This window comes from Macrosteles quadrilineatus, unplaced genomic scaffold (genome assembly GCF_028750875.1).
Source record: "Macrosteles quadrilineatus isolate MER2022 unplaced genomic scaffold, UCM_ALF_1.0 Scaffold_2__2_contigs__length_208266976, whole genome shotgun sequence".
Classification (NCBI taxonomy): Eukaryota; Metazoa; Arthropoda; class Insecta; order Hemiptera; family Cicadellidae; genus Macrosteles; species Macrosteles quadrilineatus.
In genome coordinates, this window is record NW_026542595.1 from 182,348,228 (window position 1) to 182,420,316 (window position 72,089).

General features: G+C 32.5%; 1 protein-coding gene across 1 annotated transcript; it reads right to left on the reverse strand.

The window, feature by feature from the left end:
* Positions 1-6,678: 6,678 nt before the first annotated feature.
* On the reverse strand, positions 6,679-35,602 carry LOC128987434 (out at first protein-like). The gene is made up of 5 exons (XM_054408276.1): positions 35,338-35,602; positions 13,097-13,210; positions 12,448-12,582; positions 10,725-10,908; positions 6,679-9,914 (listed from the first exon to the last, which is right to left on the reverse strand). Exons 1-5 carry the CDS (start codon positions 35,446-35,448, stop codon positions 9,646-9,648), a joined length of 813 nt encoding a protein of 270 aa, XP_054264251.1. The 5' UTR covers positions 35,449-35,602; the 3' UTR covers positions 6,679-9,645.
* Between the last annotated feature and the right edge of the window lie 36,487 nt (positions 35,603-72,089).

Below are 72,089 nucleotides of genomic sequence, written 5' to 3' on the forward strand. Positions count from 1 at the left end.
ACAATACATAAAAAGCGTTTACAACAAATAACAAAAAAACCCATAACCATCATTGCATTAGGTATTCTTGGTCAAAAGTTAAAAATAGTATATATTTTACAACAAAATGTGTATAATAAAACACGATAGTAAGTTTTGACATATAACAACGTTAAGGCGAAACTTTAAAAAGGTTTTCTAAGAAACTGGTATGTCAGTTGCATTAAAGTTAAAGCCGTTCACGAACATGATTTTAGTGTCCTGTCATAATCAGAAATTCCATTTACTTTCAAATAAAATAACTTATAGCCAACTGTGGTAAGGTTTAGTTGTAGTTGAGCTAACATATGCATGTTTGTAATAAATGACAAGGTAGAACCAACATGGATATAATTGAGAGAAAACCTCTAACGTTTAAAGTGTGTTTTAATTTCCAACTGCCTATTTGATAGTGATAATCTAAAAACTCAGTTTATTTGATTGCCAACAGAATAAGATTTATTAGCGTACCACTAATACTCATATGACCTATGAAAAAAATCAACCTAATCTAAATAGGGCTAGGAAAAAATTAAAAAAAAAAACTGAATTATTACCAGTCAATGTCATGTGTTAATTTAAATAACATTTTAATTTATTAGTGGCTTGCTGTACCTTTCTTAGTTATTTATTTGTATTAGCTTTAATTAGGGAAATTTCATTTCCATTATTGTAAACATTTTTGAAATTAATTGTTAGTTGTAATGTGGAGTGGCGTCCAAAGTACTATTGACTATTTTAAGAAGTGACTCAGCATGTAAGCCATAGGATTGAAGTTGGACTGCAATTTAAACTGCATGTAAACTTTTATCAACAATTCTCAATAATGAGCATGTGGACTATTTTTACACGAGAAGATACCACCTTTTTTGCATGAATTGTAAAGGGTTGTATGATTGTATAATATTTTAATAAAGAGTTGTCAATTGGGTGGTTTCTATATCTTTTGGATAAATTTGTTTCTCAGTTTTACTCAAAATACAACGTACCCTCTTTAATTTCTTAACTAAGAAATAAATAAATAACGTATAGCCTTTTACCAACCCTTTCCGATTGTTGTGTACAATTTTACACATTTTCAACAAATAGAAGCAGTGCCGGTACAGTAGGTTTAGGTTGTGGGTAGGTCTGAGCTATTTGTTGAAACTACTCCCAGTCACAACATGTCTAAGTTCTCAGACTTCATTTTGTCCGCGGAGGTAATAACTTTATGCAGAATGTCTGCATTATACATTATGACCATAAAGTGGCCCCGTCATGGTAACTGACATTCTAACTACATTTTAGAAGTTTTAAAGGGTCCCAATTTACATACAGGCACATACATTTCGTAAATAGAATGTATTTTTAGGTAAAATAAACAGTGCAAATGGTTAAAAGTTATGTTAAATGACATAACAATTTTGTGTTTTAAAATTAATTAAAGACTTTGTATTGTTCTTTTTGTTGGAATTAATTGTTATCATTTTTAATTTTTACTATTGATATCACAGTCTCTACTTTTTACTGTCAGATTTTGCAAAAAGGGACTTACAAAAAAATACGACTACAAAGAAAGATTGATACCAATATAGAAAAAGATTGTATGTATATGTATATAACTTTTTTCTTTTATATAAAGTTGTTTACATCATTCGTTTGATATCACAACACCTTATACAAAAACATGTTAATGTTTACATATCTGTCTTTTATCAAGAAGTGTTAACAACGTTAGTATTATGAATAAACCTAGTGTTATAAATAAAGGGTTCGTACTAAATTTTCGCTAAATTTGCTAAAATTTGCAATCTCAAGATAAGCAAATAACACCGGAATCGTTTTTCTTTTAAAATATGTTATAGTTACTGACCTACTGTAATCTTTTGCAAGAAACATATAAAGATTTAGCCAATAGACTCTTGTGTAGTTTGTTAATTTTCTATCAGTGAGCAAACGTTTTGCGAAAAATTACTTTTTATGATTAAAAGGATGCTAATTACATTTTTTGCCATTCAAAGAGCAACAAACCTCGGTTATGTGTTTCAAACCTAGGGTAATTATTTCACTTAGTAAAACATGAGATTTAAGCAATTACATTGTTAAATATGAAAATGTCCAACAACAAATTGTTACCATATTTGCATATTTATGTGTCATGTTAAAAAGTCATCAGAGTTAATGGAATATAAACATGGTTAAATTCGTTTTTACAAACGATGATTCTAGGTGCAGGTTTAATGAGATGTTTTATTATTTACAGGATGGAAATAATTTGCCACTATATAAGCGAAGTAGGTCTTGTAAATCCATGTTAAATTAAAATTTTTCACAGTTACTAATTTATCGTTATTTTAAAAACCATGCATTCATAAATAGTTAATTTGTTCATACATTTTTAATCTGTATTTAACTTTAACTTTGATTGTAATGGGTTTTATTGACTGACTAGTTACTTGTACTATTTACCTACCTATTGTACCTATTTTTCGCTTTGATGTATTTATTTTTTTAATCTAATTTCAACATTTCTATACTAAAGTGTGCTTCACTAAACATTACGATATAAATAAGAGGGTTTAGAAAATCGTTTAATCACATCGTTTAAAATTGCAGATATCCAAATGCGTTGCAGCCTTTTGTACTTGACACAACAATAATAATAGAAATAGAGTAAAAAGAGTAAAAGATTAAACCTATTCAATAGGTAGGACTATTCAATAGGTTAAAAACCTATAAAATGAACATATTGTACACAACTAATTGAGAAGCTACATATCAAAACTTTAGGAACAAAACCTACAAGGACCAAATTGTCTGTGCAATGAACTTGACAAAAGAAACCCTACTTCAGCACACCTTGATAGTTTTACCATGGAAAAAGAATGAAATAAAGCTAGACTGTGGTTTACCGACAGACTGAAAGCACGGATAAAGTTTCAGTTAAATCAACAATTCCTACAAACATTACTTAATTTGATCTAAAATTTCATTTTTAATATTAGCCTCCGGATTACGTATAACGAATTAGCGTAAATACCTGCTAAACAAATATATTCGGTGGAATAATAATAATTATTGCGGTATTAGCATAATTTTAGATTACATCGAAGAATATATTTTCACCAACTTTTTAAAATCAGAAATTCCTTTCGATTATAAGTTTCCATCAAAAAGAGCTGAAAGCCGCAATAAAAGTATCAGGTCAGCCAAAGCTCTTATTTGGCCAACAGCCAATGCCTCACCACCCGACGTTGGCAAATGGTAACTTTTCATTTACTGCTCTGCCAACAATTGGCAAGTAACTTGTCATGAGCCGGCATGAAAGAGGGCTTAAGAATATCCACAGCAAAATTCAACTAATATAGCAAATTATAACTGTTTAACTCGTGTTTTTATCAAGTAGAGTTTTATGCTGTAAGTGGCAGTTTCAAAGAGGAATAAAACTAAACTCAAGCAAATATTTAAGGGGAAATTTTAGTTTTGGCAGTAAAGCTTTTAAAGGAATATTTTTTAATTTGATTTTTATATCAGCATCGGTACCTTTTTGTAAACATTTCAGTTTTTTTAATGGCAAATAATAAATAGATTGCAATCTCATTTCAGTTACTTTAGTTAATGAAAGGGGCTATTTTATAATAATCATTCAAAAAGACACTGCATCATTTAAAAATATTAAAATGTTATGGGAAAGTTGAAATGTATCATTATTTTCATCATTATGTATGGAGTTATGAAAGAAGGTAAATTAATAAGTACTAATTAATTATTAAATTCCAATTAAGTTATACACATGAAATAAACCCTATTAATTTCGAAAAATTAAAATAATTTAAAATATGCACGAAAACTATACAGTACCAATTCCATTAAACTTTTGTATATTAGGAGGTAAAATATTTTAAATAGTTTTCACCCGACCTTGATAAAGACATTCCAAAATTCAGGTATATATGTAGGGAGAGATTAAAAAGTGTTTAATCTAGTCTTAGTGACAAACTTTATTCAGGAAGTTCGCAGCTTGTCATTTTCAGCAAGGTTTAACATACGGCCCTTACATCTGGTGTAATATAATACTTTGCTCTTTTAATTACAGACTGAACCATCGTAATGTTCATTACTAATGCCACTGTAATATTCTATTTCTTTTATACACACGGCATGAAAATGGCGATTAAAAATTATTAATATCTTCAACGATGCGCTAATATGGTTCTCGTATTTCCATTGTTATTTTTGTTTCTCCAGTTGATCTATAAGAGGTTTTAACACACGATGTTGTGTCAGGGGTAATATTTTTCCTACAGTTACCTGACAAAGTCGGCTTCCTTGCACTGATTACAGTATGCTAAGTGTAGCATTGATACATTTACTGCTACACTCATTTTTTTGCCGCAGTATTCCAACCAAACAACACAAAACAGCACACAACACAACACTTTTATTAGCCAAGTAATACGCGTGCGATTGAAAACAAATTGGCAACGCTTAAAGATATTACGACTACGATCAGCTGGTCAGCGTTTCCAATTTCGTAACAGGTTGTTGTTGTATAGAGTTTAAAATTAAAATAGGCTACTAATTATTTATATTCTAGGCCTGCAGTAAATGCATCACCTCTATAAATGTATTTTGCCAAACTAAATTCATATTGTATATCTTCATTGTGAGCAAAATTACAAAAGAGATTTAAATTGAGTGCCTAATATAGTTTCTATTGCAAGTTTATTAGGGAAACAATTAAAACTGTAACAATTAATCTCCAAACTAGATGTAACTGAAGCTCTACAGATATAAAGGCGAATTCCGTCAAGTCAGGAAGCAACATTACATTAAACTTGTAACTAAAGTGACAAGAGAAACGTAAACTCAGCACGTAGCATTTTATGTAGATTTTACTGCTTAATTGTGATAAAATGCTAATGTCGTTCTGTTAAAATTAAAACACTATCATCAATATCTAAGCCCACTAACTTCACTCAATTCACTTTAATGTTTTGAGATAACTTAAACTGTATTTCTAGCATCACTGTCATTATAGCATTATGAATATATAAATTCATTCTCTTCTAACTTGTCTCGTCTTTATGGGATTTCAAATTTTACTCTTAAAAGAATCGACGTTCATCTTGTACACATTCATTTGTATTCAGGCTTATTAACGAAGGAATCTAATGTTTGCATATTTTTTTATTATTTCAGCGTTTCTTCCATGAATACACTGAGTTTTTCTTGACAAACTTTTGATCGGGTTCAGTTTGAAATTAGAAACAAGGTAGTTCTCTCTTAGCCTAAGCCAATTAGTCCTACTCGGTATGAGAAGCTGACAACTAATAACAAGCTCAGGAGGTCTGATTGTACATAAATATTTGATGCTGCTATCTCCAGCGTCTACTGGGTTATTGTACGTCGTGGTTAGTTGACTGCTTTGGACACCATTGCAAATATAATTATTAAGTTTCTTGTTGTGCCTAAAATGCATATTTTCATACAAGAATTTATAATTTGTGTGGGGGGAGGTGAATTTATCAATTGTTCGGATTTTTAGTGTATAAATCAGTTCATTTGTATAACCGTTCATTAGTTTTCAACTAAGAGATTATCTTTTTTACTTCATAGATGAACCCAAAGCTTAATATGGTCACTGATTATTTTCAAACGCGGTATTATTGTATAGCTAAAAAAATTTTTACGATTAGTGGGTTTTTCTCAAAGAATTTTACAAACTTTTGTCGACAATGCCAATCAAAGTAAGGATAAGGAGACCACAAGTTGGTTCAGCAGCTGAAGTTATATCAGTGTTCCACTTCATCGGTGAATGTTGCTGACATGTTCTGTGATCCAAGTTTTTATCCGACTTTGCTTTGAAACGTATATCTAGATTGTGTCAGAACAGATTACAAATATTCTTGAGTAGTGTTTCTCTTCAGTAAACTTATTTCATCCGCGATTTTAAGGATAAATTGGATTATAAGAATCTTAATCTTATATATATCTTGATGACACGATTTTTTAGGATTTCATATTGAAATAGAAGTCTGGTTGCAAAGGGTATTTTTTTACTGATTAAGGTAATCATATAAAAACTAAAAGATCAAACCAGCAAACATTTTAGTACTATTATTGAAACTCTTTATTGACTAGGACTTGTAAAATAACAGGTGTCATAATAAAATAAGAGGTCAGCTGTAAATGAATGCCATTGAGACTGTTTGGAAATATCTGAGAATGATTGTCAGCAAACCATTTCTGTTTGCGATCTTAAGTTTGAGTTTAACAAAATATAATGGGTTTCATCAAAATACTTTACAGCTTAAATTAAAGTAGAAAAGTCAAAAACAGTCTCCAATACACTAAGAGACATGGCAGAACAGCTTTTCAGAATACTGATAATTGATATCGATGTGAACAGGAAAGATGAAAGATGAATTTAACTCCAAAGAAATAATACTTATTTGTTAAATATAGGGGTTTTAATATTAATTACGTTTTTGGTTGGTTAAAAAAAATTGATTTAAAAAAATATTTTTTGTATTTTGAAACCTATTTAAAATACTACTTAAAAAGATTTTTTTTATTAATTAATTTTTTTTACTTCTTAAGAAGATGGCAGGGCTATGGCTTTGTAAAATTTAGGTTAGCCTATACGGAAGTTAAAATCAAATACAAGACACATTTATCATAAAATTTCAGTTTATTAGTTTCATACAAAACTAGAGCGCAAAAGTCGCATTACAGACACATACAATGTAGGAATTGGTAGGAGTTAACAAAAAAGGCTATAAATACAGGCAGCTAACATAGTTGGGTTAAGGCGTATACAAGAACCAAGCGGACACGCTGTAACTATGGCACAGACGAAATGGCTTCAGAGAAAAAATAAACAGCCTTAATAGATGAAAAAACATTACAGAAAGGTCTATTGGCCAGAGTTTAGAGATTATCTGGCATGGCACATGAAATGGCAAACATACATCAGTATCAAAGCCAAAAAATATTGATAGTCTTAAAAGATGTACAATTTGATTATAAAATGTAATCTCCATTTAACTAAAATTTGAAATTTCAAAAGTCAACACAAAAGATAAATGTTTAAACCTTATAATAGTTTGTTTCACTAAGACATTCAGCACTAATTACATTAAATAACATAATTCCTTAAAATGAAATCCTTACAAATCAAAATAACAAGTACATTTATTGCTTTTTACATAATAGGAATATGTATATAAATATAATTCTTCCAGTAAAAAAATAAATCAAATAATTTATATGCTTTACATTAAGGCGGAAATGGATTTTTGAATAAAATTCTCCTAAACAAATAACATAATCAATGCAGTATCTTATTGTAACACACATTTATAATAGATTATTGCAAGGAATATTTTTCTATTATAGTTCTCAAACGTTACAGGAAATGTCATGAATAGTATAATATTTAAATAAAAAAGACTGATAAGGTTGATAGGTGGGACAAGAAGCACCAAATTTCGACATTAGCACGCACGATTACGAAAATAGCATCATTTATCAGTAAAATAATAATTAGAAAATTAGGTTATTATAAAAATCTAGATAGTTAAAATCATAGTTAATATCAGAATTCATAGGTTTCAATAACTTACTCTACTTTATACATTTGTATTATAAAACTTATAAATAAGCTTAGTCTAAAAAAACAAAATTAATAATGTTGAATTAAATTGAAAACAATACATAGGACTTTAAAAAGGTTAAGCCTTATTAAATTATCATTATAACTGCATTACAATGAGGAATAGCAACAATACGAGAAAATACTTATATTAGATAAAGCTAAGGCCCCATAGAGTTCGGAATACACATATGAAATATTTATATAAAACTCTGTGTGGATAGGGCAATTTTAATACAGTGGTACCTCAACAAAAAGACCCTCAATAACAAGTGGCACTTGATAACAAGTGTCATTTTCAAATACCAGCGATTTTATACAGTTTTATATTTAATTACATGATATTGTAAACCTCAACAAAACTGACAACAAACCGGTCTTATTTGATAATCCCACTTAAAGACTTGTTATTGAGGTTCTACTGTATTCAATAAGGATAAATATATTATTTGCTTCACGTATTATGATAAAGAATTAAAACTAAATATTTATGCCAGTAATTTTTTTTTCGTAACAATAATTTGTTTGCGTTAGATGTCAAAATAGCTAGGCAACAAACACCAGTCATTTCTAGACATCAATTACTTTCAGAGTTACTTCGTCTTGGACTTTGAGAATTAAAGATTAAATAAATGTTTGTAAACTTACTTTTTTTGTCTAAAACTAAAATATCAAAAAGATATTTTAAAATAAAATCTACCATAAAAATATATAAACAATATGTGATTCAGTAATAATATACTTAATATCAAAAACTCATAAAGTAAAGCCTAAGATTACAATGGCAATAGGCAATTATTTGTATGTACCTAAATTCAATCTGAAATTAAAATAAACAAACACGAACGTATTGTAGAATAAATTTGTCCACATTGAAAAGTTTCACCGAAACATACCCAGCAATTGCTAATTGAATTTACGACCAAACGTAACACGGTTGCCTCAATAAAAAGAAACCACACAAAGCTTACACCGAGATATCAAAATTGCAATTCCTTTACATGTTACTCACAACATTCACTTTGGGTAGCAAATGCAAAGCTGAAAACTCCAGTAAATAAAATCACTGCTGGAAATCTAAGGGGTGAATTGATGATATACAAAGGGATGTTAATGTTTTTCTTGGAGGGTTGGTAGGGTCAGGAGTCTTTGGGAAAATATGAGATCAAATATCTGCTGACCTATGAGGATCAATGCGATAGGATGAAACATGTTTTATGTAACAGACCGGAGAATATCTCTGACTCGACTGTTGATCCACAAAGCTAGCCCTTTTACCAGATTACCTTCAAGGTATTACTTTCGCTCCACGTGCTACAAGTTTATAAAAGTAAATGTAACAATATGTATTTCAAAGTTTACAACTAATAATGTACAACTAACAATGATAAAAATTAAAACATATTAATTATATTTAAACAATATGGCAAGAAACTGTTAACTATACATTTTCTTATAAGAAAACAAACACTCAAAGTTGCAAGTAATATTAATAGTGTATTAGGACCAAAAATAAAATTTACCTTGAAAGAGCATTTCGGTAATCGTTGAATAACATTTTGTTCAAAAATAATATTGTTCATAAATTCGTATTGGAACAGTTCATAAATCTTTAGTTTTAAAAACTACAGCTTTTAATGCTTTCTAATAGCATTTAACATTGCATACAAATCAAAAACTGTTTAAAATCTATGATTTTAACTTTTTGTGCTTTATTAGGACTATTTACAAAACAAAGCACAAACAATTGAAATCATAGATTTTCAACAATTTTAGATGTGTATTCAATGTTTAATGCTAATATAACTTGTTCAAAGTCTTGTTGAAATCTTAATCACTACATCTCTCACAGGGCCCTGGAAGAGATTATCAGTAGAAAATTACAAACTAAAAAATATAAATTCTTTCTCACCTCACAGTTACAGGTAAAGTCTACAGAAACTAGTACAAAACCGTCCAGTCACCGGTGAAGTGTTCATTTACTACGAGGGTCATTCATCCCACAGGCAGAGTTGCTTCTGACGGACGTAGTAGAGGTAGAGACTGCACTTGCGACACGTGCGGATGCCACACCTGTAGTTGGCTGTACGCGGGTTGGCCCCCCTGCAGTACTTGAGGCCGCAGGGGTACCAACCAATGCACAGCTCCAGGTGACAAGTACAGGCTTGCCACGGCGCATGGGTCTCTAGACATCTCTGTGGTGGAGGCACCAAACCGTTGTATTCTCTCACTGCTGCCAACAACGACGCTTTAGAGGAACCTGGAGAACATTTGAATAAAGTTGTAAAAAAGATTTTGTTTTAGAAATATAACGCATAAAAAAATTAAATTATTCCAAATATCTAAAAAGAGGGCATAAGCTAATGTAAACGTAAATGGAATTGTTCCGGTAAAATTTGTAATTATTTGTTTCAAAAATTAGAACTATACTTACAATTTAGAGATTAATATGTTCATATACTGACTAAAAGTGATAAAACCCATTCTAAACTAACCTACCGTATTACATAAAACGTTTGAACCAAATTTAATAAAAGTTGAATTATCTTTACTCGAGTTATCGAGCTAACAGATGTAATTATATGTATATAGAATGACTAGTAATAACTTGTTTAATTTAGAACTGATAGTGTTTTTAGGCTATGGGTACCTCAAAACAAAACAAGTAAATCAGCCCCGGGGTAGGTCTTACTAAGAGATCTAGGTTAATAGCTTATCCCCTATATAAGACATTTGCTAAAAGTATGTGTGACAGAAAAAAGTTTAAATAAGAACCCTACCAACAAAAAAATTCACATATTTATGCTGTCTAAAAGTCTAGTCTAAAAAGTAAATGTTATTGTTCTTTAGCTTTATAGTTAAATGTTACTTTAAAATTTCTTCAGTGTATATCACTGGCAAAGAAGCTATTATACTTCAATGGCTAGCAAATACCACAAGGATATGGCCTGAAAGCACTTGCAAAACTGTTGAAATCTTTTTCAACTGCGGTCAAAGTAATAACTAGTTCATAAATTCAATTTTAACCGGTTTTTACTTTTACGTTGACCAATTGAATTGTTAGTCTCACCTGGTAGCTGGCTCCACATGTCTATGTCGGCACGTCGGGTGTATGTAGCATCGCTGGCCTCGGCACACAACACCGGCACGTGTCTAGAGATGACTCCGGCACGTGCCACGTCCACAAACAGCTCCATAGTCATGTTCTCCCGGCCCCGGTCCTCCTCCGGCGTCCGCACTGTGCCAGGGTTTTTCTGCGGAGAGACATTTGACAAAATAACAACTGGAGAAAGAACATCACTATGACAATGCTTTATTAAAGGAAATTTTATATTTAAACTATTAGAGACGTTGACAAAAAGCTTACTAAAAGATTAATATACTTTTATGAATAAATGTTTAGGTTTAACACTTGAGGACTACATACCAGCTTGATATGTATTTCTTTTATGATCAATGTATCAGGTGATATGTACAATTAAGCTCTATTTATTGCATATTATAATTATATCTGAAAAATAATTGCAGAATTTTTACAGTTACATAATCCATCAATTCGACAACTTCAACATCAACATCGCAAGACACAATTTTTATAATCCGCTTGTACAATTTGTTATTATTTTTAGCAGACTACTGATTTTGCACACCAGACATTTCCAATACAACCTTGCTAACTTTTCTATAGTAATGTTGACCATTGTTTAACCTTCCGTCGGGCGCATTGATTTTCAAACACCAAAGGGCGCTCATGGAAGTTACCTCCGGGAGTACAAAAACTATACAATGATGAGTAAAAAACATTTTAATAGCGATAAAACTCTATGAAACACATTTATTATGAGTTATTACACTATTACTAAAGTTACCGGTATTACAAAGAAAATTGTATAGTAAAAAATAAAAATACGTAAGTGTTGTGGATAAAAATGATTTACTTTTTGTACTCATGCAGTACTATCGTATATTAGAAAACAAATTTTAATACTCTATGGCATAAAAACACGTAAATGGTCTAATACAAATAATAATTTTGTACAAGGACAATTCATTAAATTAAAGCTCTTATACAAAAATTGCATTAGTGTATGGCATAAAAACACTAATGGTATTATGAAAAAGATTATTATTTCAAGGATAACTTACTTTATCCAAGCTTTGTAGAAAAAAATGCAATGGTGTTTGAAATAAAACACCTATTGTCTAATGCAAAAAATCATTTATTAGAAGGACTACTCATTTTGTCAAAGCTCTTTTTCTTGAAAAAAAAAAGGTTTCCAAACTCACACACCATTATTAGTTCTTTCTACTAAATGTTGTTCCTTGTCTTCCGAACACTAGCCAACAATCTCGCAATTAGTTCTTTTTCATATATTTTATAGTATCCCTAATAAGGTCAAACACAGGGCGCTAACGGAAGCTACTTCCAGTAGTGACGCGAACCACCCCCTCCCCCCCACCAAGGTCGACTGACAACTGGGAAAGGGGTAAGAGAATATAAAACCGATTCCGCAAAAGAGGTTCGTGAGGTAAATCAGGCCACAGCCCTGCCATACACATACTATGGTTTTTATAACGAAAAAATTATTGACCAGGAGGTAACTTCCGTGATGCGCCTGATGGAAGGTTAAAGTTCTATACGTGTATATAGGCCTACTCCATCAATATTTTTGTCATTTAAATAAAGTGCAACATTATATGGACAGTTTCAACATATTGGTTCAATAGACATACCACATAGGCTTGAATTATAAATAACATTTTACTTTACTAGATTTCACACTATAAGTTACCTGTCTTAGTTTGGCCATGGCGTCAGGTGATATAAACTCCATTTTGTCAATGTGGTTGACAAAGCACATGACCTGATACTGGCTTTGGCCTCTTTCCTCCTCTCCCAGAACTAAGGCCTTTAATATCTGCACCTCCTGAAACATCGTAACGATTCATTGTAAATCACACGATAATTACAAAATTACATAATTCACAAAATCCGATATAAAAATGAGTTAGTCTTATGGTGTATAAATTTTGCCAAATTAAAATACTACCAAAATAACATTTCAAAAGCTTTGTTTATGAAACTAAATAGCTTCTTCATCAGAAAACTGCATTAGATTGATCTGCAGTTTGTAGAACAAGTTAAACGGACAGTGAGCACAATGAAGGGTTTCACATTTTGATCAATATCAGTGTGAGGCAGGCAGGTCCCTCATCACGTGAGTTACAAATTGTTAATCAGTCATGCAACTGTTGAGTTGTTCAAACAACATTCAGAACATCAGACCATGTCAGAGAGTTCCCAGTCTGCCAAAGTTTTTTTTTTTCTTCAAACATTCTGTTTCCTGTAGCTTGTTGCAACTAACAAAATAAGGGATCTGATAAATGAAGAATTATTACTGCTACTAATAGGACTTAGCAATACATTTGACAGTAACTTACATGTCTAAAGTCCACCAGTTGTGTGACCAAGGTTCCGTCAGATCTCTGGAACTCCAGCAAGACCGTGTCATCACTGACATTGGCAGATATTGTCTCTTGTAGGACATCTCCACCCTGGAACAGAACAAACACTGCTTGGTAAATAACACTTGGTAAATAGCAATAGTTAATTATTGAGGTGGGGATACCACCTAGGTGTGTATTGTAAACCCATGAATGAGTGGAGGACGAGTGTAGAAATGGAGCGAGATGATCTATGTAGATTTGTTACTAAGCTGTTTCATTAGTCAGGACTGAGACTAGTTTTTTGATATAATCTTATTACTTGTAACTTGAAATTATTGAAAAAAATTAAACCATTCAAATAATTTTGAACCCCTCTCCAAGAGAACATTGAAGTATATCAACGATTGTAGTCAAATAAACTATAAGCTAAAATATATTTTAGAGATGAAAAAAATGTAAAACAGAAAGAAGGAACATGTCGGCCTTAGACACTAACAAGACTACAAGATGGCGTCACTCATCCTACACTCGTCCGATACTCATATTTGGGTTAAAATACGCACATAGTGGTGTCCCCATCTTAAATAACTGATATACCTAATTGATTGATGTATCTGATTTATACTAGGGTTATCAAATTATATTTAAATCTTTTTATACCAGTTTTTTAATAAAGATGTACAGATTAGTTTTATTCAAGAACATTTTATTTTCAACTTTCAAGTCCCATTTAGGTTTACCATACTACTGTACCTGTTCTGGTATTTAGTACCAATTTCAAGTAAACTCTTTTTTACTTGATCTTTCGGACCATTGGACGTTTTACAGTTTTACGTCATAGCAGTATCTCTGAGAGTACTTAAAGGATTCTATTCTATAATCAGTGTAACCAAACACTATATCCGCACAATTTAGGTTGTAGTTTGATGACTCATCTAAAGTTTACAGCTACAGCTTGTTCCCAAACTGGCAGTTCTGTTTAAGTTATATGGCTCCTCAATAATTTAAGGCTAATGCAATATTGATAACCCTAAAAGGTCAAACTCTGCCGGGACAAGTGGTAGAACTAATGCAAATGTTTGTGCGTTGTCTCGTGAAACATAACACAACAAATGTAGTGTTTGAATAAAAATTTAAATTTTAATTAGAATATTACAAACAAATTACTACACTTTCTAATATTCCCTTGAATTGTTCTACACCACCTCCTAGATACAAATAACAAAAATGTCAAATTTTAAATATAATAAAACATGTTATGAAATTCTACCGGTGTCAGTTATTGACCAATAGTAAAAAACAAACAAAGAATTATCTAATAAATAATAGCAATAAGGCACAAATATAATATAAGTGTAATATTTATATATAATATAAATATAATACAAATCGCGATCTCCATTAAAATAAGTTCAGAGAAATTAAATGTACACACAGCCTATATTAATGGAAGAAGAAAAATTTTTTTACTAGGAATAGCATTTAATATAACACAATATTCCAGAGAAGGACTGATGCAAAATTCTTGATTTAATATTTAAAATTTTTACTTTAAAATAACATTCAAGTTGAAGGATTCTGGAAGAGCTCTAATAATCCTTAAAGTAGAACATACTCTGCACCCATATTGCCGACTTAAGCTGATGTGATGCTCTGCTCCTTGTATGGGTATATTTAACATGTTACAATAGAGTTATGATTCTGTTAAAGTAGATTCTAATTACCTGTCAAATCTGTGGTGTGTTGACATTGTAATATAATCAAACCAACTAGGCCTAAATGAATGTTTCAAAAAGTATCATACTGGGTATACACCACTTTCTTTAAATAAAAAAAATCTGTCCTCTAGTATAGAATATTCCGCAATATTAATATCTAAACATATGAGTTGTTTTTATAGCGCAAATTCCTAGAGTTTTGGAAACCAGAGGTACGAGCGATTTTAGGATGTATAAGTGAAAATTTAGTTTTTTGCTATGTAGGTAATTTACATGATTACATAATCTATATTTCTTTTCATAGTTTTTGGATGAAACCAATGGTATAAAGTACTTAAATAACTTTAATATTTCAATCTAAAAAACTTTCTTTGATTTATTGATCAATTTAAATTTTAAAACATTGACCTTAAGGACTTTTTGGCCTCCTAGTAAAATCAATGATCTTTAGAACTTCAGCGACCAGTTAGTAAACGCCAAGTAAAGAAACAAAAATGACAATCACACAATTTAATTTACAAATCAAAAGAACAATAAATGAAGTTAAAGCAATATTTAGTTTTGTGTAACTAAGTCCTAATAGGCAATGTGATTCCTATAATAGGCCTAGTTTGTTTACTGATCAATACAACTGTCAGTGATTGAAGTATTGTAGAGTCAACTCATGGTTTATTCACATTTGTCACTCCGAGTATTGACGAATGACACAATTTGAGTCTTCTACAAACAGACTTCAGTCCTTGACATCGACAAGAGAAGCTTTCACACATGTGGAATACAACTCCTACCTTTCAGTGTTATTACAACTTGTAAAATCGATTGGAAGCTTTCTAACTGATAAAACATGTTATATATATATACACACTAATCCCCACTATATTTCATCCAATTTTAAAGTATTGGTAAAAAGTATATATAATATGAATTTAAACAGATGTTTTTGTTGACGGACCAAAAAACTAAAAAGGAAATCGGTCTCGGGTCCAGGTCTTACCATGAGTACTACGGTAATAGCTTATTCCCTAAATGGGAAATTCGCTAAAACCTACAAATTACGCTAAAGCCAAGACGAGGTCAAGTCTACTGGGATAAGACATGCAACAGTAGACTCTGAACATAGCGTATGGACTGGACTGTGATGATGTTCCTTTAATAACACTATCAAAAGAACTGCATTCAGTCCATTAATGTTTTAAGAAATAAAAAAATACAAATTAAATTAAAATATACGTTAGTTAGGTAATACTCCAAAATTTGCATTCCATAAAGTTGCTAAATGTTGATGTTTTTTTTTCATATTTGTTCCTCCCCCCAATTCCTTAATCTTAATTTTATATACCAAATTACAAAACTCAAGTGTAATTCCTTAGAGCTACATTCCAGAACTAATCTTCTATTATTTTTGGAATGTTACATAATTTTAAATTATAAAAGGTATAATGTTACCTGGATCTGCCAAAGTAATCCAAATGCTGTCTAACGACTACGCGTTTCGAAGCAGTATAAGCTTCATCTTCAGGTCGTCAAGAACACATTTCACTCATGAGAGGTCGTCAAATAAATATAATTTTTACACATACATGGACGGAGAATAGTTACTGTAGGCCTACGAACCGCGTGCGCGCACTTAGACAGGTTAGTCATGACTGCGGCGGTGAGCGTTGGTCCCGTGAACTTTGTCCCTTGCCGGTCAGCTGTTCCTGGTTAGCTATTACAGTATCATACAATGCGTTTGACTGGAAATTTAGTTTGTCGTTTAATAGATCATAACTATGGCTTTTTGTTGCTTTGTATATTTCGTACTCTTCTATGGCGTTCATGAAGCTTCCTTTTGTGCAAAAATGTAGGGGTGTCATATTTGTTTCAAAATTTGTATAGTTATGATTTTCGTTAATGAGATGGGCTGCATAATTGGATTTTAAATGATTTTTTGCTTTTGGAAGGTGTTCTTTGAATCTGGTTTTGAAAGCACGGCCGGTTTGTCCTATATAAAAACTATTGCAATCATCACAGGATAATCTGTAAACTCCAGTTTTTTCACCTGTTTCTAGACTATTACTGGACGAAGGATTAAGTACCTAATCGTTGTAGTTTGTTCGAAGTTCTAAACGCTACCCCGATGTTCTTCTTTTTTAGTTCGTGTTTCAGTATATTCGGCAGCCTTGTACCATACTCTGATGTTACAAAGATTTTGTCAATTTGGCCACCTACTCTGTTAATATCGGCTTTTTTCTTTAATTGGTTTTTGACAAGTTTATCGATCATGGCGGTTTTAAACCCATTTCTTTGGGCAATGTATTTTATCGTGTTTAATTCTTTGTTAAAATTATCTTGGCTTAATGGAACGGTGAGTAATCGGTGAACGAAACTAATATAAGCTGCCATTTTTTGTGTTGTAGGATGGTGTGAAGTTTCATGGATGGTTGTGTCGGTTAGCGTAGGTTTTCTGTAAATATCAAATTCAAACGATTTTTCTGTTTTAATTAGTGTTATGTCAAGAAAGTTTAACCTGTCGTTGCTTTCCAATTCTATGGTAAACTGTAGGCTAGGGTTTATTTTATTCAAATACTTAGTAAATATCTCTAGTTGTCTTACGTTGCCATCATACAGGATTGCGATGTCATCAACATATCGGTGGTAAAATACAATCTTATCTTTGTAGCGGTTGTTATCTGTCCATATGTTATTGTTTTCGAAACTGTTCAGATATATTTCAGCTAGGATTCCTGAAAGTGGGGATCCCATTGCTAGTCCATCGTTTTGTATATAATATTCATTGTTAAAGGCGAAGTAGTTCTGTTGGGTTACTATTTTTGTTAATGCGATGAGTTCATTAATGGCTTCCTCACTAAGATTAGAATTGCTCTTTAGATTGTCTTCTAGGATATTGATTGTATATGCCAGGGGTACATTTGTGTACAAATTAACTATGTCCAGCGATGCCAGTGTATATCTAGGTTTGATTTCAGTGTTACTAGTTTTGTGAATTAAATCCATACTATTAATTAGACTATGACTGTTAGGTAAAATAATTTGTTGCTTAATTATCCTTTCTAGGCCTTTAGCGACTTGGTAGCTGGGTGCTGGCATATAATTTACTAGAGGGCGAATGGGAATTTTATCTTTATGCAATTTCGGTAAACCTTTGAGTTGTGGTGCTTTGGCGTTGATGGGTCTCCTGATTTCTGTATCGGTGAATAGCGTTAAACTTTTATTTAGAGCAGTATTTAAGGTTTTTGTAAACTTGGTTGTCGGATCTTTGTTGAGTCTCTCTAAGTTGTTTTTGTTGATAAAATCTAAAACCTTAGTATTATAATCATTTTTGTACATGACAACTAGGGAGACTAGGGACGACCTGAAGATGAAGCTTATACTGCTTCGAAACGCGTAGTCGTTAGACAGCATTTGGATTACTTTGGCAGATCCAGGTAACATTATACCTTTTATAATCTAAAACAGTAATCCTGAGACAAGAAACAACATAATTTTAAACATTAATTTAGTAATAATTATAAAATATGGCAAAAATTGGATATGGCAAATAAGGTAAAAATGTAAAATTATGATTTTAATTATGTGTGTACACCAGGGGTTCTGGAAAATTACAACGAGTCATCTGCCAATTAATGAATATCTAATTAACCATGAATATGACAACACGACAACAAATTTGACTATTTTTACTCTTCCTCTTTGGTAATGCTGTCATGTTACTTTTAACTAATTATCTGCAGAAGAAAAGAATATTTATTTTATAGAGTTAAATGATTTAGCATCTGTAGTAGGCATAATTTATGCATGTAACTGATGATTAAATATTTTGTCCAACACCTTAATAATTTAAAATTTTTGGAAAATATTTTTATCCAAAAATTTACTTCATAGTTCACACACATTCTTTTAATATATATTTGCAGTCAATGGCACCAAGCACTATTTTTTTAATCTTCAGAAACAATAAGGTTTGGTCTTAAACAATATTGCTTTGCTGATAAATTTTATAATTCATGAGTCAATAAAAAAAAACTATAGTACAAAAATATTATTTTACAAACTTAAAAATTCTACTAAAATAATTTTAAACAATATTTTACATTTTCTCATAGGCCTAGTATATATTACTTATAATACAAAGGGAAAAGGTGTGAAGTTAACAAGTAATGTTAAGGTTAATTGAAAATAAATTGCATAAAGCTTAATACTAAACAATAGAAGCGAATAAGGGACAACTTTTAAATAAAATAAGGTAAAGTAACTTGGTCAGGCTTTTGTGGCAAAAGTCAGCCCAATGTTGTTGGCTCACGTCTCTAGGGTTAGAGATGAACCTTTTACATTACCTCTCATATCCTGACTTGTACATTACATTTTCCTTATGTACTCAATGATAATTCATGCTTACGATCTTTTTTATGATTTTAAGGTAAGTGTGTTGAACAAATGTTGTTTCATGGTGGGCTTTTAAAATTAAAACCCCATAATTTTTGTTGTCCTTGGGTAGTGTTCATATTTGTCATGAATCTGTAAGCTAAATTTATGAAGTAGAACCACCAACAATCAATGGAAAAATATTTATCACTAGCGTAGTGTGAAGTGTATATGGTTAATGGTAATTCTGAAACACTGTGCAAGTGGATATCTACTAAACATAAAAAAAATAAAAGTTGTATGGTCAGCATTAGAATACATGTGAGTTTCAAGTACAGTAGTAGTAAGTTGAAGAAAACTTAAAATGTGCATTAAATTTCCATATGTAACTATGCAAAATGTAAAAAGCGCCTTTAGCTGGTATTAGGATCTCGTATATTTTAAAGTTATAAGTTAATATTTAAAAATGTCTTCAATGTGTTTCATTAAAGTTCGATTAAATTTCCTCCAAGTAATCACAGTACTGTATTGACTAGTTCATTCTCTCTAAGCAATTCGACTGTCTAAGCTACAACAGTGATGCTGCTGCAATTGAATAGAAGAGACACAAACACAATTGAGTAGAGTGTAGTTTATAATTAAATTTGAATTCCATTAGTCCCAGATACGACTAGGGTAAGAGATACAAAATTAAGTAGAGTGCATATTATAATTCTATTGACCGGTATACTATAAGTCACAGTTAAAATTAGTACAACTTATAATTCTAAAAGTCACTGATATAATTTGATCAAGAGATACACAATTAAGTAGAGTGTGGCATATAATTCTATTGGTTCACCACCAGTCTCATGTATAACTAGGCCAAGATATACACAATCAAGTAGAGTGCAGTATATCGTTTTATTGGTCTCCACCAGTAAAATGGTAGTCTGGATGTAGTATGAAATTGTGTTTATGGCTTCGCCTATATGGTGGGGAAGATCCAATATTATTTTAGAATTATTGTTTTGTAATTTTTGTTTCATGGAATAAATTATGTTTGATTTGATTTGTTTTTAATCTGGACTGACAAGTTTTTTTTTGTTTTTTTTTTTTACTTCAAACAATCAATTTAATTACACATACCACCAAGAGTATGTTTATCTTGATTTTTAGCAAATGTAATAAGGATTTAAAAGGAAATTTTGAGCCTGAGTACGTTTCAAGCTGTAAACACGGTACTGAGAAATGTAGCCAGAGCTCTGATTTTAGAATATACATTCAGAAACATGTGTTTAGTTGCTGGCTAGTTTTTCTGTCCTCATACATCCTTCACACATACTTGTGAATCAACCTAAAACTCTAATCTCACCTATCTTATCTCTATCCAAAAAGCTGAATTAAAACTTTTGGAACAAATAAAGACATGAGTGGTGTACTCTCTTTAATCTATGGTTTTATTTAGTGGAATGAAATTCAAACAAGAAATGTCCTTCAGTACCTACATTATCTAAAATAAATTAAGAAATTCTTTTCTAAAGTTATGAAATTTAGAATTAAAAGGGTTTGTTTATAGTTCCTAAACAAATTAGTTGCTTGTGAACATAATCTTGAGCATTTATTCATCTATTCTGATCTATTAGTATTCATGACTGGTGTGATGGTCATACAAAACCAGTGTGTGATGGACACAAACTGTGTTGAACCCAATATATGCTTAGGACGCTGTAATCTCATTGGCTGGACGTTTCACTGACATAAACTTCCACCAATAAAGAGTGGGACTGATCAGAATACTAAGTTTCTTCAATGTCGTTATAGCAAAGTCCTTATATACTTTATCCAATCACAATGAAATATAGCCAATAGATGTCATGGTATGTTTAGTGATGTTTAGTTGTAGTTTAGAAAATTAGTTATTTAATATTATGAAAAAAACACATTACAGAGGAAACACCCACGAGAGGTATTCATTATACAATAAACAATGTTCTTTTAGTATTATTTATTAGCATTAATTTATTAGTATTATTTATTAGTTTTTTTTTTTTTTTTTTTTTAGAGTAGGCTATGATACTTTCAATAAAAAAACCCTTCAACTAAATTTATTACGGAAAACAAAAAGATTTGATTAAAGTTAACCTGATTAAATGATTTGACTCAAAGGTTTGAAGGAGTAAACATCAAATAAGATTTCTAAAGAAAATCTCTTAAGTGTTAAGTGGACTCGGCCATTTTGCCTCCCTACAGAGCTCTAAACAACTTGACTGACTTAATTAAATTTACTGCACTCAAATACAAACTAGTCACACATCTGGGACTCATTAGATTAACAAAAGCTTGTGGAAACTTACAACGGCATTGTTGGGTCCAGTGGTGACAGTCTTACTTCTGTTGTTTAGCTTTGAATCAATACAAACGAGCAAAATTATAATGTCAAATATGTATTTAATTTTGTGATTTAATTGCATGGCTTTGAAATAATTGGATTAATTACGAATCACTTTAAAATCATGTCATGTCATAAAATCATGAAATTTTTTATTTATAAAGGTAAAAAAGGCCCATGTTTAAACTAACAGTGTTTTCCCATTTTAGTTAAATAATTCTCCAACACAAACCTCTTATCTCATTTTAATTATATAATTATTGAGCATGGTCCCCCCTGGATTGGGCTTAACGTGTACCAGTGTCTGGTTGAAAGTAAAGACAGCATTATGGTTTAAATTTTAATTAATTATATAATTAGTTACGACTTTCAAACAGTAACAATCACGGAATATATAGTAGACAAATGGTTTTTTTTTAATTGCTCAGTAATTAATCAAAAACTGACTAATTAGTTTCCTAACAAAAAAAAAAACTGTGATACAAAAATTTATACATGGCATATAGTATTATACAAGGTACATAATAATACAAATAAGTTGAAATGTAATAATCAGTTTTAAGCATTAAAAGGGGTAAAATAGAGTTGAAACATTTATAAGGTCTATTTACTGAAAGTCAAGGTTAAAGATTCCCAAATAGGGTATAATACAAGGTGGATGAGGTGTAGAAATTTAGTGAAATCATTAAACTAAAAGATTGAGGTGCAAAGATTATTAAGAACATTTAGAGGTTTTAATAATGTGCAATTGAGGTGTAAAGATCAGTTAAAAAGGTTATAAAAGATGTGTAATCAGATTAGGTAAAACACTGTACAAGAAGCCCTAAGGAAGAGAACATTAGCTTAAATAACTTAAGCCGTCTTACCACCCTCACCTGGTCAGTGGTTTTATATTGTTCCTTTTAGTTGGGTTTCTTTATGCTAGTTTTAACTCTTAAACTCTAGATTTTTTAACCACAGTATTTTGTTTTGTCCAACCAGTTAAACAACCCATATTTCTGCTAGGGAATTTAACTATCACGATGTGCAATCAAGTACGGTACATCCTAATAGGTACCTGAGAAAATATTTAGTATTTGTTTAAGGAGAGGATCGAAGCTAACTATTCTTAATGAATAACTTAACAAACTTTATTGATTTTGCGAAGCCTCTTACGTATGCAAGTTCTTCTTTTTTGCTGACGATATTAAAATCTTCACCAAGGTTACATCCAACTGCATCCAACCAACAAATTGAGATACACAAAATCTCACGAGAATTGAATATTGGTGCTTTCCATGCAGCTGAATGCAAAAAAAATTCAGGTGATGACTTTTGGAAGAACCAAATCGCTGCCGTCCTTCAACTACTATCTTAACAGCCACTGGACAGAACCCTATCGGTTAAGGATCTTGCGAGGCTTGGAGGACTCACACCATACTTGAAACCCTGGACTTCATATTGCTAAAATTTGTTCCAAAGCTAACTCTGTTCTTGGGTTGATAGCCTGGTCATCTAGAAATTCTTTATCCATAGCATCAGTAAAGGTCTTGTACAACTCTCTTGTCCGACCAATTTTGGAGTGCATACTCCTTTTTGGTCTCCTCATCAGGTTGGCCACTGTAACTCCCTGAAAATGGTCCAGAGGCGCTTTTTCCGGCTGCTTGGTGTTTGAGATGGTATTAACTATCTTGATGTGAACGTCCACGAGATCGCAGTGCACCGTCGTGTGCTTTCACTCACATCGCAGAGCTTTTGACCTTTTCCTGCTCTTCAAGATCATCAATGGTTTTGGTAGACAGTCCTAAACTACTTTAACTGATCAACAGACTTCCATGACCCAGTCACCTCCCACAGATCTCAACCCTTCTCCAAGCATCACCAGCCGCTTACAGTCCCTCGTTTACATCGTCTGGGGAATGCAGTCCAACTTGAAATCTTCGGAGATTTCCTGAACTGGTTCCCTGGCTTGAATAGTCTGCCACTCTTCAGAAGTCATAAGTATTTTATTGCATAAAACATTCTTCATTACAAAGGCAATAGTGAACAGATGCATGGTCAATCAATAAGTTATAAAAACTAAAAGTAAAAAGTTACAACAAGAACAGCACAATTGAGAGAAAGTTACCAATTCAAACAAGTTAGTAAAAAGACAAATTTAAATGAAGATCTTGAAGCAATATCAGAGAAAAAAAACAATTAAAACATTCTGTGTCATATTTTACATAAACTAATGAATTAATGTCACGGTCATTTAGGAAATCTGCCAGGAAGTAATATGATTTCTCCACCAATAATGATTTAGTCCAAATTTTAAATTTTTGTGGTGTATAGGATTTTATTTTTGCGGGGATCTTATTATATAGAGAAATCCCCATATAGATGGTTTTTTTTTTCAAAATGAGAGTGTTTATGAATTGGATAATTTAGCAGATTTGGGTTTCGGGTATTATAACTATGAGTGGGTCTAAATTCATCAAAAAGTGTATTATTTAAATGAACAAAATTTACTGTTTCATAGATGTACAAAGAAGTCAATGGCATTATTTTTAATTCCTTAAAAGAACGACGACTAATCTTCAGTCACTAATCTTCAGAAGATTAGTGTTTACATGGGCTATTGACCAGATCCAGCTTAAGTCAATGTGCTTTTGGTGGTGCCTCTAAAGAGCCACATAATCAGTGAGAGCAAGAGCCGCAATGTTAATATCATTATACATTCGGTCAATTTAAATTATTTTTTTGAGTATTTATCACTGTTTACGCTTTGTCATTTATTATTGCATATTACCTTCCAATACACAATCGCATGAAATAATTCATTCTAGTTTCTTGTATTTACTATTTTCAGCCAAATTAATTAAGCCAAGAAAGTTGCATATTTAGGCTATATTTATATGTATCAAACATCAAGAAACTTTACTAAAATGGTTATTGCTCTGTACAAATAAATTAATTAATTAAATACTAGTGTACATGTTGCTCGAATTCGAGCAATTGCAAAGTATTACAGGAGTTATTTCAAAACGAATAACAGTCATATTTACAATGAGTTTAAAAGAGTCAACTCAAAGATTACCGGTGTGTAACTCAGACCATGTTTATCTTCGTTATTGATAATCCTATAAAGCATTCGAGCCGGTTTTCTCCTTCTCAAAATGCCTCGCTGTACATGCAACACAGGTCATTGATAGAGGGCCAATTGAGAACGAAAAGTCGTTTTGGGGTAGTGTTAGATCGCATTTGTAACCTAATAGTTGAGATTGTCCAGGGTCAGGTGCTGACTGTGATGAGTTAAACCTATAACGCGTCACTGTTCTGTAGCTGCGGTCGTTATCACGATTACGCCTCCTGTCTATGTTTCGTTGTCGTCGCGTCGGAGGCATTTAAAAGAATAAGCAACAAATAAACAAATTATAGCTACACAAAACAACGATAAACGCACAAATTTAAGTTACAACCATACTAACACAATCCGTCTTGGGGGTTATGTTTACACAAACTCAAATAGTAAATAAATGTACTCAAGGCGTATCATTGAATTGAAAAATAAATTAAATTAAACAGCTGATCAAAATGTAAACAATTGTGTTCTCCATAAGGATAACATGGGAACTTTCAAAGTAACTGGGGCAGAGCCCAAGGGACTTAAAAAAAAATGTAAGGCCAGTTTGCAAATCTACGCGACACGCTCTTTCCAATGAGACGTCAATGGATAAAATCGGTTAAGAAATGGCGGAGGAGTTCAACCGACAAAGTTTCATGTAGCGTATTAATTATATAGATTCAGTATTCCTAGAAGTATTTAGTAAGTCAATTAGTCCTACTCTTGAGTAACATGGAAGATTTTAATATCATCCTTGAATGTTAAGACTCTTTATGGAAGAAACATTTAAATGTCATTAAAAATGTTGGGTCAAATTATGGGAATTGTTAAAAATGTTTGAACATGTTAAACCTAATTCTCCAGAACATTTAAAGTTAATTTCCACCTAATATTTACCTTAAAAGCAAAGCCAACAACTTATATTCAGTAAGATTTTCTTGAGTTATTAACTAAAACTTTTTTGCACATAAAACAGCCAAAGTAACTAAAATGTTATACATGATTCTAAAAACTTCAATTATAAAGAAGGATGGTCATACTCCCGCAAACCTTCTGGGAAAAATAAAAATTTAGAGAGCAAAGACAGTTTATTATTTCAACAATAGTTGTTGGTGGTTTGGGCTATTTTATGGAAATTTCACCTCATTTCTTGTATGTTTAAAGGCATATTACTCGGTCAGGAATTATAACTCCTTTACAAATTAGAAAATTCACTAACGATAGGCTGGTAAAAATGTTCAGTTTTAAATTAAAATATAGGCCCATTAATAAACTTTGTTAAAAATGTTTACCATTTAACATTATTCCACTTTATTGTCCCAACCGTTAGTTAATTCATTTAGTTACATCTAAAAACATTGAATATGAAAATGTCCAACAAACAAATGATTACCATACCGGTATTTGCATATTTATGTGTCATGTTCAAAAGCTATCAGAGGTAATGAAATATAAACATGGTTAAATTTGTTGTAACAAATGATGATCCTCGGATCAGGTTTAATGAGATGTTTCATTATTGAAGTGGTCAGATTCATTTGCCATTATATGACCAAAGTAGGTTTGTAAACAATTTTCTAATTAAAATAAATTTTAATTAAGGAAAATTATTAAATTATCCTTAATTGAATCAATGCACTGACATGTTAATTAATTTTATGCTGTTAAACTGTTTTTTTTATTGTTAATTATTATTTGCTTTATAGAGCAGAGTGAGCTAAGATCTTTTACTACACTATTTCATTTTAATTCCACATACTCCTCCAAAGCAACAGAAGCAATCCACGATAAATTCCACATGGTCATAGTATCCATCTTTAACTAAAGCTTAGCAACTTTTATGCTAGACATTTCAAACTTTTAATCAGCTTATAGTCATCATATTAACAGGGTTGCACGAGTTTGAACATTGCATAGTTTTAAAATTGCAGCTTCTGAAATGTGTATCATCAACCATTTTTACATGTCCTAAACGAATACTGCAATGCACAAACTAAGTTCTGAAGAATAAGAAATTAACTTTTCAATTATGAAATGAATAAATTGTACACAATACCTTAAGAAGCCTCAAAAGAAACAAACTTAGTTGCTGGATAAAACCAGAGTGACTTCAGCACATTTTTTGACAGTTTTACCGATGAACTCTTTCAAGCTAAAATCAAACTTTTTGAACCCCACACAACTCACATCTAAAGATCCCACTCATTATTGAACTTAAACTGGAAAACTCTTTGATTAAGAGTTTTCATCAAAAAGAGCTGAAGTCGCAATAAAAGTATCGGGCAAGCCAAAGCTCTTATTTGGCCACCAGCCAGCGTTGGCAAAGGGTAGCTTTTCATTTACTGTTAACACTCAGCAAGTAGATTCTTATGAGCTGGCATGTTAAAGGGACTCGGGACTCAGTTAAACAATATCCAATAAAACCGTGGGTTTCAATGAAAAATTATAAATTATAGATCTTAATATAATTTTAAAAATAGGCTAGGTTCTTTAAAGGGCAGAAAAAAGGATATGAAGCAGAAAAAAGGCTGTTTAGTTCACAAATTTCAATGAAAAAGACACTATATTAGTTTACAAAAAAGAGTGTAGGGTAAAACACAGGAAAGGTATAGTTATTGATCTTGAATCGGTATAATAGTAAATTAGAGACACAAAGTAAAAAATAAAACTAAGCATAGTTATAAAAATTAAACCTAAATAAATCCTAACCTTTCTAAAAAAAAATAAACAATATCAGCAATCTGACACATATCCCCCCATTACCTTGTCAACAACCTTGATCATGGGTTTGAAGTGACTTAGAAAATTGTATAGGGAAAATCACTAAAATTGTAATAAATTTTGAACCGTAACTTTTACAGCATTAGTGATTTTCTGTTTTTTTATGGGATTTTAATGGAGAAAATAAAATAAGTTACAATAACTGTTTAACCGTAATATTTACAGCATTGGGAGTTGAACCATTTTTGTTTAGAATATAAAAGACTAAGGTACCTACTAAATTTCTATAAAAATAGTGCAGGCCATTTTCCACAATATTAGATTTTTCTGTTATTTTACGAGTTTTTATGAGTAAATTAGTGCCTATTAAAAATTTTAAAAATTGAAAAAAAACCCTGGAAATACCATGGATTAGTACCTACATACCAAATTTAATTTAAATTGGACTACAGGTGTGGTCTGTAGTTCTGTAAACATCCACACATACATTTATGTGTCTGTAGACACACACACGGACAGATATCACTTTAAAACCCAATTTTTTGGGTTCCAGGTGATCCAAAACAGATTCAATTACTCAAACTCAAATTTTTTTACGAAAATAATACTGTGTCCATATCCTATGTATAGAAAGTAAAAATAAAATCTCAAATATGCAATAGATTCAGTACAAAGTTCTTTTTAAAAACAAAATATAACAGAGAGAATACATAATTAGTTTTATCTGAACCTACTTACCTAAAATGTTTATATTTCAATGTATCTTTACAAAATTATGAAAGTAAAGGAAGGTAAAATAGTCATAGTGTCCAAGTTTATTCAGGAAGCTCGCGGCTTAATTTCAGCGAGGTTTAACATCCGGCTCTTACACCTCGTGGAATATAATACTTTGCTCTTTTAATTACAGACTGAACCAATGTCATAATCATTACAGTACTTAACAATGTCACTGTCGTCCTCTAGCTCTCTCCCATGTAATTAGATGTGATAAAGATATTTTAATATAATAATAGCATCAACCTAGCAAAATTTGTGAAGATGTACTCCTTCAATCATACATACGTTTAGAACATTAGATAGAATATTTCAATTCATGTTTTAATGTTCTACTCCAAAAGACTATCTGAACAGCAAAGCAGTTGGAATTGATTTTGTCCCCAAAATCCGATATTTTCTGTTTCTGTATCAAGCCGGAACGATTCTCGGCCTAGATGTCATTTGTTACTGGGCTATCAATTAATGATATAACTAAACAAAAGGGTTGAGTTAAATAGTAACAATTTCTAAATTTAGACTGTTCGTAAAAAATGGCTGTAAAAAACTAAATGGCGTTAAAACACAAAACTAAGATAAATTTAAACAATATTTCATCGTGAGCAAATATACAACAGAGATTAAAACTGAGGGCTTTATTAAAATACAATGCTCATCTGCAAGTTTATTAGGAAGACGATTAAAACTGTTACAATTAATTTTCAAGCGAGATGTGACTATAGCACTACAGATGTAAAGATGAATTCTGTCTAATCAGGAAGCAACATTACATTAAGCTTGTAGCCATAGAGACAAGAGGTACTATTTCATCTTCACTGCAAGATTTATGTAGCTTTTACTGCTAAATTGTGATAAAATGCAAATGTAGTTCCTTCTAATTAAAACAATGTAGTAAATTATTAATGCTTAATCCATCATCTTACTTTTTAATGACTCATGGTTTTTTTTCTTAGGAAAAGGTCTACTATGGTGTTCATTGGACTTATTGCCAAATATTATTTAACATAAGACTTCAAAATGGTTATGTAGCATTATTAACTGGAAGACCAATGAAAAATATCCTAGTCCAGAATATACTAGATTCATAATCAGATAACCTTTATTTAGTATATGTCCTAAAGGCCTATAAGGATTTAAGCTTAAGAGGGTTCCCTACCCCCACCAAAAAACGTCAGAAAACCGCTTGGCGCGGTATCATATAGCGATTCTAGTTTTAACATTTAAATTGTGAACCAAACACCATTTTGTACATAAAGAGTGGTTCTACTAAGTTTGCTTTTTAAAAAATGTCTATGCTTACGCAATCAAGGGCAACAACTTGTCAAAGTTAGTGAACTTTAACTGTAAAGTTCACTAACTTTGACAAGTCGTTGCCCTTGATTATGTAAGCATAGACATTTTTTAAAAAGCAAACTTAGTAGAACCACTCTTTATGTACAAAATGGTGTTTGGTTCACAATTTAAATGTTAAAACTAGAATCGCTATATGATACCGCGCCAAGCGGTTTTCTGACGTTTTTCGGCGGGGGTAGGGAACCCTCTTAAGGCAAGACCTAGCCTTTGAAACGTGTAACTTCATTTTTGAAATCCCCAGAGCTCAAAAACACCATTTGTTCAAAATCATAGATATACATATATATACGTGTCCGTTAGCACGATAACCCTCGTAAAAATATTCAAATTTTGATTAACAAGTTCATTCTTCAAAATATGTTCATGAATCAGCATGGGAGCGGAGTTTTAAGGGGTTTTCCCATTTTTATCCTCAAAACATTTAAATTTGCAATTTGGCTTGGTAAAAACTTCAAAAAGTGAGAGGTTTAAAGATGGTAGCATTAGACTGGAGGACTCGCAGGAAGTGTTTCAGGAAATTATTACAAGAGGAAGAAGGACCACGGAATGTTGTACAAAGAAAGGTTATAAATAAGCATGCAGGATATGGAAGCAGCAGTTAGAGCGATAAAAATAAGAAAATCTCAAGGATTCGGATCTGTAAATCCTGAGTTAGTGAAATTCGGACCACCAGAGTCAATCGGAATGTTGAGAGCATTGTTTGAAAGGTGATTCAATGGAGAAGACATTCCCAAAGAGTGAAGGAGTTGTTATCACACAGCTATAAAATAAGAAGGGAAATAAGAACCCGAAGAATTACAGAGGATTGGCAGGAATACTTTTAATTGGTTGTTTATAATCCAAGATTTAGATATTTTTGAAAAAGAAACTTCACACTTAACAAATAGAGGAACAGGCAGCATTCCGAGCAAAACGGTCAACAATAGAAAAAAATTTTGTCATAACACATGTGGTGTTTAGAAGAAATTAATGGTAAAGAGAAGAATGCAGTCTCTTCACAATTTCCTTTTTTCTTTTTTCCTTCATGCTTTACCTAATTACAGACCCTTAGGGTGAGTACTTTCTCAAGTTACCATGACCTGTGATATGTTGGCATTTGTCATTGGGAGTATGACTCTGGTTATAAATAGAAATAGACATTTTATTCTCATGTAGATTACAATCAAAAAGTGGCTCATCATCCTTCAAATAACCACAATTGACTAAAAATTGTCTATTTTTACAGGTTGTCTACTTAAAAATCCAAAAGTCAACATATTTTATTATAAACTGATAACTCCACTGTACAATGAATTATACTTAAGTCAATTAAACTTCAGTTTGAACCGATCTCTGATCAAGCCTTAAATGAAAAAATAAATAAAAGAAACTCTTGATCATAAATTATATAATTGCATCGAAAACTTTGTCTTTATTTTTTAACACTCTATCCAGATATTTAATGAACAAAGAGAAGGAGTTGTACCTGAATATTCCTGCGGGAACCTGTTATCGAGGTTAATTAACTATTACAGTTTCTGCTATGTATTTAATTAACAAGGGGCTGCGAGTTAACTTTAATTGGATCAGGGTTGCCATCATCACCTCCGCACCGCCTAAACCCTCTAGGGAGTGATTGCAAGATTCTATTCACCCGTTCTGCATTGAAATTAAACTGTGTAACGTTTTACAACGTGCAAAACAACTAGGCCTAAATTTTTCATATATAAAAAGGTCTTTGTCACTTGCAAATTAAATTTCTACAATTAAAGGTATACTTCAATACTTTTCAATAAAAATGGTGACCATACAAAGTGGAGATGAGTGTAGGATGAGTCGTGTGATCTATAAAATTACCTGAGTGCTGCCAAAGTGATTCTGTATAGTCCTTACGGATTACGTGTTTCAAGGACTTATGTCCTCATCATCAGATCTCGTACAAGAACATTTAATACTCACTTCTAAAAGGTCGTCAAGAGTTTAAACGAAACACGGACACATACAATATACAGACGTAGACGTTTTACGAACAAACACGAGTAGGCCTAACGACAAAAACTTACAATGTCCGACCGCGTGCGCATAGTTGTAGATGGTCGGGCGGTGGACTTTGTACCTCTCGGCTCCCTGTTCATCAGCTGTTCTTGGTCTTTTTATCGTACAAAGCGTTAGACTGGAAACTGATTTTGTCATTTAATAATGTGTTAGGTTGAATTTTGGTTGTTTTATAAATTTATAAAAGTGTCCATAACGTTGCCTTTATTGCTGAAATGTAGTGGGGTTAAATTTGTGTTACAATCACTGTTTTTAACGACAGTTTCAAAGTGACAGTGTTAAATGTAATTGTACGAGATCTGATGATGAGGACTTTAAGTCCTCGAAACGCGTAACCTGTAAGGACTATACAGGATCACTCTGGCAGCACTCAGGTAATTTTATACCTTTTATAGTTTGTTCAGTGATCCAGAGTCAAAACAACTCAAATATAAATTTCCACATTTGTTTTGATACTTAAATACTGTATGATAAATTCCTTACCTGAAGAGAGATATAGTGAGACAAGCTAAAGGTACGTTGTGTCTGTTGATCTTGATTTTGAACTACCAAAAGAAAGTTCTTGATTTTGGCTTATTGGTTAACCAAATTCACTTACTTTTGACCGAGCGAATTAGAAGGATCACCTGAACCTCTAGAAATAAATTTCTGATTTGTGACATAGTACACAAATAAATCTTTTCTGGCTTTACTAACAGCTATTTTATTTGAGATCAACACAACACAAATGGCTTCTCAAGGACTATGTGGTGGAGAGCTGCATTATGGATGTTAAGTATAAACTACCACGCTTGGGCTTTAGTTTGAAGGCAGTAAAGTAAAGGTGTGGTCAAAAGTTGAACTGTCTAAAGACCAACACACCAGGCGTCCGTCTGTCCGCAGACAAAATATTGCTAGCCTGTTTAAAAAATGGGTCAACACACCCAACAGGTCTATGCAGACGCAACAAAATCGCTCAGTGAGGATATCACCGCATACGTCTGTGCCTGGACGTTCCCCTTCTACTATTTGTAGTGCACTTTTTTCAATCCCGCACAACGCCAAAAATGTGTGGTCACAGTCATGTAAGCTTACACATAGAACCTCATTTGTAACCAACCGGTGGGTGTTGGCTAATTTAATAGTTCTTGCTAGTTCATATATGTTAAGATGGACTATATTATGACTTGTCTGGTGTGTGTTGGCCTTAAGGCACCTCCCTCCCTGACCACGATACAGCACTAGGCTATAGGCTATCAAAGGTTCGAATGCAGTCTCTTAAGCGCAGCAACGCACGCTGGGTAACACTAGTAAACCAATAAAAGTAAGTAGACACAGTGATATTTGACCAGAAAAAGAATGAATAAATTAAATAAACTTAATTAACTCTCCGCAAGTAACTAACTCTGCAATCTTTAGCTTCTCATGACACCATCATAGCGTTTTTTTGTTATTTTTATTACTCTGAAAGTGACTTACCGTTATGCTTGAAATTTGCAATGACTTATAGGGTAATTTCTACACTAAAAAATTTGTAAAACAGTGATATGGTTCACAAATCTTTTTAAAAATGTACGTTAACTTAAATCCATTCAAAGTTTCCCCTCCCCCCCCCCCACGCTGATGGCTTTTTTTACTAGAAATTAACAGTGAAGTCAAACGCTTTTAGAGGAAAGCAGTACAAACCCATATTAAAGTTTTGTGGATGTGCTGGCAATTGAACCAGTCAACCAGTCCCTCCCGTATCGAAGTCCGAGACGCTAACCACTAGGCTAACAACGGATCTCCAAGTTAAACACATACTTAAGGCTAATAAAAAGCAAAAAGCACCTGGTTTGCAAGTATTGGCTACAATAAAATAGCCAGTGGTCTTCTTAGTAAAAAGAGGAACATCGATTAATTTAGATGGGGACGCCACCTAGGTAATAACTTAAATATGAGTAGAGAATGAGTGTAGAGAATGATGTGAGATGATCTGTGTAGCTTTGTTATGGACTAAGATCTGCTGTTTCATCAGTCGGGATCAATTATACCTATTAAAGCCCAATGATCAGTTGAACAGCTCGGTCCAGTTTCGAATCATCAAAACGCTAGGGTACTGAATTTTTACTATCGAACCGGAAATCTTTTGATTGTTAGGTGAGCACTATAACCAACCAGCTACTCAGCCAGTTTTAATTATTTCTACATGACTTAACCAAAGAAAACAACATGAGAAATTTCACTAGAGGTGACATTTCCAGATATGATGGTCATTTACATCTTACCTTCTGTAGCCTGCATACTATGTACGTTTCCATACTTTTAAATCCTCACTTTTGGCAAAGCCTGAGTTAAGCTCAAATATAGAGGCTAGTACCTTATGTCTAGTAAACCAGAATGTTATCTTATATTAAGTTAGTCGATGATAACCTTACGGTGGCTTACTAGGAGACAATGAATTCCAAATAATTCCAGTAAACTACGGTATCAACTCCCTACTTAAAACATTTTACTGTGCAAACAGAAGGTCAGCAATATGCTAATGGAAATAATGAAAATTTATGAGAAGATAACTATCCGACTAACCTTAAACCCAATTTAAAATTAATCCTACCCACAAGTCACAAGGCCCAATAACAAACTAGTTCAGTAATTTGGTAAGGCCCTACTTAATATGAAAGATGGAGACTTCAATTAAGCTTATACTTTGGACGTGAAATAGACAAAGGGCTTAAAACGGAGTCCAATCCTAATCTAGTTTTCGCTAGGCCTAACTTACAATCAAACAAAATAGGCTAGTAAACTTAAGTTATCTATTACCGGTACCCATATAATATGAGAATCACAGTAACTAACTTTTAAATGTTGGAGAAGCTTACTTCGGTAAAACTTTGATATCAGAATCCGTTGTAACCTATTGCCAAGTTATGCCTAAAGCATCCATTGTACTGTAACAAACTGGTCAAACAATCAGTTTTCTATAGCATAGCCTATACTAACATAAGTTTGGTTATCGATTAAATTGACGATGTAAGCTTAGTTGCCAACTGTCAATGTCTACTTAACTTAGGGTTGACTACTCACAGAGCAAAGTGTACACTTAAAACAGAGTGCGGTGATGTCATGGTTGCACATAAAAAAGCTTTAGCCTAACACAAATAAGGCCTAAGTTATTATGCAAGAGTGAACTAACTTATGGACAGGAAATCGCTTCAGTTTATTTGGGAGATTAATGGTTTAGGGTTTTTTTAGGTAGCCCTAAGTTAAGCGCCTTTAGGTTAAGTTTGTTATGGAACAGTCAAATTTTACCCACCCCATTAAACAGGGAAAAGGCACACTATTCATCTTGCCGGGTACAGTTTCCTAACTGGGCTACGCTAATATCGATTGAAACTATCGATTCGATTAGTAAACCTTCATGCGATTTTTTTCACCATCAGCAAGTTTGGTTGGTTAGGTTAGGTTATGATAGTTCAATTTTATAATAGAGATATTATTTTAAAACATCGATTAGTAATCAATATTATCAATTTGATAGTTTCAATCGATATTAGCGTAGCCCAGTTAAGAAACTGTACGGTACCCATCTTGCCCTCTAGTGAATGGGTAGGTATGACCTAGGCTAAATTCTTAGGCACTAAGTTAAGTTATAGGTGGCAGCATCAACTTAGGCCTATGTTAGAGCAGGATACCCTAACCTTGAAATTGTCATATCTTTGCAGTGCTAGCATTCTTAAGCCAAGCATAATCATCAGAGGTTTGACTAAGTTACTTAAGCTTAAAACTGTTATGTTGATTCCCAAGGCTTTAAAAAGCACTTAGTCAAATCAAATCACAATCACTTTTCACATACCTGATTTTTTACATTTATCAGCAGCAGAGAGTCTCCCAAATTTGCTGAAAAGAACACAACCACGAAAAGTAACCAATAAACATCATTTGCAACTGTGAATCCAAAAGCCATAATTTAGAAATATCGAGTTTGAAGATACGCGATTTAGTTAATCAATCACACCGATAAGGTTCCATTTCGAAGTCCGATTCCTGACTGAAGTAAACACTGTCTAGACACGAAACCTTATAAAATTCGACGGCGAAGTTGGCGTCTGCTCAGTTTGATCAAGAGCAGCCATTTCAAATCAGCTGTTGGAACAACAGCGCTGTTGTGCGCATGCGCGGCAATGAACTGACACTTATGCCCCTGCCGGCAGTTGTCAATACTTCACTTTCATTTTCCATCCTCGCACTTCAAAATACAAACTTGCACATTTACACTTGCCTGAAGTAACTTTGCTGTTATCGACTCCGAAACAGCCCTTTTGTGTATTTAAGTGACAGAATTACTCAAATTTCACTTCAACTTGCAGCAAAAGTTTCGCTATTCAAGACGGCTGACGGGCTGAGGTGGTTGCATGCGGATTACTATTGGAATCCCTTTTCCTTCAAATTAAACTTAATTGGGTTTTTATAGAAAGTAGGGTACGTACTTTTTTATAGACTAAATAAGGCTCATTGACTTACACTCAATTCATTTTTAGTTGAATTTGTCACAATACTAATACTCCAAAATAGGCCTACATTGAGCGGAAAATATAAATATTGTCATTTAAATGTCTTCTGGGATTTAATCTTAATCCATCGAATATTACCAAAAAATGTCACTAAATGTACCCTCCAGCCCCCCGGAGATTCTATAGCCCCCGGGGGTAAACAGCCTACAACCCAAGATTCCAAGCAATACCCCCCTCATAGAATCCATGCTGGAGCTACCCATGGAACCTTAGTAAAATCCCTATTCTTACCTTTGCACTTATATGTGTAGTCTAATGAACAGGGGTTAATTTAAGGTAATGTATTGGAATGGCGTTCCAGGACTTCAAACAATAAAATTGTGTTTAGTTTCAAAATATAGTAGGCCTATTTATAAAAAATACCCAGTTGCTTTCAGTTCCGGCATCTTAATTTATTGAAATCAAGCCCTGTCACTTGGCATATACTACTCAGTTGTATTTTATCAGCAACTATTTTACCTCATTATAGTCAACAGTGACATTATAAAACCGTATACAAGGAAATATAGGACAGGAGGAATATTTTAAAAACACTTTTTATATTAAAAAATTAATAATAATCAATATTAGTTTGACAAAATAAATTTCAATAATTTGTGGTTAGGTATCTGGTTTTTGTAAAATATAACTCTTCAACTATGAAAAATTCTATTTTCATCATCAACGATCTATAGTTTCACTCGATAAACATTTAAAGCATAATGAGCTCAAGTTGAGGCCAGCAATTTAAAAATTGTTCGCCTGGAAGGTAAATAAAATATGCAGCTCTGGAAAACTAAATCCCTCTTGTTTTCCAAATTAATAAACACGTAATAAAAACAGTTGGCCTGAAGTAAAGTACTCGACTCGTGGCAGTTTCAGTTGTCTGTCCTTTAGCTATTTGTAGTCCAGAAATGTTACAATTTAACAGTACACCATTTCAAGGCTTGTTTTAACTTGGTAACAAGTTCATAAAAGTCTATTTGATTACGTAACTTTTTATGACTCCTTTGGATTACATGAAATTGTTATGTTTTGATATTATAATTAGGTTTTCATACTATTTTAATGAGTTTGTTTGACATTTAAAACAATTATACATTTTGAATTTCATCTAGGAAAACTTAAAAAACATTTTCAGTTTAAATATTTACAAATCATTACTTCATGAGGGTAAAACTGTGGTATTGTTTTTATTTTGGATACTGTAGATAGATTTTTCATGACGATGTTGTACAATTGTATGCATTTTGATGTACCGTACTTGTTTCATAGCTGGTTTTCTTTGATTGCATTGATGTTGCCTATATGTTTTTTTGTTCTCCTATTTAATGATTAATTTAACAGCCACTATGTGTTGGTGTTTACTCCTCTACTCTTCTACTCTTGGTTTGTAATAAATAAAGGGAAATAAATAAAAGATACGTCTTATAACACTTAAAACATATATTTACTCTTATACTGTTACTCACAAGACGGTAAATATACAAAAGACATGGTAAGTGGTTGTATATTTGTAACCACTTGTTGTAACCACTTACTATCTCTTTTGTATATTTACCGTCTTGTGAGTAACAGTATAAGAGTAAATATATGTTTTAAGTGTTATAAGACGTATCTTTTATTTACTTTCCGTAAATTTAATAACACGTACAATGCTGATCAAGAAGTTATTTAATAAATAAAGGTGTAGTATAGTTTAAAGCCTGGTTAATCTTTTTGGTTAAAATTTGTGTATTTATTTGAGGCAGAACGTTTAAACTTAGCTCTCTTGGCCCGAAAATCGTATACATTTTTATTTTCAAGGTGGACACAAATTAAATCTCCAAATCACTGGGTTATATTGTCTCTTAGGGCAAGTTCTGTTAGGCAAGATATGGACCCGATTTTGCCACACTAACTATAGACAATCATCAACCGAATACTAACAACTATTACATAATATTGGAATTCGCATTCAAACAAACACCACATAATTCAATGAAAATCTAATTACAGACCAAAACATTCTTTACCCGTGCATTCCAATTTCCAATGTGGAATGTTCCAATTAAATGTATAAATTACAGTTTCCAACAGCCGAAACTTTTACAGTTCTCCGCCATTGTTCAATAAATTGATTCTAAATTGGCCTGTCACACCCGTACCTTTCCTGCATACTAATGAAATTCTGTTTCAATTGACAAATTGAAATTGATGGAAAGTATAAAAATTCGCACTTCAATAAATTCAAATGCATAATTGATTAATAAGACTTAATTTATTTTCATTTACGACATCCATTAAGGGACAAAGTAGGTTTTTAGATTTTGAGATTCTAAATAATCTTGTACAACCTGCATTGCCTTCTATATTTTTAATTTGGCTTTACTGAGTCTTAAATTAATTGCATCCATTGTGAAGATAAAGAATAGATCGGTTCTAAAAGATCAAAGGTTTAAAATTACCAAAGTCTGAAGAATCTTTGGCATTCCTTAAGAGTTTATTGCGCGCTAAAGGTCTCCGATTCAAGGATTTCTCTTTGATATGAGACCCAAAGGCTGATTTCATTACTTATATTAAAATTATCACGTACATGCTTACCTTTTAACACTGAGGAAATAGCGATAACTCCGTAAAAACCTGTCAAATGTGAGTTGTTTTAGTAGATTTTTCTTATGTCATAATGTAAAACTAATCATATTGTTTTATATTATAACATTGGGGAATGATTACATTTTTTGTATAGTTAATTGTTGTAATTTAAGTTCTTGAATTTTAATACTTTGTAAGAGGTGATTGTAAGAAAATGTCTTTTAAATAACTTTGATAAACCTCTATTAGAGAAAAGTTGAAAGACTGAGCAAATATACAGCCATATAGATTGTTATTCAAAGAAACATAGAATAAAATGAAATTTACGTCCAATATAAAATTAGAATTTAAAAATGCTGCTTCTATTATCCCTCGATATTGTATTTAGATACAATTTAAAAATTCTATTATATCGGAAATCTGAATCAGAGAAATAGTATTATTTCTTATTTTTACAGAAATTACACAGTGTAATTTTAACCTAACTTAGATTAAGGTATGAGTAAATCATAACACACTACTTGCACCATGTTGAACCAAAAACAACAAACATATTATAAAGCCACTCTAAAAAAGGCAATAAGCTTCACTGTAAAATAAAATGATATTAGTAAATAATCATATTATTTACTAATATCATTGTAATTGTATTTATTTTTATTGACGCTATGCATTGTACCAACTTTGTAAAAAAATATGAATAAAGAATATGAATTATGAATTAATTATGAAATACGTTAATCCTAAAATATAAAAATTACGTAATTAAATGGGAATATTAAACTTTATACAAATAGGAAACTAGTTAGTAGTTTTGTAGTAGTATCTTGATGTTAAGTATAAATATTAAGTATAAATAATGCGATGAACCTGTAATAGTAAATTTTGTTTAAAGTACAAAAAACTTTTGAAATTTTCTGAAATATATATAGTAATAAAAATCATTAACAGTTACTTTACTTTACACTCTACAATGATAGTAAACCATTAATTGTGTTATACAATCTCTAGGTATAATAGTCTAAAATATTATAAACTATTTTTCCTCTTTCCAACTGACTTGAACTATGCAAAAATGTCGTGCAAAATTAAAAATGTTGTGCTCCAATATGAATGGCAATGCATAAGCAAATATATTGCAGGACTAAAATGGCATTGACAAATTTAGAATTTGAACAGAAAACATATCCCGCATTGATGGGTGGATATAAAACCTTCGTCCGCTAAACGTAATCCGGGATACAAATAAAGAGCAAATTGACATCGGCTGAGCCCTGGGTTTAGGCTCTCAATTTCCCTTTGACCGTGACCCTTTTTCATAATGGGAAATATTCTCGCTGGTTTTTTGCACCTGAAAACACACTTTGATTTCCAGTTGTTTTTTTTTTTTATACTGTTTGTTCTGTTGGTGTTTTGTTACGACTGATAAATATAAAATTATACGAGTAAAAATAAGTGAATAACTTGACAAAAACAGTAATTAATAAAAATTAACGTCAAATTATTTATTTATTTAGTCAGTTGCATCATTATGCAAACTTACTACATAGTTTTAAGAATGTATAACTTATTATTAGGTCCACACATTGACTATTCACTACAAAGTCTGACATTCCCGGTTGCGTTTTATTGCAAAGATGGGTGAAAGATGAATTTTGAAAGAATGAGATTAGATTCGCTACTGACTTGCTACGGCCACACGGGCGTTTTTTCACGCAAGAACGCAGCATGAAAAAACGCGAGAAATATAAGCAGCATTAAATTTAATGAGGTATGCCACACGGAGTGTGTTTTCCCGCAGTAGCGGGTGCCTATTTGTTCCAATGCTACTCTAATTTTTCGCGTGTTTTCACGCTGCGTTTGTGCGTGAAAAAAACGCCCGTGTGGCCGTAGCCTAATATTAGCTGGGTTAACTTTAGCCGGGACAATTTAATATAATTATCATTATCAATTGAGATGGGGACGCCACCTATTTGGGTATTTTAAACCAAATATGAGTGTAGAATGGTGTGAGATTGTTACTGATTAGCTATTTCATTTGTAAGAGTCATTGATTGAAAGCCAAGTAAACAAATTATTATCAGATTTGCAACCTGTATGGTGCTAAACTAATAATATTATAAACAATTTACCACGTTTACTCTTTAAACATGCAACTGTGATAGTTATGTTACGATGATATTAATCAATCAAGAGGACACTGTACGAAGTGACATCACTTTCACCCCCCATTTTTACAAAGCTAGGACCAAAAAATGTAAGAATCTGTATCAGGAATAACATTTACGTTTAACTTGCTAACTCGTAGGTGATTTACTAAACTTTGAATCAGTAAGTAGAATCCGCAAGAAGCGATGTGAGATGCACAAAACCACACTGTCAAGACAACACCCGATAATTGTAACACTTTACCAATCCGCTTACAAGTTTCAAAACTCGTTTTACCCATTGTTTAGCATTCAACACTTTACTCTGAGTGTCTGTTTCCAGCTTGTAAAATTATATTGAATTTTGACAAACAGTTTTTTTTTTTATCTGGGAACATTAAAACAAAAAAGTAAATACATTCTGGGTCTAATCCTATCATGAGACATTCGGTAATAGTGTATTTCGTATAAATGGAGAATTCTCTAAATAAAACCACACTCATTGCGAATTTGTAAAGGTACATATAAAAATAAATTTGGAAATGTATATAACTTTGATAATTAATTGGAATTCAAGATGAGGTTTCTATACAGTAGTAGGGATGATACAGACATTAGTTTATTACTCAGGTAAGCTATCCAGGCCCTATTTTTTGCTGTTATATATCCATCAAAATCTTTTTATACATAATTGAGCGGAGCGAAGCGAAGCTCTTTGGGACCAACTTCAATTAAATCTTTATAACATTAAATTTAAATAATGGCTGAACATAATTTAACCAAACTTACTTAGGCTGTTTTGACAAGTGTTTGGAAGGTTTAGACGTAACCAATTTCAATTTTTGATAATTCCTATATAATTTGTAACTCAAAGTTTTTAAGTTTTAACATTTTTGCCTTCTAGGTTGCCATGATGGTTACAAAATAACTACGTAAATTTAAACAAAACAAAGAATCTTAAGACAAACAAAGAATTTTAACATATGTTAAAATCAAACCACGCCCTAAACACGGTACAAAGGGAAAAAATTGGATGATGACCACTGATGAAATAATACAGAGACATTCTTAAGTTTACATTTAATTCGCAATTTGGAAACGACCACTGATTGAATGGGTAGAATTTTACAGGTATGATTTATAAAGCTAAATAAGGTTATAACAAATAATATTTTATTGGGAATTAAAACAACTGAATGATATTGCAGTTTCAAATAACTAGGAATTCTCTAATAATTTTTTTTTATCTAAATAGGCTTATATGATCAGCCTTTAGATTTATAATTTCAACGTTATTCTTATGGGAAATAAGTATAATGTGTATAGTTTGCTTGTTTTAGAATATATTTTGATATAAATTGAAAAATGCATATATTTTATGTTGAGCTATTAACATTTTACTAAATACCGCCACCACAGCATCACAAAAGACTAAGCTAATTTCCTTCTTTCTTTGATTTGCACTTAAATATTTTCTTAAACATATCAACACGTCTAATTTCCTTTGTGTTGAACATGTCACAAGTATTACCTTTTTTTATATCATCAGATTTAAGAGTACAGTTTTACTGTCTTTAGCGAAGGAAGTTGTTAAGAGAAAACTTTGTAAACAAAATTGTTTTAAAAATGTGTCTAAAAATCCAGTAATTTTGAAACTAGTTCAACAGGATCATAAATACTTTGGGTGACACATTACACTTTTCTTTAGACTAAAGGAGCGCCTTATCAGGCTAAGTAGGCAATATGGGTGCAGAGTGTGTTTTGCTTCAAGGATTATGCAGGATCTTCCAGAATCCAACTTGAAAGTTATTTTGAATACAAACTAGAAATTCGGAATTCAACTATGGAATTTGACCTCACTCTATGATTACATTTAATCCAGTGAAAAACTTTTATGTGGGAAATAAAATTTGACACATTTTTGAATAGTAGTTATTAAATACCATTTAAATTATTATCCTGTTGAATTTGCAAAAAGGCCTATATTTGTTAAAAATATTTGCTGACTCAGTTGTAGAACAAGATGAGAGAATGATTTGTAATAGTACTGACTAAGTTTAGCAGATTTTTTTACAAGTCCATTTACTAACACCCCACCGCAGACAAGCTACAGACTATCAGATTGAAATTTGCTTCAATTATCAATTTATCAATCATTGAGATAGAGTCGCCACCTTTGTGCGTTTTTTACCCCGAATATGAGTGAAGGATGATTTTATAATGGAGTGTGATGATCTGTACAGCTTTGTTACTGACGAAGGACATCTAACTTAATTGCAGGTGCGGGGTATATTTTCGTATAATGTGAATATCATATTATGAAATAAATACATACAAGAAGCATAACAGCTTGAGTACCTGAGTGTAATCGCGCACGCATTCAAATCGAAATGTTGCTGGTTAGAACGAAGCGATGCTGATCCTAGACTCGGTTTTCACTGGGCTATCAACTAATCATTCTATCTAACAAAATTTCTACGTTAGATAGTAACAAGATACATAGTTTTGGACTTTTTTATACAGTAAGTGCTAATGGGGTTAGAACAATCAAAACTAAGAAATTAAATTACGTTATGGTTTAAACCAGCTAGTCTGTGAAAAACAATAGCTAAAATTAACAAATGATTCATGGGAGACATGGAAAAAAATTTACACTTTCACCCAAAAATCACTACCACACAGAATAAGGACTCGAGTTTTTTTTTACTCCTACGTTAAAACCGCCAAATTCCCTTCCCCTAACCTCGTAATAATAGGGTTTTCCTAACGTCCACTGTAATTGTACAGACAACACACAACTATACAGAGAGTAGAGCTACAAAACCTTTTCAAGTTCATCAAGCTCCAATGTAACAAACCTTAACGAAAATCTATTCAATCAAAGTTGATCATTCTGATTTACTTACTTGTTCGAGACAATGGAATTGACTGAGGAACAAGTTGTTCCGAGTCGGATGCGACGAACAACTTTGAGTTGTTGATTGCTTGATTCACTTGTTCCTAATGGAACAACTTTCAACGTGTAATTAACAGTGATTTATGAACAAGTTACGTAATTATAGTAGGAGCTTTAAAACTGTTTAGCAATATTCGTGCAATAAGTTCTCCAAATAATGTAGATAAAGAATTATTGTTTGATTTTTAATTAGAGTTTTGCAATACAGAAAAAAACTTCTCCTTGCATGAAAGACCTATTAATTTTTTTAGTAGATCTAGTTTAATGTGGTTTTTACGATAAAACCACACAACTTTGTGAATTTTTGGGTGAGTAATGAGTGAAATTTTGTATGATTTTCCGTCAAGAAAGGTCACCTATTCAGATGCTTATATATTTTGTGACTATTTAATTGGTTGAACGATGAATAGAAGAATAATGTTATATGGTAGGTCTATAGAATAAAACAGTCTTTCTCATGGAAATACCTAGAAGTTTTATGAGTTAAGAATTGAGGTTTCCCATATTCTATCTTTAATGCATTGAATTTTGCAATTGCTCTTTGCACCAGTGTGTACCAGAATGTTGGTATCCTTCACTAAAACGCATTCACTTTTCCTGTAGCAGCAAACCTAAGTAATCATTAATCCACCTTACTTTGCTTGTGTGTACGCTAGTGGCATTTTAAAATCTAGGACCAATTCAAATGTTCTTAGGTGAAAGCGGTCCAAGCCCAATAAAGTGTTGTGGATGTGCCGGGAATTGAACCCGCCCTCCCCTCACTGAAGTTCAAGGCGCTAACTACTAAGCTGGTAACATATCGAAATATTGAATAATTATATCGGTCATTGGTCCAAATTGGAGACTTTTTACATTATTTTTACATTATTTATTTAAATTTTATCCATCATTTTTACGTGAAAACATCAAGAAATACAAAAATATGACTTGCCCGGTTTTTTACCTGCTTGCCTTTAAATTTCTAACACGTTGCTATTCTACTCTCTATAGTGTTTGAATTTTGGAATCGCTTTTCTACACCAGTCAGAACACCATAGATCGTGAAACCGACACTCGCTAACTTACCTTCATTATCTGTAAGAGTGAAGAAATTTGGCGATTAGAGTAATTTGTGTGTAAACGAGCCATGGGCACGCCATGTGCTCAAATCTAACTGTAGGTAAATCACTAATGGAAACAGTCATTGTCCCAGTGGTAGAGAGATGTAGGCATATCCATACAGGAGTAATCATTCAAAAAAAATTGTTTTAATTAATTTAATATTACAACTGGTTCACACAGATGGAAAGTTTTATTCAGTGTCCAAAAATGTATATTACTTTGCTGAGGGAACTACTATAATAGTCGTGTCAAATAATTTAAAACCGACCAACGTACAATAGGAACTCTCAACCTATAACGGGGTATTCTTTTAAATGAGGTTGTCCACTATTTTTTTTCCAGAATTCTTTTGAAAACTGTTAAAATTTAATGCTGATTATTAGGCTTGGTAACAATAGATGCTAAGTAACATCAAGGTTATTTATTTGCAGTGCACTCTGTCTGATTGATAAGGAATAATCATTTTCGTAGGAGTATACTGCAATCTTATCAGTGCTGATAAATTGTGCTAGCACTCCTTGCTCAGTCCCAGTAAGCACTATCCAACAACTGGACCATTATCGTCGTTCTAATACAAATAGGTAAGTGCCAAATAATTATTGACACGTGCGTAGTTTTTCCGTTAGATAGTAGAATTCTGAAATAAAACTGTTCTTGACTAACGTAACCTAACCAAACTTTCTGTAACATTTCAAAAATTTCTTTTTGATAACAGAAATGGCTTTCGCGCTCCATCGACTGTTGTAGAACGTTCAATCCTTGACTGAATATGCTCACCATTTTCAAATAAATTTTTGTAACGCTTCAAAATAGCAAAAATTTAAATTAACCTCTATCTTCACTGATATTTAATGTGAGTGAGTAATTAAAAATGGCAAATAGAAAAAAGTAAATGTTTCTTTTACATTATTTTGCAATACTGGAACTGGGACTGGAACGTGGACGGGTTGTGACGTCATTTTGAAATAAAAATAATCACTTCGAAAAAATAAATATGTATTAGTTATACAAAGGATGTACATTGTAAAATTAGGAAAATCTTTACAAATAAATTAATGGAAAATTTATTTTACCATACAAATAAGTAACTTCCATGAAAATGGATTGTATTTTTTTGTTAAACAGGCTTTCATTGGTTACTTTTAAAAACAGCTTTAAAAACAACTTTTAAAAACAGTGAATTGGTAATTGTCGCCAATTCACTATAACTGTATAGCCACTTGTACTTCCTCGTATATATTTTATTTTAATGTAAGTGATAAATTGGTTTCTCTTTAACATGCGTTAAGGTGTTTAAAATCGAATTTGATTTAAAATTATTTTGCTTTTGATTGAAATGTAAGTCTTCGCAGTTACAGCTTAGCATATAGAGCTGGGGAATTAAGAATTATCACTCAACATGGTTGCGGATAATTTATAATTAACTTCTGATTCTTGTTAGAGCTCGAACCAAGATAAGAGTGGTATTACGTTCATTATAAAAGTGCTAAGTGATCAATTGAATCAGACTTACAATAGTACAATGATTAAAATTGACTTAATAATAAACCTTTATTACTACATTTATTGCTGTTATTACTTTTGTATGAAAGAATATTGTTATAAACGTACAATTACTTAAATTACTATTATAATAGTTTAGCCAAAATCTATTCAGTCAAAGTTTAAATAGCTGTCACAGTGTGAGAGGGCCATTGCGGCGAATCTTATTTCGTTTTTATGGTAGGAAAACATCAAAAGAAATTATGGATATCTCACTAACAAGTTGTTTTTTGGGGGAAAAGATTACATTGATTTTCGTTTTATGTTGTCCCGCTAAACCTATTCCTGAATTTTGGTAATTGCTTATTACTGGGGTTGTATATTTGCATATAGTGGCAGAATATTTCAGTTCTGGCGGGGAACATGTTACTTTAGGTGGTGATAGTGGTTATAGTATAATTATATAACCACTATAAGCCACTTTCTTGATGACGCCATTACGGACGACCGAGGTCCTAAAAAATTGTGGTCTAGGCGGTTTTACATTCTCGGTCTTATATATTATCACCACCCAAAATGGAACGTTCCCCATCAGAACTGAAATATTTTTCTGCTACCCATCCCCACTATGGGAAACGGTGGATACAAAATATCTTTAAAATATATACAAAATATATTTAACAGTACTTTTGGTTGCTCCCATTTAAGTAAATCAAGTTTCGATTAGAATTATTGAAATAAAAGGTACAGAACAATTTTGTAAATTATGTTACAGATACCCACTTTTTCATCATGAAAGTCCCCCTCGTCCTGCTGTATCTGGCGTGCATGGTGACACTCATCTCGGCGGGTTTGGACAAAGACAACCCAAGTCATAGAAACTTCTCAAACAACCTGGACGCCAAATACGGTGACAATCCAGCGTTCAACAAAGTAGTCCGACCAGTCGTACACGGGGCCTACCATGCCTGCAGGTTCGTTAACAGTGGCAACCCGGAGGAATTGGCTAGAGCGAAGGACCAGCTCTCAAAGTTTGGCACAGGGCAGCAGCAAACAGAATATTTGGAGGCACACAGGGAGAACGTGAAGAAATAAGCAAATGAAAAGAAATGATAACAGTATACAACGAAGAGCACTGAGAATGGAAACAAAAACGTTGCTGGAAACATAGTTTTTAATATTTTTTAAGTGATTTGTCGTCAAATTTTTTAATATTTATTATTTAATAAATTCCGGCGGGGGAATCAGTTGTTACTGTATGAAACCTTAAATAATCATTTTAATAGCTGTTTTTCCTTATAGATACGGAAGTTATAAAATTGATCAATAATCTACAAAGATAAATCAATACTAAAAAATTGCATCCGAGAATCAGCTATTTTAGGCCTACGTATAAGACTCAAACCTATAGGTTGATTCAAGTTTCAAGCAGGTTTGTCAAAATGTTAAGACAGTTACTAAACTATTAACATATTTTGAAATTTTAACAAACACTATGCATTTCGGGAAATGAACTTTCCTTGTCCATATCGAATCGGTTAGGCAGTGAAATAAATTCAATAAATGTTAGTTTACATTTTTTATAAAACAATATTTAACAAGTTTATGTATTTTAATGACAGTTGCCTTGCATAAGGATACACTATTGAAAATATATGAACGAATAATGTGTAGGCCTACCCTTGTATATCCTTAAGCGGCTTGGTTAAAACAATGATTAAATAAATATATTAAAATTTTCATTGACGACTGTTAAAAAAAAACTTTATTAACTTTAATAAACAGCAACATGTAACTTAATTTCAAATAAGATTTTCTAAATGGAAACGTAAACACGCTAAGGTATTTCAATTATGCAAAATACATTCAATTCCTGTTCAATAAATAACTTAAATGATGTTTCTCTTAAATATCTCCAATATTCCGTTATCCCAAAATTAATAGCAAATTGACATTAATAAATCTTTCTTTTCAATTTAATGCTTCCGAGTTTATAACTCTCATTATTTATTCGCTTCACTCCAAAATCGTTCTGGAACTTTAAGAATTTGTTAATATTACCTTTTGGGGAATTTTGGGTAACTGAGTGATTTTAGTGATCGCAGGTTCGATCCTGAGAAAAGTCAATATTTTTTTATGTTTCGAAACTATGGGCTTGGGCCTAATATTCAGCTTAAAATATACACACACAAGTATGCGTCACTGTTCAATGAATTATTGATGAATGATTTAATTGCAGCATAAATATAGATACTTCAGTAGTCAATATAAGTGTTAAGAGACAATTTCTCTTTAATTTATCGATCTAAATTAGATGAGATCCTAATGAGCAAGTTGTAAAATATTTCTATAACTATTTCCAAAGAAGCTAAAGCTGTTAAAACAAACTCATGAGATCATAGCAATGTCTTAACTAATGTTTTCCGAACGAATTATATACGTGAGTGTGTTATGGTAAATCCACAAAGTTAAGAATAAACACAGAGTTATGTTTGCTTCAACTTACTTTATGTGAAGAAGTTGCAACAGACCTTATACCATCTTCCATCTGGGAAATAAACTCCAGGTAAAATACTTCAGGCATGTTTTAAACTATCTGTTTATATATGCAAGCTAGTGGGAACAGCAACAATATTTCAACATAATTGGTTTTTTAAATGTTGCATTGAAATTGTCAATGTCTTTCAAACCACATAAGATAAATCATTAAATGGCATTTCTTTTCTTTTGTTGATGTTTACGATTGTTGTTTTTATTTTGTTGCCAAAGTAGTAACCATAACGCTCATTGTCAAAAACCTTTTCCTACAGTCACTTGACAAAGTGAGCTTCCTTGCACTGATTATAGTACAGAACGTTGATAATTGCTGCATTTACTTACTTTTGCCACGCTCTTTTTTTGTCACACTCCAGTACTCCAACCAACCAACACAAAACGACTTGTACTCATTAGGCACGTAATACGTGTACGATTGAATCAATCAAAACAAAAATTTTACGAAAGTTTTTTTCCTCTTTACATTTTATACAAGTAACATTATAATATTTTACTTGACTTCACTAAAACATCACTAATTGTAACAATAACTCCATTTTCTTATGGATGTAAACACAATTGCATCTTTGCCATCTGTTTTGATGTAAGCAAATGTAAACTTACAACAATAAATAAACAACAGAATTCAGAACAAACTCTAAAATTTTAAAAGCCTATAGGACAATGGGCGTTCACGGAATATCATCCAAAACCGCAAAAGGCACATCTAGAAGATAAGAGCTTTAAATTGATACCCAATATGCCTATCGAAATACATATTTAAGGATCGATTTACTGAATACAAAAATTCAACAAATGATTTTAAAAATATAGATTACACACCCAAATATCATCCTATAAATATAAAGTAACCACGTATTTTACAGTCTTTTGGACAAGTTAACAAACTAAGAAATACCATAAAAAAATGGAAAAATTAGCGCAAAATAGTCCTGAATTTGGGTAAAATCTATGGTCGCCTATGGTCGCTCCCCGTCACTTTTACTGGCGTTTAAACTTCACTTAGCTATAATAACCAAACAGATTTTACTACTAAATAAACAATACATCTAGATAGCAGAATTACCTTTGCCAAAAATGCAAAATATGGAACCCTTATCAACACTTACATACGTGCGCTCCTTAAGCCTTTCAAGTGTTATCTACAAACAACAAAAAGGCTTTAGGGAATACTTACTCTGATCCGGTTTAGCCTGGTTTTCTATAGGCTGTGAAGGCTTTGTTAGCTATTACAAAAAATCCATCGGATTTTGCATTTATAGGAACGTGGATAAATGGAATTAGGAGTATCAAAAGCATTAAATGAAAGCATTATTTTATCATTGTAACTGGAGTAAAATAGCCATTGAAATTAGGGTGTAAAGTTCGGTTTGTGTAATTCACAATTCATCGCTGTATATATTTTAATTATTTCTTGGTTTAGTAAGTGTTTTCATACACATATGATTCATAAAATAGTTAAAAGTGTATTACATTTTTTTTAAAGTTGAAGAATTGCTTTTGGGGAGTTTTCAATATTCGGGAACCATGGAAAATAACTAACAACTTAAGATTAATGAACAAAATTCAACCGTATATAATAAATAAAAACATCTCGTATTTATACTTAACCTAGGCTGTGAGATTTGACAGTTAGAAATAAATTATATAGAATATATATTTTAATAAGAATATCTTATTATATTTGATCATATTTCATAAGAAAACTACCGTACTGTGTGGCTGCGTGAACATTTATAATTGTATTGTAATAAAATATTTCCAGCTGGAAAAAAAAACTTTTATTCCAAAGAAGACTGATCACCTTCTTTAATAAAATCTAGTTGTTCAGCATGCAAACAACGTTGGATAATTTAAAATCCTAGCTGGTAACAATTACACTCCCTACCCTGTAGATAAGAGTCAAAGAGACAAAGTCCCATAGGGTCAGCAGTTGGTGACCAGCTGATATCTAACCAGGTTCAATCCTGAGCATAGACAATCCTGTAGTTGACCAGTTCTACATGTTCCTTGGACCAGCAAAGAACCTTGAGAAGACCTTCTACACTACAGTGGAACTTCAAAAATTCTAAGAAGATTTTTAGAGGTGAGCAGGTGTCCAACAAATATTATTTTGCTTTGGCTGACAAAAAGTTCATTTACATCCAATTAGGCCTCAATTTACAGTTTTCTGATAAATTAAAAGTTAAACTGTCGATTTGCTCTGCTATACAAAAAAAAAATTAAGTTTGCCCTAATAATTAATTTAAGTTCTCAAAAAGGTCTATTAGTCTCTAATATATATGTTCATCTTTTTAGGTTACTTTAAATTTGACTGTACAAAATACTGTATTTGTGAAATAATTCTTTAAAAGTTGAGGTTGTTCCCATGTGATTAGTTTTCATGTTTAAACCTTCAATATCATGCAATGTTGAAATCCTAAAGTAAAGTTTTTATAAAATCATAGAATATTTAATTGTTGTAATAACCATCCTTGTTGAGAAACATTAAATTTGTTCACAACAATTTTTGTCTAAAAAAAAAATGACTTTCTGTAAATTGATATTTTTATTGAGCTGTTGTACATTAAATTGAATTTTGATTTAATGATAGGTGTTAGTTGTTTTGAATGTCCAAAAAAAAAATGTAAATTGTTAAATATGAAATATTACTTTGAAAATGTCTATTTGTCATCTAGCTATTTCTTGTGAATACAATTTAATGAAAATGTTAGTCCCTCTCTAGCCTATCACAAAGTAGATTATGGTTACAATTTATCAAATAATATGTTATATGTTTAAAGTGTTTATTTTGTCAGTCAATGTAATATTGTGTATTTAAAGAATATTTTCTCTGTGGTAGATAAACAAGTGCATATATTAATTAATGAAGTGGCAGTTAAACCAAACTAGTATATCAATGAGTTGATTAGCAAACAAAATCTTAATACTAGTATTTTTGAGTCAAAAAGAAAGTTTATTTTGTTTCTAGTGATTCACAGTAATTATGTTTAAATCTTGAATTAAATGCTTGAAATTTCACACTAGTAAAAGTAAAAGTAATTTATGTTCTATGTTCAAATGTTCTATTTTTAAATGGTCTATGTTAAAATGGTTTTATAATTCAACTGGTATGTCAAACTTTGTTACAATTTAGTCATGTTAGAGTGAGAAGTATATTGTGGTAATGTATGTTATACATTTTCATAAAAAAAAACTTCATTACTATGGCAGAGTTGTATTAAAGTACAGTACATTTTATTAGGTATCTGTACACAAAAAAATTAACAGATTTAATTTCATAAAGTGAAATAATTTTACCAATGTTCTGATATGAGTTAGATAACGCCTTGAACCTGTTTTTATCTTTGAAAAGAATTTATCTTTGTGTCATAAGGAAATGTTCTTGCTGTATGATAACTGAAACTGATTTTGTGACTTTAATATATTTTTTTATTCTTATATTTTTGGAATTAAGTGTAACAATAGGGCCCAAACTATAAAAGTGGTACCATGCGCAGGGTCTTTTGTTCCGGATCTTGAGTTCTGGCTGATGTGCTGTGGACTACACCATTGTTGGACCTGGAGGCTACTATTGAGTCACCCACTTACGCCTCACTACTGTCTGCACCTGACCTACCTTTTTGTACCTCTACTGGACTCTTGGTTTTTGGGTGGAGTCAAGCGCAACCGTTTGTCTGTGCGGCTACCGTAAAATTTGGTTTGTTTCTGAGCTCAGAGATATTTCTACAAATCGGTGAGTGACTTTTCAACTATTATTTCTACGTGTGAACTTTTGATCCAGGACCTGTGCGTATCGTCATATTCTAGGTGTGAACTTTTGATCCAGGACCTGTTTATTGTATCGTCTCAGCGGATGGACTGTTGTATTAATGTAAAATAAGTATTTATTGATATTAGGCCTATGTTTTGCTAATTGTTACAGGTATTTCTCTATAGATATTGATAGATATATTCCTGATGCTTTCTTAGGAAAAATAAATAAATAAATAGCTGCATACTTTAACAGTATAGTTTGTTTTCCTGGCAGATCGACACTTTAACATTTACGTTAAGAATTTTGGTTACCTGCTTACTAATCTAACTGACCCACCACCCTGAACTATCTGAGCTAGCCAAAGTTAGGTTGTGACAGCCCAAGAGAAATTGTTACAAATGGCGCCCTGAACGTGGGACCCTTACAAACCCTGCATCTGTGCCCTTAAAAAAAAAAAAAAAAAAAAAAATTCTGTTGATATTTAGGATATAGTATTCTTGGTTGACCATTGAGGATTGAGACACATAAACTTATCTTCTACTGGCAAGTTAACCTGAACTCAGCTATTGAACTATTTATTAGATATTGATAAATATTTTGGAAAATTGAACTTGTATATATTTTGTGTTGTATGGTCTTGTATATATTATGTATTGCCTTAAGGGAAATTCTATGTTGAACTGTTGATGAGTTTGTCTGTTCAAATATTTAATTTGATATATTCCATAAAGATGAGTGCTTACCACTTGCGCAAAACTGAGGTTGAATATGAACTTAAAATTAGGGGACTTTCTTCAGAAGGTACAGCAGCTGACTTAAGGAAACGATTGTCTCAGGCATTGTCAAGTAATACTCTTGTTGACGATGATGCTGTTAAAAGTTTGGATGCTGAGCTAGAATTAGAGGAATGTGAAGCCAAGTTTCTTGATTTATCATCATTATTGGCAGATTATGAAGGTAATTTCAGGGATAATGAATTCCAGCGGCTTACTGCAAGACTGTGGCATCTTTACTACCGTATCGAAAGAATTCAACCTGCTACTTCTACTGATGTGGACCTTGAACAACGGAAGCTGGAACTTTTGAGAAAAACTAAAGAACAGTTGGATTCATTCACTGCAACAAGTTCTAAAGACACACCTCCTGTTCTGCCTAGCCAACCTTGTACTGGAGAGTCATCACCATCCCAGCAGAACACCCTAGTTCCCCCTAAAACTATGGATGAAACTGAGAGAGCTGCAAATGATTTTGATCTGATGTCATTCACTGATAACAAGCAAGAGTTAGACCAACCTACCAAGCCTTCTACAATTCACTAAGCCTACAGAGAGTCTGCAATCTAATCTACCATCAGGATTAGCACCTACCAGGGTTGTTTCTCAAGAATGTTCAACTTTGAAGGGAATATCTCGTTCAAAGTCCGTCCCAGTCTACAAGTGGGGAGTAAAGTTTGACAATACTCGAGGACAAAGTGTTGGAGCATTTTTAGAAAGAGTTGAAGAACTAAGACGAGCTAGAGGGGTCACTGAAGGAGAGTTGTTTGACTCAGCAGTAGATTTATTTTCAGGTTCTGCTTTGATTTGGTACCGATCTACCCTTTCGAGGATTTCATCATGGAATGAGTTGTGCAAAGAGATGCGTATTGTATTTCAAGCTCCAGATTACGACTTTCGTTTGCAGCAGGAGATTTTTACCAGAGTACAGGGTGACAATGAGCCAATTGACCTTTTCATTGCAGCTTTGGAAGGACTCTATTCTAGGCTTGATTCTAGCGTATCAGAACCAACTAGGCTCAAACAAATCATGCATAATCTTCATCCTCAACTTCAAGATAGATTGGCTTTATTTGAAATTCAGAGTATAGAGCAGCTAAGACAGTTAGGAAGAAAGGCGGAAGCAGGACGTTTGCGGTCCCTTACAAGGCCATCCTCATTCGAGATTCAGACTTTAGAACCTGACTTAGCCTATTCTGATACTCAGAGGAAGAAACCTCAAACTGTAGGAAAGGTTGCCAGTGCTGACCGAGTCAATCATTCTGATTCAAGGTCTACTGTGAAATGTTGGAACTGTGGTGAATCTGGTCATCGGTTTTCTTATTGTCGCAAAGAGCAAAAGCGCTTTTGTTTTGGCTGTGGCACTCCTGGTACTATTAAGACTAAGTGTTCTAAATGCGGGCCAAAAAACTTGCAGACTCAGGAGCCAGCCGCCAAACAGTAGATGGCTCCTGTGGGATTAATTCAGGTTACTCTGATGATGTTGAGAAACCAAAATATTTATGTGTCCCAGTGTCTTATGTATTAGATAGATGTGATAATGATCCAAGGCCATATCTTACGGTCCGAGTCTTTGGAAAAAAAGTTAAGGCTCTTTTAGATTCTGGAGCATCTCAGACAATATTAGGAAAAGAGGGTTTATGGATTTTACACAATTTCCCTGCTCGGATGCGTGACAGCGTTGGAACTTATGTGGAGACTGCAGATGCTAAGCGGCATAAGGTTGATGGGGTTCTCAACCTCCCTATTACACTAAAAGGAAGAACAGAACATCTCAATGTGCTAGTTGTCTCTTCACTTCAACAAGCTTTAATCCTTGGGATAGATTTTTGGGATTGTATGCACATAGTGGCAGATGTGCATCACCGTCAATGGGATTTTGCCTCAAAACCATCTCAAGTATGTTGCTCTTCCATCGAAGGGATAAAATCAGAACAGCATTTGAAGCCAGAAGAGAAACAGCTACTTCAAGATCTGACTGAACAACATTTCAAAAGTGAACCTGAGACTCTAGGCCGCACTGATAGAGTAACACATGTAATAGACACCGGGGATGCTCGTGCAATAAAACAACGGTATTATCCAATTTCACCTGCCCGACAAAAATTAGTAGATGAAGAGTTAGACAAGATGCTGAAACTTGGGGTAATTGAGCCTTCTCACAGTGAATGGTCTTCGCCTATTATCTTGCTGGATAAGCCCGATGGGTCAAAGCGCTTTTGTGTTGACTTTCGAAAAGTAAATCTGGTTACAAAAAAGGATGCTTACCCACTGCCGCATGTTACTAGCATATTAGATCGGCTTCGAGATGCCCGATATCTGTCCAGCCTAGATATCAAAAGTGCATATTGGCAAATTCCATTAGAACATTCTAGCAAAGAGAAAACCGCCTTTACCATTCCTGGATATTGGCTCTTTCAATTTGTAACCATGCCTTTTGGGTTAAGTAACGCCCCAGCTACATGGCAGAGGTTTGTTGACAATGTCTTAGGGCCAGAGTTAGAGCCACATGTTTTTGTCTACTTAGACGATGTGATTGTTGTTACATCCGACTTCAACAAACATTTGGAAGTTCTTACAGAAATTTTCCAGAGAATCAGAGCAGCCAAATTGACTCTTAACCAAGAAAAGTGTAAATTTTGTATTCCTGAGTTGAGATATTTGGGGTACATGGTCAGTGAGAAAGGCTTACGTGTTGACCCAGATAAGGTCAAGGCTATTGTTGACATTCCTGTCCCACGTAATCAAAAGGACGTAAGGCGCTTTTGTGGAACTGCATCGTGGTACAGACGTTTCATCCAGGATTTTGCAACCAGACTGTACCCTTTGACTTCTCTAATCAAGAAAAGAAAGACTTTTCAATGGACTAAAGAAGCCCAAGAGGCTTTTCAAGACATAAAAGCTTGTCTCGTTACAGCGCCAATCTTGTCTTGTCCAGATTTCACCAAGCCATTCACCATTTCTTGTGATGCCTCCGGTGTTGGTTTGGGAGCAGTTTTAAGCCAGGCTGATGAAAGGGGTGAAGTTGTTATTGCCTACGGTAGTCGTACTCTCACTAAGCAAGAGCAGAAGTACTCAGCAACCGAACGGGAGTGTTTGGCAGTCATTTGGGCCGTAGAGCGGTTCCGACCCTACATTGAGGGTACAAAATTTACCGTTGTCACTGACCATCATAGTCTCTTGTGGCTAAACAATCTGAAGGATCCACAAGGACGGTTAGCTAGGTGGGCATTGCGGTTACAGCCTTATGAGTTCCAATTGGTACATCGAAAAGGCCAAGAAAATGTTGTACCCGACCTATTGTCCCGTTCCACAGTACCTGATGTTGAAGAAAAGGCACAATGTGCACTTACCCTCTCATCAGACATCAAGGACAACTGGTACCTGAAAATGGTTCAGAGGGTTAAGGATGACAGTGAAGCGTACTCCCGATGGCGTTTTGAAGATAACCAACTCTGGAAGAAGATAGAAGATAAAACAACATCTTTAACTGAACAACTATCCTGGAAGATTGTGTTGCCTAAGGATCTTCGAGCTCAGGCCATGGCAGAATGTCATGATGCACCTACTGCAGGACACCAAGGAGTTGCTAAGACATATAAGAGAATGCAACAAAAATATTACTGGCCTAAAATGAGAAAGGATGTGGCTACCTATGTGTCAAAATGTAAGATATGTCAGAGTACAAAATATGACAACAAGAAACCTGCTGGAATGATGGGCGAATATCGAGGTGTGGCTGAACCATGGAAAATGATCTCAGCTGATTTAATGGGCCCATTCCCCCGCTCACTGAAAGGAAATAAATATCTTCTAGTCGTTACTGATTCATTCTCAAAATTTACCTTGCTAAAACCGTTAAGATCCGCCACTGCCAACTCTGTAGCCCGATATTTAGAAGAAGATGTGTTTATGGTATTTGGAGTACCACGATATCTCATATGTGATAATGGCTCTGAATTCATAGGAAGCCCTGTCAAAAAGCTTGCTGAACAGTACCAAGTCAAAATATTGCTCAATGCTAGTCGCCACCCTCAGGCCAACCCAACAGCAACAGAGAGGACAAACAGAACAGTAATCACCATGCTTCGTGCTTATGTTGGTGACCACCACCGCAGATGGGACCAAAATATACCAAAATTAGGATTTGCCATCAGATCATCTGTTCATGAGAGTACCGGATACACCCCTAATCTCTTGAACTTTGGTCATGAACTTGAAGTGACTGGAACAGGATTTGAAACACTTCAATCTGCAGATCAAATACCATCAAATGAAGACCCTCATCATTACCGAGAAAGGATCAAGGAACTTGAGGATATCTACCAAGAAGTTGCTGAAAAATTGAAAGAAGCTCACCACCAAAATGCTCGCCACTACAACCTAAGAAGACGACCACAACAATTCAGAGTCAACAGCCTCGTGTGGAAAAAGAATTTTGTCCAGTCGGACGCTGCAAACTTTGTCTCCGCCAAGCTGACACCTAGATTTATCGGCCCCTTTGTTGTTAAGCGCAAATTTCACCACTGATATACCAACTGCAGAAACTAGAAGGAAAGGTTATTGGTAACTGGCATGTCGAAGACCTGAAGCCGTACACCTGCTGATTGATAGAAAATTTGGGAAATTTTCTTTAAGCAGGGGGGTGTTTGTAATAAAATATTTCCAGCTGGAAAAAAAAACTTTTATTCCAAAGAAGACTGATCACCTTCTTTAATAAAATCTAGTTGTTCAGCATGCAAACAACGTTGGATAATTTAAAATCCTAGCTGGTAACAATTACACTCCCTACCCTGTAGATAAGAGTCAAAGAGACAAAGTCCCATAGGGTCAGCAGTTGGTGACCAGCTGATATCTAACCAGGTTCAATCCTGAGCATAGACAATCCTGTAGTTGACCAGTTCTACATGTTCCTTGGACCAGCAAAGAACCTTGAGAAGACCTTCTACACTACAGTGGAACTTCAAAAATTCTAAGAAGATTTTTAGAGGTGAGCAGGTGTCCAACAAATATTATTTTGCTTTGGCTGACAAAAAGTTCATTTACATCCAATTAGGCCTCAATTTACAGTTTTCTGATAAATTAAAAGTTAAACTGTCGATTTGCTCTGCTATACAAAAAAAAAATTAAGTTTGCCCTAATAATTAATTTAAGTTCTCAAAAAGGTCTATTAGTCTCTAAAATATATGTTCATCTTTTTAGGTTACTTTAAATTTAACTGTACAAAATACTGTATTTGTGAAATAATTCTTTAAAAGTTGAGGTTGTTTCCATGTGATTAGTTTTCATGTTTAAACCTTCAATATCATGCAATGTTGAAATCCTAAAGTAAAGTTTTTATAAAATCATAGAATATTTAATTGTTGTAATAACCATCCTTGTTGAGAAACATTAAATTTGTTCACAACAATTTTTGTCTAAAAAAAAATGACTTTCTGTAAATTGATATTTTTATTGAGCTGTTGTACATTAAATTGAATTTTGATTTAATGATAGGTGTTAGTTGTTTTGAATGTCCAAAAAAAAAATGTAAATTGTTAAATATGAAATATTACTTTGAAAATGTCTATTTGTCATCTAGCTATTTCTTGTGAATACAATTTAATGAAAATGTTAGTCCCTCTCTAGCCTATCACAAAGTAGATTATGGTTACAATTTATCAAATAATATGTTATATGTTTAAAGTGTTTATTTTGTCAGTCAATGTAATATTGTGTATTTAAAGAATATTTTCTCTGTGGTAGATAAACAAGTGCATATATTAATTAATGAAGTGGCAGTTAAACCAAACTAGTATATCAATGAGTTGATTAGCAAACAAAATCTTAATACTAGTATTTTTGAGTCAAAAAGAAAGTTTATTTTGTTTCTAGTGATTCACAGTAATTATGTTTAAATCTTGAATTAAATGCTTGAAATTTCACACTAGTAAAAGTAAAAGTAATTTATGTTCTATGTTCAAATGTTCTATTTTTAAATGGTCTATGTTAAAATGGTTTTATAATTCAACTGGTATGTCAAACTTTGTTACAATTTAGTCATGTTAGAGTGAGAAGTATATTGTGGTAATGTATGTTATACATTTTCATAAAAAAAACTTCATTACTATGGCAGAGTTGTATTAAAGTACAGTACATTTTATTAGGTATCTGTACACAAAAAAATTAACAGATTTAATTTCATAAAGTGAAATAATTTTACCAATGTTCTGATATGAGTTAGATAACGCCTTGAACCTGTTTTTATCTTTGAAAAGAATTTATCTTTGTGTCATAAGGAAATGTTCTTGCTGTATAGTAACTGAAACTGATTTTGTGACTTTAATATTTTTTTTTATTCTTATATTTTGGAATTAAGTGTAACAATAGGGCCCAAACTAAAAAAGTGGTACCATGCGCAGGGTCTTTTGTTCCGGATCTTGAGTTCTGGCTGATGTGCTGTGGACTACACCATTGTTGGACCTGGAGGCTACTATTGAGTCACCCACTTACGCCTCACTACTGTCTGCACCTGACCTACCTTTTTGTACCTCTACTGGACTCTTGGTTTTTGGGTGGAGTCAAGCGCAACCGTTTGTCTGTGCGGCTACCGTAAAATTTGGTTTGTTTCTGAGCTCAGAGATATTTCTACAAATCGGTGAGTGACTTTTCAACTATTATTTCTACGTGTGAACTTTTGATCCAGGACCTGTGCGTATCGTCATATTCTAGGTGTGAACTTTTGATCCAGGACCTGTTTATTGTATCGTCTCAGCGGATGGACTGTTGTATTAATGTAAAATAAGTATTTATTGATATTAGGCCTATGTTTTGCTAATTGTTACAGGTATTTCTCTATAGATATTGATAGATATATTCCTGATGCTTTCTTAGGAAAAATAAATAAATAAATGGCTGCATACTTTAACAGTATAGTTTGTTTTCCTGGCAGATCGACACTTTAACATTTACGTTAAGAATTTTGGTTACCTGCTTACTAATCTAACTGACCCACCACCCTGAACTATCTGAGCTAGCCAAAGTTAGGTTGTGACAGCCCAAGAGAAATTGTTACAGTACACGCAATAGAAAGGAAATATATTGAGCCAAGATATCTAAACTGATATGATAAGGAGTATACACTATGATTGTGAGGTTACGATTCTAATATTTTAAGTATAATTAGAAGACTTTTTATACACACATATCGCTCAAAAATAAACATGTCATTTATTATAATTGGAAAATCAACGAACTATGTTTACGTAATATATCTAGTTTTTTTTTTATCGACGTGTGCCTCATTATACGTCTAACTAAGCAGCGTTTGTATACATTAAAGTTGTTTATAGTCAACAACAACAGATATCCAAACTCTTTCATAAGATATTCAGGATAAGATAACCAAATGCAGAATGTTAATTGTAGTCATTGGTTGTTGACAAAAAAAATATTTTTACGATCCTTTTCTCTTGAATGTAATTATTTATTCCAAAACTAATTTGGAGTGTCAATGTAAGAGCAGATGATTTATTATATCGAAATTAATCAACTCGTAATCATTTATCACCATTTGTAAAGTTTACTGCTTCGAATTGAAGATTTCAGTAGACCGGGGTTCAAAACTGCTCAGTTAAGTGGAAAAACGAAGGTAAATTCTGTAGAGAAGCATTTAATAAAGAGGCGAATTTATTAATACTGAAAACTCGGTTGAACTCGGGCAACCTTAAACCACCTTTTATAAACATTAATCTTTACTCAATGGATATCAATAGTATGGATGTTGGCGGAAAATCGCTGCGCTTGAATTAGCTATTTTAAGAATTAGACACCACAGTACTTCTGTTAAGTTGATGACCCGGGTTTCCGCTTATATTTCACCAAAATTATACCATAATCTTATGTCGGGGCCTTACAATAATCCACCTTGCAATGTTAACAAGCAAACATAAAGAATTAATATGACAACATGAAAACTTAGTGCACAACATTAACAAAACAAGGCTATTAAATTCCACGTTAATGGCCTCTGGATTACTATACAAGACTAACAATTATGGTACAATACCACCTCATCAAGTAATCCAAATGTTGATTATTGTCAGGTTAACAAGCGATTAATTGTGTGCGTGTGACATCGATGTCTTATGTTTTGTAACCCTGACGATGCCGCATTTATGGCAAAACATGTAGGTTGTTAACCTGACAATCAACATTTGGGTTACTTGACGAGGTATTGTACTATAGTTATTAGTCAAAACAAGACTCATTTAATACTGTAATTATTTGTAAGCAACGCACGTGTTCGTTAAGAACTGTGACGGAAAATTTAGTATCCATACAAATAATTTAAAAACTTTAAACTTTTTACTAGTAACCCAAGTAATAATAATAAGTGTCAACTGATTATCCCTAGTTTTGAGGACGACAAGTTGTAACGCGTTTACATGACATCACATTAGCATGATGCTTGTATGCAGCTTCTCTGCTACTCTTAATTGGTTGTCCCAGTTTCTCTTCTTATCTTAATTACCCACTGAACATGCTGGTAGTTAATTTAAGCATATTCAAGCTCATCCCGTAAGTTTGTAAATTGTTATTGAGGGAAGCATGATAATTTTTAATAATTTTTGATTGATAAATTGTTTGTTGTTATTTGCAGCCTAAGCTAGTACACAATGTGGTTGAATAGGCTATAATTGGCCATTTACTTTCATAACTACATTTACGCATAATAAATGCCAAATAGGTACAACAAATAAGTTTAAGTCATATAGTTTCAAGCTTGTATAATAAATGTGAATAGTATAACTTTTAACCAACCCTGTTTCGGTAGTTTAATGCGACTAATTTACAAGGATACCATGCAACAGTTTAACAGAAATTTCGATTTAATTTACAAATTAGTCAATGTAAAAAGACTGTATTGAAAAAAAATAGCATTTTATACTTTTCCCCGATGTGTTGAGCCACTTCTGGTGAAATAAGTAATTAGAACTGTATGTATCCTCAATTGAAAACTACCTTCGCGCCGCGTCAAAAATCTAATTAGCGAGAGCGACGACAACTTTGATTGGCGTCTCATTGATGTTGAGTTAAAAACGCGCCACCGCCTCCATCTCACAGCACGGCGACTTTTGGAAATCAGTTTGACTTCAGTGACATTAACTTAGTCGATTGTACAGACGTTACTTTGTTTTCAAACAGTTTTGTTTATGATCTGGAATCCACCCGGATTATGAAATAGCTGTTTACAAAAACAGTTTGGTTTAAAATATTTCTAATCTTTTAAAAATACGTATGAACGAATGTTGTTCAAATTAGTACAATATTTTTATATTGTATAAATAATTTGCCTTATAACTCCTGTCCAGTTTTATTGTTTAAATTAAAATGCCATCATAAATTTGCTGTTTGGCCTAAACGTAAATAACCACTAAATAACTAGATTTAATTCTGTAAGTGCTAGATCATGCTAAAGGTTCTATACTAATTTAAGATAACTGCTTAAATTAGCGTTTGGTACGTGTCATTATGAAACTTTATAAAGTTGGAGTATTGTGGAGAGAGTTGATTAATTAAATAAACCATGGAATAACACGCAAATCTTTATCATCACAAACGGGTAGTGAAGAAGTATAATAAATAAACACCCTTGCTAATATTGAAGAATTTCGTTCACACGCCCTTTTTGACTACTAGCTATATTTTTTTAGAACTAAATTGGAATACATTTTTCATTAATTAATAAATATATTTCTTTTTAAATGTTGCCTTTCCAATCACAAATACATACATGATATTACTCATAATAATCTATTTATTGAGTATTATACTAGGCAATTGATTAAAATTGCATGTTTGAAAATATATTAAACAGTAAAGAAATTGAGAGATTGTATAAAAAACGCGTGTATCAAATATCATATATTACTAAAGGCGGTGCCCTTTAAACCCATACTTTAGTAGTCCGAATGTACATTACATAATTACATTTTAGAGTTTCGGTTAACTTTCTCTAAATAGCTTATGTTAATAAGAAGCGGACTTGAATTTTTAACAAACCAATTTATCGTGACATTTTACAATACAAAGAGGTGTTTTCCGTTACATGGAGGAAAGTCGTTATAGATCGCTGTATGTGCTTACATGCACCTGTCGTAAGATATACAGTAAGAGAAAGAGACACAAGAACAAAATCTTCAAACACAATGTGCAGTATTTCTATTGTTGTAGTCATTGATCTCACATTGAAACTACGAATAAAACTGTTGTATTAACTGTAACAGTCTTAGGATACTATACTATATCATACTACAATACCAATAAAATATTTTAGTGTTAAGCTTTAACGCAACATAGCGCTAACTGGTATTATTGTTTTGGTAATGTGCATTACAGAAATACAGCGGTAGTTACGCGGTAAACAAGACGTAAAGATTATTTACTATCAATCGGAAGCTTTTAACTATATTTCATGTATAAATCCTAGTCAAGTTCACAGGTTGATACATATCAAGCTTCTGTTTGGTATCGTGATTGTTTATTGTTTTATTTATGTTCTTAGTGTAAATAATATTGTAAGTAAATAGTTAACCAATTCACATCACATTTAAATTCTAACGTACTTCCTGCTATTCATGTCACTTGTCGGTGTTTAACACAGACATAAACATCGTCCTTCTGCGAAAGGACGGGCCCTTCCTCACCAGTTTTTAGAAATCTGTAACCCCATACTGAGTGAGGGAGGAGTCTTTTGTCAGGGTATCATCGAGCGACATTGTTCGTTTACCATAGCTTGGGATAGGACGTGTGAGGCAGATCCCTCCACGTATTTCATTAGTTTAGTTCATCAATAGTACATTCGCATTAGTTCATTATAGCAATTTATTCATCACAGTTCAATTATACAGTCCACTAATACCATTTGTTCATTTATACATCAATAAATTCATAGTTCGTTTTTAAAGTGTCAGTTCTTTTATTATTTACCAAAACATTGGCGCATCACGCGCCGCAACAGCTTCCCTTACTAGAATAAATTATTTATTGTAAACACTATTTACTAAATATTAGGATTTTATAAATGAGGTTCAATATTTAAACATCTTGTTTGAGCAGTGCCAAAGGTCAACTTACCTCTGGTCCAACAAATGACCCCGTTTATACCCAGAAGGCCGATCCTAGCCATTCATTATCAGCTTCCCTCCTACCTTTCCATCCCCCGCAAATTAATATCAGCTATTTTCCTTTTAACCTTTGTGCGAAATCACACAACGCACTTCGTTAACAATGTTTTCGAACGTAATACGTTCAATCATACCATATTATAGAATCAGTGAGGAATATACAAGTAAAGTAGATGAGATGAAAACGATAATTGCTCAGATTATTGATTTAAAATGAATATCATGGGGCATATTCAGAAAAGGTTTCTGTTATTTTAACTGGTTTTAGATTAAACAACTAATAAGATTAACAGTTTAGTAAATAATAGTGCTAGAGCAAACTGACAGTATGCTACTCCGCTCTGACCAAGAACTCGTTCTATAGAATTTACAGCAGAAAAGCCTAGTATGAACGGGATAAAAAAAAAAAAATTTAAGCAGTTCTTGGATTCGTATAAGTTTTTTTAACGTAGCGCTAAATAAAGGAAATCTTAGTTTTGACTAAGGAAAACTAATTTAGTCCTATATGCCACACTATTTTATCAAACGGTATCATTTTTATACAACAACGTTATTTTAATAAAACTAATGATGAAACTTGGATCAAATCTGTGTATAGTATATGTACACAGTGGAACCTAAGATTTAAGTACTAAAAATTTTAACAAAGATGTTTATTTGCTAAATTTATATTATATTAATGTCAAATGCATTTATCTACTTTAAATTGATTAACACTTGAAGTGACATTTTCACCATGTTGTTTGTAAATTATAGTGTTGATCTCGCGTCAACCAATCAACAACTTGTTGAAACACTAACTTGCTAATTATTAGTGTCCCAACAATTGCCATTAAAACGCTGAGATATATTTAAGAACAGATAAAAATTTTTTATATTTGTATTTAGTAAAATAATACATTCAATTAACAACGACTACAACACACTCCTAGTATTACGTTAGGTAAAATTGCATGGTATCTTTTCATTCGTTCAACAATAATCATTGTATACAAGAATTGACTTCCGACACTGACAGAATTTTTTTTTCTTTATGTCATATTTTATGCTTGTTTTGGTGAGTGTTTTATGTGTAGTTTATGATTATGTTTTCTCTTTTAAGACGGATTTTACTTAGAGTGATTAGCTTTTTGGTTCAAATACATATGCTTCTCTTTACATTTTCGGAAGTAAAATTACAATTAAAGGAAAATGTGTCAAAGATTAAAAATGATTGCATTGTCCAATCGAACTTTTTAATCGGTAAATTTATATTAAATTCAATTAATATAATAATATATTAAGCGTCTTTTAAATATTCTGCATGGATTTATTTATGTTGTGTTTACAACACTGCTTATACATACATGTGTAAACATCCAATTTATTTATAGTCATTGTAGACGTTTTACGTAATCGTAAAAAAATCTACTATCTGTAAAATAAATCTTCCCACAAAGGGGTAATACGGTTCTTGTTGGTTATACAATTACATCTGTAGGAAGAAAATATAATAACAAATGTTGATTCACGTTGAATGAATTGATTAGAGCGCAATACTTAAAAAAAACTAACATGTATATTATATGTTTAATTACTTACAAAGGTAATGTAAAATGTTTTCACTCTACACTAACGTTTCTCGCAAGACCGAGAAATAACTTGCAATAGAGGTGTAAACATATACATTTTAACAATTTTAAATGGGGATTTGATTTCGGATTACGATTAAGCAAATTGATACATTTTTCTCGACTTTAATTCTAACGAGTTAAACACATGTCTAAAGGTGAATGCGCAAACACATGTATTTGGGCTATTGCGTCAGTTTTGTTTTATTATTTAATAGTCTAATATTACGAAACAAGACAACTATTTAGATGTAACGAACTACGATTTCTTTGTGGATTTTAGTTTATAGGTACATTTAGAAACACTATGTTTATTTTAAATAAATTATACAGTAACTTTATAACACACATAACATCTAATATAAAATATTTCAAATTTGTGAATAATGGAAATAAAGAAATTGCAATAGCAGGATAAAGGTTGTTCATTTTTGTTTGGAAGATGCAAGATTTCAAAACCGAGGGCAACATAAATATAAGGAAGTAAAGTCAATATCGAAGATCAGAATATTGAGCAGAGTTTAAAATCAACATCAATGTCAAGCTAATTACTCTAACGGAGAGGTTGATTAGAGCTGACGAATGGGAAGGCCTAGTTTAATGAAGAATACGTAACATTTTTGTTCAAAAACTCTTGTAACATAAAAATTGTTTTTGGTTAACACTAGAGCTAGTAAATTTGTTGAAGAAGATTGGTTTTTGTAGCTTACGATTAAATATTAACTTTTATAGTTTAGTTAGAATTAACTATTATTTCTACAACTAAAACAAAAAATCGTATTCAGGAAGGCAATAAAGTATATATGGTAATACTCAAATATAAAAAAAAATTGAGTCTTTCTATATCATAATAATTGTATCATAATGTAATTTTTTACATATTAACACTTCATTATTACGGAGTTAAATATTTTAAATGAAATATTATTATAACAATGAAAAAACTGCAAACTTATATATTAAAAGCATTACCTAAATCAGAGTTATGAGATAAGCATGGTAACTATTATAAGCATTGGAATAGGATGCATTTAACATACTGATGTATAACAACTTATTACATGATTGGACCGTCGGCCAACTGATATGCGGTTTCTCGGTGACTAAAGTTATTTTTCAAAGAAGCAGTTCTGGATATTCAGAGCGACCCGGGTTTTCAATATCAATCAATCCACCAGCTCTTCATTAAAAACCCGATCAACATAAATCTCAGTGGATTCGGCTTAAGTTCAGACAGTTTTGGATTTGAGTAATTTAAAAACACAATACGATCGTTGGATAAATTTCTTTAGTTCTAGGGTCGTGGCGTTAAAAAACTCTTTGATAATAAACTGTTACGTTTATACATCAATTTTATTTCACGAGTTGTTATACATAGTAAACTCAAAATATTAGACGGTTGCTGATATTATTTCAGCTCGCTTCTAAAAGATAAGAGTCCTAAAGATAGAGCCCCTAAAAATTACTAACCCATATTTACACATATTTTTATGTTTTTAGCAAAACGTTTTTTTCCGCCCAAAACTAGATACATTTTAATGATATCGCGAACCAGCAAGATCGGTCATAAAAACAAATTGTAATGGGGGTTTGTAACTTTTTCTAAAATTGATTTTATTTCCCTGCCAATACAACATGCAAATGCCCAATTTTCATTGCTATCACTATGTAGAAGCTAAAAACCCAATATCTTTTTGCATATATTTGGGCGTAGTTTTAAAATTAAAGGTTACAGATAAAGTTCCAAAAAAAACTGTTACTATTAAAAATTTCCATCATATTCGTAAGGAGAAAAAGTAAAACCTGTTGTAGTTTGCTCACTTTAAGATTATATTTTTGTATACAATTTGTAATTTTTGTGTCCTTTAATGCTAATCAATAAAGAAAATATTTTCCTTCTCAATGCGCAACAAACCTAAATGTTTAAGGGAAAAAATCCAATCAGAAAAAATGGAAATTAACTTAGTCTACAGGTTTGCTGCGGAAGATTTATTTACTATTTTTTTATGTCCCAGCTCACATCCTAGATGCTACGTGGATTGCTTTAGCTTAGACTAGGGCTAGGCCTAGAGGGCGCCGCACTATTACATTTCTAAAAGGTTTTGGTTTAAGGTAGATTCAACCCTCTCGGCGCCAAAGCCTAGCACTAGACTAGCTCACGCCTCATTTCGAGAACAGTTTCCCATTCTTGTTAAAAAATACGAGCATACATATAATACTGAATGGATCACCCGTGAATAAAGAGGCTCGATTGCAGCGGAAAAGTTATCGATCACATTTGAGTTCTAAGAGAAGACTCCGAGGGTTAATCAGACTCGTAGCAAACACTAAATTAGAATCCGAAATGAAAAAATTCAGTTGGAAGAGATTGATGCGTCACCCAGTCCGTAATTGCTTTGCTCCCGGGAAAAACTCGTCGAATTCCTTGAGGAAAAATTGTACCTAACGCCTGATATTACTGCTTTTATATTCAAAAGGCAGAAATGTTCAATAAATAATGTGCAAAGTAAAAATACATGTTAAAACATAGGGATAATCTATTCAATAAGTTATACCACTTGTGGTTACCTAGAATCTTAACCGCTGATTATTGTATATTATATATTATCTTTAGGATAAAATATAGGTCCAGTACCCAAGGATTTTATTAAAATAGTTTTTAATTAAAAAATAATCAATACCAGAGTGCAGTTACGTTCATACAGTATTAAAGGTTTTGCTAGTAAAGTTTAAGTAGATTAAGTAAAGATTAACAACTGTAATAATGTGATGATTTTTTGTGTCTTTTATAAAATAAAATAATTTTAAATAAAGAAGGGTAGCCTATAGATAGGTTATTTAAAAATAGTATGCTTATAGCAATGTTACAACAATAAATAGTATTTTAATTATTGGAGACTTAACGTTAAGATTTAGATGTCATAGTGGGTCCAACTACTTTTTAAAACAAATCATTAGATGTAAATTTAAAACAAACGTCAATATAATAGCTTTACAAAACCTTCATCCCAACTACTACTACTACCTTACCTTATCAAAAGTAAGGTAAGGTATAACTTGTTTAAATATAGGTAGAAATAGTTATTTGTGCAACTAGTGAGAAAAGTGAGCAATTGACTCACTCGAGAGAAATCCTTACTCACGAGCCGTAGGCGAAGTGAGGAATGGTTTCTCGAGTGAGGCAATTGTACTTTGAACTCGAGTTGCACATTTAATTATACTTTTCCTACAGTTACCCATAAAAACAAATAAATTGGTGAATAAACATAAACCTATTTTTTACACAGAAGTGAACTTTTTAATATATCATTTAATGTGAAGTGGTAAATACAACAGTACAACAGCTGACCAGCTGATTTACAGCCAGTGCTGCCAACGTATTTCGCGCGCATTACGTCGTTGCCTGCATGTTACGAACTCACTATTTCGTGCCTTCACGTTGCAAATCTGGAGTGAGACAAAGTAATTAGAGTGAGAAACATGTACATTGTTAGGTAACTGTAGGAAAAAATAATTTTGACTTCAAATTCTCATACTTACAGACAAAATGACGATGTTTCACTTTGAATTATCTTACCTGAAACAAAATTATTAATTGTTAAAGATACATCAAAAGAAAAAGGGTCCAGTATATTTTATAGCAAATTTCTTATTTTCTTTACTAAAAATGTAATCAGTTTTGGTTTATTTACCTTTTTAAAACAGTCATGGTTAGCCTATATACAAAACGGATTAACAATCCCTAAATTTGTTTGCTGCGTGTTTCTGTGTAAGTAATAATATCACGTCTAATAACGTAATCTACGTAGATACCTATGTTGTGTAGACATTTTAAATTTAAAAGATTTTAGCTGTAGGTTTTTTTTTTCATTTACACAATTTTCAATACTCTACTTGTTATTAATTGTTTTTGTTATTTTCATTTCAAAGCTAAACAATGTTATATAGGCCCTATAGATAGTCTTTTTAATAAATATGTACGAGATAGATCTGTCCTGCCTTAATTTTATTTGATTTTCACTTTGCTTAGCACGTATCAGATTATTTTGTAACGGAATTAGTTTCACCAAAGCAACAGTTTGAACTATGATGGGTGTTATGGCTGGAGTTGATCAGCGGCAATTATACAGTTCCCATAATCGTAAATAACATTAACTCAAAAAACACATTTAAAATAAAGGCATAGAACTTTACCTTCACATTCACATAATTAAGCATTTCCTACCAGTAATCTGTCACAGAGAAGTAAGGTAACTCAGGCCTATTTCCTTTTGGCTCTGTATAAACAAAATCGCTAAAACAGTTTGCTATGGAAACTGATAGTAACTGATTTACCTTGGTTCAACTGTTGAACTCTTGAGCATATGCTAAATGTCTTTTGACAATTAATATAAATAGATTATTTCCACTCAATGTCAAAAATCATGTAGTAATTGTTTTTGAATACACGCAAGCAATGGTTTTGTTTAAATGTAATAAGATTATTCAATTTATCCTGTGATTTTCGTCGATTCAATTTTGCTTCATTTGCTCTGTATTTAGAAATGAGTATGATTGTTGTAATTTATCAATTACTAATAGTTTTATATACTGAAAAGTAAAGTAATAATGTAAAAAACAACAAACCCGAAAACGTATACAAAGAGGAAAATGATTGGATGTTACAGACATTGGAGTAGAGTTGAATGTTAAATGATTGTAATGCAGGGCACTCCCCAACAAACAGCTACAGCCGACCGATATCGCTTGGCTATAAACTCAATTCACGACATTTTGTTCATTTTTGCCAATGCATTATTTACAGACACGATTCGCTTTATGGGTGTATCCCTTTTAAACCTGTGGCACTTCTATAACGTTTAATGTTGGATAACCATTACACCAGTTCCAATATTATTCTTATGGGACCAGTTGTTTTAAATATGTCAAATAACATGATAAATCATTACAAATCAGGCGATGGAAATAAGATTTTTAAATTAAGGTGTTCTATTATTTTAGGTAATGTTATTTATTCAATGTTGCATTATAATGAGTATTAGATCCACTCTATCATATATTAAAACAAACGAACAGAAAGTAATTATATGTTAAATAATGATTTCAGTCCTTGGGGAAATTGAAATTACATAGTTTTGAAAATCAATTTGCAGACTTAAGGCAACGGTCTTTTCAAAACCAATGAAATACTTATATATTAATTTGTTGGCCTCGATGCAAAGGCCTAATTCAAGGTGACTTGACGTCCGCACAATTTACGTATCAACTGTGAAGTTTAGCTGTTATTTTATTTGGAATGAAACCTCCGTTATTGCTTAATACATTGACTAAATAGTTTTTTTTTACAAAATTATGTAAGTGTCACACGAAGAGTTTTAATAAAAAATACCGTTGAATATAAGATTTTAAAAAACCTCCTTGTGGTGAAAGAATTAGTCACAAACCTATTTTAAAATTTCGTTATGAAACACTTCGCATACATATTAAGCATATTGAGTACAATCTTAATTACGAATTTTAAGCTTTTGGAGCTATTTAACAAGTGAGTTTCATACATTCCTTTACTCTCTACATGTAGGAAAGTCGTTAGAGATCGTTGTATGTGCTTACTCGCACCTGGTGAAATACAAACGACTATGGGAACTTGAACAAAAGCTTCGAGGAAAACAAACAGTTATATTGCTAAGGATTTGATTTTACATCTTGACTAAAATGTTTAATAAACATCTAAGAAAGGGTAATAAAGTATTATGAAAAAAGTTAAATACCCCCACCAAAGAAAACTTGCATACTAAGCTAATTTACATTTACCTGGTTGAATTAAAACTAATAAAAGCCCTCGAGATTGTCCGATTTATTCCCTTATTAAGTAACATTAGTTTTAATAATATATACTTAGTTTTGAAGCTACCGAGAAATGGGATTTTTTAT

Excerpts from the sequence above, each read along its gene's own strand:
- LOC128987434 (XM_054408276.1), bottom strand. The coding sequence starts at position 35,448 with ATGGCTTTTGGATTCACAGTTGCAAATGATGTTTATTGGTTACTTTTC. Across the intron at positions 13,211-35,337 it reads TGATAAATGTAAAAAATCAG|GGTGGAGATGTCCTACAAGA; the intron begins GTATGTGAAAAG and ends GTTCTGTTCCAG. Across the intron at positions 12,583-13,096 it reads AACTGGTGGACTTTAGACAT|GAGGTGCAGATATTAAAGGC; the intron begins GTAAGTTACTGT and ends ACGATGTTTCAG.